At 42.9% G+C, this 72,089-nt stretch overlaps 2 protein-coding genes across 2 annotated transcripts; one reads left to right on the top strand and one right to left on the bottom strand.

The window, feature by feature from the left end:
* Positions 1-2,920: 2,920 nt before the first annotated feature.
* Positions 2,921-19,392, top strand: LOC310996536 (uncharacterized protein; the record flags this gene model as incomplete). The annotated part of the gene is made up of 11 exons (XM_083985958.1): positions 2,921-3,143; positions 3,492-3,669; positions 3,759-4,062; positions 4,291-4,515; positions 12,323-12,344; positions 12,451-12,711; positions 12,949-13,126; positions 13,211-13,514; positions 13,741-13,965; positions 19,089-19,144; positions 19,233-19,392. The coding sequence occupies 11 exons, from the start codon at positions 2,921-2,923 to the stop codon at positions 19,390-19,392; spliced, it is 2,136 nt and encodes a 711-aa protein (XP_083842084.1).
* An 8,069-nt stretch (positions 19,393-27,461) lies between these two features.
* On the bottom strand, positions 27,462-60,014 carry ubl3a (ubiquitin-like 3a). Its single transcript, XM_083987222.1, has 5 exons — positions 59,231-60,014; positions 34,113-34,221; positions 30,919-31,005; positions 29,407-29,484; positions 27,462-27,764 (listed from the first exon to the last, which is right to left on the bottom strand). Exons 1-5 carry the CDS (start codon positions 59,255-59,257, stop codon positions 27,712-27,714), a joined length of 354 nt encoding a protein of 117 aa, XP_083843348.1. The 5' UTR covers positions 59,258-60,014; the 3' UTR covers positions 27,462-27,711.
* Between the last annotated feature and the right edge of the window lie 12,075 nt (positions 60,015-72,089).

Below are 72,089 nucleotides of genomic sequence, written 5' to 3'. Positions count from 1 at the left end.
TTCTCTTTGAAACGTGTTGCCATTCCGACAAATCTTTTTAAAAGCCTACCCCCCCCCCCCCCCCCCCAAAAAAAAAAAAATAGGCCTAACACTATTTTGCACTAATGATATGCCGGCGCAAAATAGCAGTTTGCCCACGTTTGTCCAGTGCATCTCATTAAAGCACACAGATTGGTCAGATAATTCAAACGGCAGACGATTTCAAAGCCTCAGATTTTAAGCAGAGGGACTCCACAACCTCGTAAACCAACGAAGGAGGAGATAGGCCTTGAACGGGAAGCAGACCGTGCTTTCAATCACACACTCCGAACCCACTTGTTGCACTTAAGAAAATATAATTCAGGGGGGAAAAGGCTTACAAACATGGACCAAAACGGCTCCAAAATACGCACAAAAATCCAAAAGAAACGAAAATTAACTAAAAGATTAACTAAACAGGTCGGTGTTTTACGCATGCCTCTGTGCGTCTGGCACACGCGTCTTGGAGCTCTCCCACATTGGTTTGTGAATGAAAACTATATGTTCAGCTCCCCTTACATGTGAAATGTATTACTTATTATTATCTAACTATATGGACAGTGCCATGGATTTATCAGTGAAGAGTGAACTGCTGATATTTTGTAGTGCTGAAAGACAGCGGAAGCGCTGTCCGCTGTCTCGGTGCTGAAGAGAGAGAGAGAGAGAGAGAGACTCTGTACGCAACGAAATGTCATTTTACATGTAAGCGGAGCTGAACAGGCAGATGCGTAAAACACATATTTTGACTACTTCATGCTGTTGCTATTTTTTTTCAAGTTACCTTTCGTTTCCTTTGCATTTTTGTGCGTATTATGAAGCTGTTTGTAAGCCTTTTTACCAGGAGTAAATTCCCCAAAGTTGCAACAACTTGTAGTGATCCACTGGGTTTTGCCTGGCCAGCCTGGGTAGTTGATTTGCAGGTTTTTTTCATTGTGTATTAGGCCAGGGAAATGATCAATTATCCTTGTGGTTTGCGCAAGGGGACGTGCGGACCTTTAATGAATGAATGAATGTTTCTTTTTTGCTGTAAGTTGTGTGCGTAATGCGTAAAAGTGCATTAGTGGGACCGAGGGTTTAAATGGGGAAGTGACGTGGTGAGAGGGGAGGAGAATGAGAGACACGGTCGGCGTTTGGACGGCTGGTGTGGCGGCAATTCCAAAGCGGCATAGTGGATTATTTTTCCTTTTGGACACTGCACGGCCGGGCCGTTTTCAGCCAAGCGGGACGAGGGAGAGGACTGGCGTGGTCACCTGGCGGAGCCGCGGCGTCTCTCCCGTGTGGACAGTAGGACAAACAAACTCTCTCTCACTCACCCTCACCACGCGCCAACACACACACACACACACACACACACACACACACGGACAGTGACAGTGGGAGGGGGGGGGGGGGGGGGGGCTTTCTGTTGATCTGTGTGTAATTGTTTATTATATACACACACCCTAACCACCGCTCGGAGTAACGCACATTTCCTTATGGAAATTAAAGCCTTGTCGGAATGGCGGGACGAAACTGTCGGAATGGCAGGACGTTTACATGTCGGAATGGTGGTATGTCTGAGTGGTGACATGTCTGAATAGTAGAATGTCGGAATGGCGGTATGTCGGAGTGGCAGCATGTCGGAATGGCAGCATGTAACCAGCCTTTGTCGTGCCTTTTTAACCAGCATGTTGGTGTTAACAGTCCATTTGAGGTCTTCTGTGATATGGGTGCCCAAGAATTTGAAACTTGTCACCCTCTCCACCTCCTCGCCATCAATGTACAGTAGAAGGTGTAGAAGGTGACAGAGGCTTGTATTTGAGGCAGGTCTTTCTTTCACATTCTTAATGTTTTAATATATTCGCAATGCCAAAGTTAATGTACTTACCAAACATAAGTATGAAAACATGTTTTAAGTGTCTCGCTAGCTCCTCACACGGTGAAAACTGTCTTTTAACCTTTTCAAATTAAAATCCTTCAAACGCCAGTAGACCGCTTTTGATTTGTGCTAACTGAACACAGATTAGACACGACTCCAAACTTCAGTCGTGTCCAAACTTTGGAGACGTGTCGTAACTTCTCCATAGTGGAGTTGGGTTGTCATTATTAAGATATGCTTGACTCAATTTCCCCAATGAACTTTGTGTGTCTCAAACTCATACAGTATTTCTCAAAAAAAGAAAGAATGCACAATCAAGATTTAATCATATCTACTCAATTATTAGATTACAGTTTGCTGGGATTGTAAATGTAGGTTTACCTAAATTGGTGTGATTATTTTGTCATCTCTGTACTACATGTATGTTTGCACATCTATGTATATTTTGTCTACATATTACTGTAATCCTGCTCTCTGGCAGTTTTTTTTATTATTATTTGTTTGTTTTGTTTGTGATCTGTCCAATATTAACACAGGCTACTTTTTTTCCCTCCTCTGGGGTGCAGTTGTATAAACACAGGCTAAATGCAGACCATCACATAACCTTTATAAACCAGAGAGGCCGCTGCTGCCTCTGGTTGTCTGGCAGTGAACTCCATCCAATGAGGTAAGTGAGGTAAGCAGTGAGGTTCAAATCCCGTCTGAAAATCCACCTTTTTAAACAGGCCTACTACCACTAACTTTCATTGTTGATCTTTGCTGCTGCAGACTTCTGGTTTGTTTTACTTCAGCTCTGCTCTTACTGTTAATTTTATTGTCTTATTACAGATTTGTTTTAAAGTGTTCCTTTACAGTGTCTTTATATTGTCCTTCACTGTCTTTTCTAATTGTTTCTGTAAGGTGACCTTGAGTGTCATGAAAGGTGCGTCTAAATAAAATGTATTGTAATAATTATTATTATTATTAAGCACTGAAATAACATCTCAGATCCTCAGCTCTCCCTCAGCTTTGTGCTGCTGTAACTCCACTGACTCTGTCTTCAGTATGTTTCAGGTGGCTGAGAACTACACGCGTGTGTCACAGGTTGTCATTGTGGGCTTCCCGGGCCTGCAGCCTGAGTACTTTGTGCTGGTGGGCTGTTTCTTCTTCTTCCTCTATGTGACCACAGTACTGGGAAACCTCCTGCTAGTAGTGGTGTTTGCTTTGGAGCACAAACTTCAAAAGCCCATGTACATCGTCATGGTCAGCCTGGCTCTCTCAGACATTGGTAAACATGGTATAATTTGTCTCACATGCCACATCTCTTAAGTTCACAGGATAAGGTGTATTAGGTGTTGCAAAAAACATAACTTGTAGTAATTATATGGCTGTTTGAAGTAAACCAAACTGGCAATCAGGATTCAGAATTTTAACTACAGTCCAGTGTCTGAAGGTGAAATAGAAACACCAGAATGAAGAAAATATTGCAGTAAAAATCAAGTGGCATCCCACTGCTTTTTACAGATACAACACTAACCAATATGAGTCTGTCTGCTATTAATTATATAACATATGTGTGGCATGGTATCATGATCTGCTTTGCTTGACATCTCTCTCTATTCTCTTTTTCCTGTAGGTTTTGCCACAGTGGCTTTACCCAAACTAATTGCTCGCTACTGGTGGAATGATGGCAGTCTCGGCTTCCACACTTGTTTCTTCCAGAAGCACATGATCCACTATTTTGGCTCCTTGAATTCCCTGATTTTATTGACCATGGCCCTGGACAGATATCTGGCCATCTGTTTTCCTCTCAGGTGATTAGCCTCAGCCCCAAGCCCTGAAATGAATCTTTTTTCTTTCCCTGCCACTATTCTCCTCTCTTTAATTCCTTCTCTTCCTTCAGATACCCCATGGTGATGTCAAACAAAACCATGACAGGCTTGACTCTTTTCTGCTGGGTGGTGGCACACGTCTTCCCAGGCATCAGCACTGTCAACTTCACCATGGTGCTGTTTTGTGGACCCAACCAGATCATCCATGCCTTCTGTACTACCATGTCAGTCAAGGCCTTAGTGTGTGAGGACACCAGTAAACTATACAATATTGCCTTTACTGTAGCGATGTTCATTCTTTATGTTCCCTTTTCCTTCATCATCCTTTCCTACATTTGCATCGTGGTCTCAGTGTTGCGCATGGCCAGAGGACAGGTGAGGCTCTGCTGTTTTTATCCCAAGGCAATGAAATATTTTTATGTTACCGTAGTCAGATATTTTTATAATTCACAAATAAACACCCTAAGTGCTCCATCCTGAAATCCACATGGTCACAGACATTGCCAAGATTATAGCATTTTATATTACTGCTTTCCTAAATTACAAATGCATTTTCTACATTTTTGTTTTACCATTTTAACCCCAAGCTTCTGTTCTCCTCAGGGGAGAATAAAGGCCTTCTCTACCTGTGCCACCCAGGGCTGTATCATTTCTATCTACTACATACCCCGTTTCTTTGTCTACGCCACACCTTACTTTCCTAACCTGACAATGACCCCTGACAAGCGAATAGCCACCAGCCTCTTCTACAGTCTGTTCCCCCCACTCATCAACCCGTTCATCTACTGTCTGAGAACCACAGAGATCAAGCAAATATTGATTCGCTGGGTGCAGAAAAAAAAGATTATCATTCCTACAAAGCAAGGCCAACTTGCTGCTTTCACTATATCACACTGACCAGAGAGCCATCACCATATATAGTTTTTTTGATGAACATGACAATGAAATAATTGCTGTTTGTAAAATGAAATGTATACAGAGAGAGGTTTTTGTTCTACTTCTAATCTATCAGGGTGTGAACTAATAGTGCTCTAATTCCTAAGTAAAAGCCCTTCTACATTTAATAGTATTCTTTCTCTACATCTCTACAATATGTGAACAGGTGCCTGTGAATCATTGTACTGCCTGAAAAATCTGGTGTTCTGATGGAAACATATTGTAAGAAGCAAACCACACAGAAACTGCAGACATACCAGATGTGCCCTGTCCAAACAAAACAACAAACGTTCAGCCTACACTAACTGTTGCATGAAGGAGACACTAAATCAATAGGGAGATGAAAAACTGAGAAGGGAAAGTCTCATATTTGCGCATACCACGTGGTATGACTTGGTTTCCTCAGAATCAAACTAAGACAGTTAAATATGGATAAATACAAGAAAAACAACACAACAATTACAATTAACAAACTGACACATAATTAAGTAGAAACTACATATACACCCAAAATCTAATCAGCTAACTTTACTTAGAGCCGATTGCTTTAAATAATGATTAGAGTATAATAGAAATTGTATGTTGTACTACTAAATGCATATTTAGTGTAGTATACTTGCACTTGATTTGAAGTAACACAGGGACACTCAACTCAACTCGAGGCTGTATTTTCCTAACATTTTAGGTCAAAAAGAAGGAATCTGAAGATTTTCAGTTTAATTGCTCCTGTTTTGCGGTAGTTGTGTCTGTCCCTCGCCACGGCAGCGATGAATGGGAGCGGATGCAAGTTCCGCTACTTAGGCTGTTTACATCCCTCAAAGCCGCAATTTTTTTCCACAGAGTTCAAATATTTTAACTTTTGCCATCTGCTGCAACGGTATGCTCAACCGAACGTGACGTATGAGTACGAGTATGTTGACAAAATATTATCAATAAATATTCTAATATTAATAAACAAACAAAGTTTGAATATGATTTTTTGGGGCAAATGTCAAAGCCCTTGTGTGAAACAATGACTTAAATGATGATCATGGAGACCACATTTTAAAGGGGAACTATGCAACTCCGCTTGCTTTTCCGCTGTTTTGGTTACGCTCCTCTCGCCCATGTGCATCTGTTTACAACGAAGCCGTCGAAAAATCAATAAATGGAGCGGTGGATAACGTTACATAACGTTATGGCGAGTGTGTTTGTGTAGTCTTAACCGTCATGAACAAAGATTACAGGTTACGGAGCGCGTTTGTGTTGTGGTGTGCAGAGACGAGAGCTGGGACACCGGGGCGGCGACCAGGTACTACACTGATGTTGCAAGGTTGGTTTTCAGCTGTGAGACGCCAGGTGGAAGACAGAGAGCCTCCGTTCTCACTCGTAACAAGTCACAAGTCTAGTTAACTATCACAATTACTCCGGAGCTTTCTAATGAAGGTAAAAATGTAGTATAGCCACGGAAGAAATCCTGCTTAGTTCCTCTTTAACTTCCAGGACATTTTCAAGTAAATACTGTGAAAATCCCAATTTTATGCTCCCTCTGAACATCCCGATACTGTGAGTATTTTTAAGTCTATTGATAAGATATTCTCAGAATTCATACGGGCAGGAAAAAGAGCTAGAATGAGACTTGGTAAATTACAGCCCACAGCGCATAAGCAGGGTCTTAGGCTCCCCAACATTTTTTTTATCAAGAGGCTTTTCTAATGGCTCAAATATGCTCGCTCAGGTTGGACAGTAGCAATAGACCATTGTGGGTTCAGATTAGGGCTGGGCGATATGAGAAAAAATCCTATCACGATAATCTTTTTCATATCAGTCGATATCGATATATATCACGATATGACTCAAGTCACCGTTTTTGTCAAGCCTAAATGTTCCATCATACTCACAAGTGAGATTTGAAGATATCAGAAGGTTATTTCTGATTTAAATATTTATTTTCCGTCAAAAATTGAACATTTCAGATGTAATGATGATGAACATATAAAAGTAGGGGTGTGCATTGGCACTGCCCTCACGATTCGATTCGATTACGATTCAGCAGGTAACGATTCGATTCGATTCGATTCTCCGATGCATTGCGATGCATTGCAATGCATCAAAATTCTACTGCACACAACATGGCAAATTTTTTTCAGTCATGAAATATTGAACAACAGATTTTATCGGCTGCTATGTATTATCACTCTCCTGTATCTTTGACATAAATGTCATTAAATAAAATAAAATTGAATGGTACAGGTATTGGATATGGGATTTTCAAACCTGAAAAAGAAAACATAAATCACTTCTAGGGCTGCCCCCAAAAATTAGCCGACCAAATTTTCATTGGTCGATTGGTCGCAGGAAAAAACAAACAAACCTTTGGAGCCGTGTCTTGTCAATATTAACTCAAAATCAATATGACTTAACTATATGAAAGACTACGGGGCTTTTATTTTGAAGGGCCCGATACAGGAAGTCGTGACACTTTCTGTTGTGGTTGTTTTTACACGGCACGGCAGGTCTCTCTCTCTCTGCATCAGAGACCCCCCAGCCTGAGCTCAGTCACTCACCCTCCTCTACTGTGTTTATTGGTGATAAACGGGCATGCTGATACTGCCTATAGTGACGGTAAAACCCGACCGGCTTGTTGAGTCTCGGACCCAACACAGCCGGACTCACGAGCGTTAATTAATTAATTCTCGACCCGACCGCGGGTGAAAAAAAAAAAAAGGAAAAAGAAAGCCAGCGGCAACACTGCTACTGCTGGTGCTGCTGCTGCTGCTGCTTAGCCTGTAGCTACAGGCTGCGCATGTCGTTGCTCCGGAAACGCCCCCGGAGGTAATTGAAACTTCACAACTTTATTTGAGGCCAGAAAATAAACAGTGACATAATCGATTATGGCACGTTGCCGCATCGATGCTGAATCGTGCATGTCCCGCATTGCAATGCATCGCCGAATCGATTATTGTTGACACCCCTATATAAAAGCAATGAGTAATAACAGTTTCGGATAAATAAAACTCGTATTATATTTATACAGTTATAAATAATAATATAATAATTATTATTTGATTGGACAAGAGACATTACGTGAGTGCTGATATACAGTACAACAGCACTGGGACTTTTACAGACATAATCACTCCACTGTTCAGGCGTTCTTTAACATTACATCAGACAGGAGTTAAGTCAGAGCCACACTCCCCTTACAGGAGCTGCCCCATCTCTCTTTATAAACGGACGTGAAAATTAAAACACGGACCTGACGTGGTGGTCCGTCTAATTAGCGATAATTCACAGCCTAAACCCAGCGGAAAAAGAAAAAGGAAGAGAAATCGCCGCGGTTAGCGCTTGCTTCGCCAGTGGCCAGTGTTTAGGTCGGCACAACAGTTGCGGTGCGTCTGTGTGTCACTCCAGTGTGAGCAGCAGCAGCAGCAGCAGCAGAGCGGCCACGCCGTGACTGCGCTCCCTTTGATGTGTGACGGCGGTCGGAGCTCGACCCGCTCCGACTGCCTGCTGTCTCTGCTGTTAAAGTTTAGCGTTGTTTACAGTACTGTATCTCGGGGTTAATGTAAACACGACGTACCACGCGTGTCGCGGTCACTCGTCCTAGTTCTCCTCCATTTTTTCTTTCGAGGCAACACTCATTCTCTCTCTCTTTTTTTACTGGCGATGTCCCGCTGCTGACGCCAGGCTGCAGCAGCCCAAACATGACCACGTGTTGTTGTGCTGTGTACAGTCTTCCTGTGCTGTGTCAATCTAACCTGGTTGGCTCAGCCAGCGGTTCAGCGCGGCGCAACTCTCGTTTTCATTGGCTGTTTCAAAACATGAATGAATGAAACCTATCGACTCTCTATCGACCACGTTTCATATTGCTATTGAGTAAAGTTATATTGCGATATATATCGTTATCGTTTTATCGCCCAGCCCTAGTTCAGATAGAGCAGGAGTCGAATAAACCATGTAATGCAGCCGACTACCTAAGTGCTCAGATAGACAACCCAATTATGTGGCATAAAATACACAAAAGAGAAAAATCCTCTGCCTTCTGAACTAATGCTGCATCTCTCTGGAACAATCCTTTACTGGGGGTAGAGGGGACGCCATTTTACTGTAAAGACTGGCACAACAGTGGCATTAAAAGCATTGGGTGTCTCTGTCAAGGAAACATCTTGAAATCTTTTGAGACTCTGAGGGAACAATTTAATTTACAAAGGAATTGTTTGTGGCTATACTTGGAACTTAGAGACTGCTAATTTAGAATAAGCAAACTTGAGTCAGAATTCCCCATACAATCTGATATAGATGAACAAGTAAAAAAAAACATGGCGTCTTGCCACACACAGCAAGCTCAATTTATACCCATCTAATAGGCAAATACAGTGTAAATACTGGAGGACTAAAAGTAGTGTGGGAAAGAGATGTAGGGATCTTTGAATATGATGATTGGAACACATTAGTAGAGCAAATGCTCCTCCCTATGAAAGACACCAGATAAAACTGACTCAATACAAAATCTATTTTACCCCAGCAAAGTTACAGACGATGACCCATCTGGGGCATGCTGGAGGTGTAACTCCAGGGGGCGTCTTATGTTCATTATTACTACTTATGTATGTGTATTTCTAGGTCATTCCACTTTGATTCTAATTAACTTTTATCATTATTACATTATTTTTATTTTATTTATTTGTTTAATTACTTTATTTATTTTCTTCTCCTTTCACTGGTTTAGCTACTTTTGCTTTTTTACACCCATGTGTTGAATACCTATTCCATAATATTTTTATGTAATGTGTGACGGTGCTAGCTGACAGAGGGACCTGTGCTATCTTTTCAACCGCAGCCTCCCCAAAAAGTTCACAGCAAATGTCTTTAGTCGCCGGAAGAATCAATTCTTCACCAATAGTGAATGTTTTTTTGTTGCGGTTTTAGTTAGCCACCAAGTAGGATGCTCTCAGTGCACTTTCATTTGTTGATGTAGAGGCCCTCAGTAATGTTGCTTCTGTTCTTCTTGTTCCAGCTTTTTTCTTTCAAAATACTCCAAAGGCTTGTTTTTTTAATGCAGGGTGCTTGGTCTCCAAGTTGCGAAGCAGTTTTGAAGGCTTCATTGCCTCATTGGAGAGCCGGTCACCACATATTATGCACAGCGGGCTTGGTGCGTGGGAATCACCTGTCGCGATAAATCCATATTTTAAGTAGGTCTCCTGGTACTGTCTGTTAAATGCAGTTTTCTTTTTCTTGGTAGGCATAGGCTCTTCTTCTGTCTCCTCACTGGCCCTTTCCCCCTTTGCAAAGAAACTCTCCAAAGACGTCGGTTTTTTACTCATCTTTCTAGCTTGTGGGTTTAATATTAGTGCTAACCGTTAATGTATCACGTGACCGAGACAAGCATATTGACATGTGTCAAGCGCATAGGTCAAGTGGTGTCAAGAGTGGGTCACATGAGTCATAGACGGATGTAACGGAGAGAATTCAGAGAATTTTTAAATAAAAGATTGTTCAGACTCGAATAATAAATAAATCTGAAATAATGGAAGTTATTTATTCTGTCTGTGCGGCCCGGTACCAAACGACCCCCGGACTGGTACCGGTACCGGTCCGGGGCCTGGGGATTGGGGACCACTGCATTATTACACACTCATGTTGGGTCATTGAATCAGTTCTGGTTTTGATTTCCACTGGGATTCAGTTTAAAGGGATACGCCAACATTTTTTTTTCTTCGTGTCTTGCCTCACTCCCGAGTCCATGACAAGCAGATAGACACCATCCTTTCGCCCATAATTAGCTTAGCTCAAACGCTGGAAGTGTATCGGTAGTGTTAGCCTGCCTCATCAGAGACACTCTTCAGCAACTCTAAACGGAAATGGCATCTTGAGCGGTCAAATGCCGGTAACGGGACAAGATCGGTCAAAAGGGAGGGTTCAAGCAAAGACGGTTTATTTTGGTTCAAGCTAGCTACATCGAGGGTAGGTTAGCTTCCTATTTCAAAGTAAAAGCACTTGTATGTGAGGGGCAACGGGTGTTTTGTTTTGTGAAAGTAACCGGAAGTGCGTTGGTCACGACGGCTAGCTTGAGTAGCGCCGAATTCGTCCAAACAAAATTGTAAACAGCTGGTATTTAGACAAATGAACGACACATTGGCTGTGTTCGAAATCGCCCCCTATCACGGATGTAGTGCACTATATAGTGTGTTTGCCATTTTGTAGTGTTGTTTTAATTCTCCGAGATTAATTTCATCCACTATGTAGTGGATGACAAAACACCCACAATGCACCGCAAAATTGAGTGAACAAGCGATGTACACTACTTTCTACTCCCGTATCCCACAATGCAATGCGGTCGTGTTTTGCCAGAGAAGTCAGTAGAAGAAGAGGAAGCTAATTAGCATGTTAGCTACGATTTATTTAGGCAATTTACCAAAAAAACTCCTCAGACATATTTTCCTTCGCTCCGTTTGCCTCGCCCGAGGAGCAGGAGTTGGGCAGCAGCATCCAAACATTAACAGGCAGCATTAAATCAATCTAATAAAGAAACTGTAGTAGAATATGAAGTAAATACGAGCTAACGAGCTAAGCTAATAGCCACAGAGCATAGCCACAGAGCCGTTCAACGGCTTACGATCGGGACACACAACAACAGTTGACCAAACCTCGGATATTTCAACAGTTAATTGTCTGAGAAACACAACCACACAGAATCACATCCTCAAATGTTCCCGCAAGTGTCCGGTTTTTCTTATTTTATTTTTTATGTGTCCGGTTTGTTTCATACGTCCATGGTTTGTTTACATGATTCTCGGCGCGTCTGCTTCCGTCACAGCAACACCTGGCGCATCAGCTGACGCAACCACGTCCAGAAAATTACCGTGTAGTGTCCGAATTCTCCTCCCGTCATTCCTTACATCGTGTACATGATGTAGTGTACTATATCGTAGTGGATAGGGAGTGAGTGAGTGAGTGAGTGAGTGAGTGAGTGAGTGAGTGAGTGAGTGGATGATTTCGAACACAGCCATTGCTGATGTAAACGGCTACTTTCTGTTTGAAATGTCGATAAAGTGATATACTGTATTTACAGAGTTTAGAGCTAAAATGAAATCAGCTTCTGACTGCTGATTTCGGCTCAGGTAGGAGGCAGGCTAACACTACCCATATAATACACTTACAGCATTTGAGCTAAGCTAATTATGGGCGATACGGGCTCTATCTCCCTTGCTACTGCACGCACAGTCGAAAGGATGGTGTCTGTCTGGTTGTCATGGACTCGGGAGTGAGGCGATACCTTGGCGTATCCCTTTAACATAAGCTCAATTATGACAGTACAATTGTCGTGGAAATATCACCATGATAACTTGAGCGTGCTACTTTTTCTCCTCCTCTGGGGCAAAGTTGTATAAACACAGATTGAATCTAGACCGTCACATAATCTTTATAAACCAGAGAGGCCGCTGCTGCCTCTGGTTGTCTGGCAGTGAACTCCATCCAATGAGGTAAGTGAGGTAAGCAGTGAGGTTCAAATCCCGTCTGAAAATCCACCTTTTAAAACAGGCCTACTACCACTAACTTTCATTGTTGATCTTTGCTGCTGCAGACTTCTGATTTGTTTTACTTCAGCTCTGCTTTTACTGATGGTTTTATTGTCTTATTACAGATTTGTTTTAAAGTGTTCCTTTACAGTGTCTTTATATTGTCCTTCACTGTCTTTTCTAATTGTTTCTGTAAGGTGACCTTGAGTGTCATGAAAGGTGCGTCTAAATAAAATGTATTGTAATAATAATAATAATAATTATTATTATTATTATTATTATTAAGCACTGAAATAAACAACTCAGATCCTCAGCTCTCCCTCAGCTTTGTGCTGCTGTAACTCCACTGACTCTGTCTTCAGTATGTTTCAGGTGGCTGAGAACTACACGCGTGTGTCACAGGTTGTCATTGTGGGCTTCCCGGGCCTGCAGCCTGAGTACTTTGTGCTGGTGGGCTGTTTCTTCTTCTTCCTCTATGTGACCACAGTACTGGGAAACCTCCTGCTAGTAGTGGTGTTTGCTTTGGAGCACAAACTTCAAAAGCCCATGTACATCGTCATGGTCAGCCTGGCCCTCTCAGACATTGGTAAACATGGTATAATTTGTCTCACATGCCATTAAGCTCACATAAGGTGTATTAGGTGTTGCAAAAAAACATACAGATACAACAGATACAACACTGACCAATATGAGTCTGCCTGCTATTAATTATATAACCTATGTGTGAATGGTATCATAGCTTTAAAATGAATGTGATCTTCTATCTGTCATGATGAATGATCTGCTTTGCTTTACTTCTCTCTCTATTCTCTTTTTCCTGTAGGTTTTGCCACAGTGGCTTTACCCAAACTAATTGCTCGCTACTGGTGGAATGATGGCAGTCTCGGCTTACACACGTGTTTCTTCCAGAGACACATGATCCACTATTTTGGCTCCTTGAATTCCCTGATTTTATTGACAATGGCCTTTGACAGATATCTGGCCATCTGTTTTCCTCTCAGGTGATAAGTCTGTCTAAATCTCTTTTCTCTTTCCCCGTCACCATCCTTCTCTCCTTCATTGCTTCTCTGTCTGCCTCCCTTCAGATACCCCATGGTGATGTCAAACAAAACCATGACAGGCTTGACTCTTTTCTGCTGGGTGGTGGCACACGTCTTCCCTGGCATCGGCACCATCAACTTCACCATGGTGCTGTTTTGTGGACCCAACCAGATCATCCATGTCTTCTGTAATACCATCTCAGTCAGGCCTTTAGTGTGTGAGGACACCAGTAAACTATACAATATTGCCTTTACTGTAGCGATGTTCATTCTTTATGTTCCCTTTTCCTTCATCATCCTTTCCTACATTTGCATCGTGGTCTCAGTGATGCGCATGGCCAGAGGACAGGTGAGGCTCTGCTGTTTTTAGATACTGATATGTATATTTTTAAATGTGTATGTTAGTCAGATATTTCTATAACACACATATGAACACCCTGAGTGCTCCATAAAATCCACAAGGTCACAGACATTGCCAATATTATAGCATTTTATATTACTGCTTTCCTAAATTACAAATGCATTTTCTACATTTTTGTTTTACCATTTTAACCCCAAGCTTCTGTTCTCCTCAGGGGAGAATAAAGGCCTTCTCTACCTGTGCCACCCAGGGCTGTATCATTTCTATCTACTACATACCCCGTTTTTTTGTCTACGCCACACCTTACTTTCCTAACCTGACAATGACCCCTGACAAGCGAATAGCCACCAGCCTCTTCTACAGTCTGTTCCCCCCACTCATCAACCCGTTCATCTACTGTCTGAGAACCACAGAGATCAAGCAAATATTGATTCGCTGGGTGCAGAAAAAAAAGATAATTGTTCTTACAAAGCAAGGCCAAGACGCTGCTTTCACTATATCACACTGACCAGAGAGCCATCACCATATAGGCCTATTGTTTTTTTGATGAACGTGACAATGAAATAAATGTAAAATGAAATGTAGAGAGGTTATTGTTCTACTTTTAATCAATCTGGGTGTGAACTACAGTAATAGTGCTTTAATTCCTAAGTAAAAACCCTTCTATATTTAAAAGTATTCTTACTCTACATTTAAAATGTGAACAGGTGCCTGTGAATCATTGTACTGCCTGAAAAATCTGGTGTTCTGATGGAAACATACTGTAAGAAGCAAACCACACAGAAGGTGCAGACATGTCAGATGTGCCCTGTCCATAGGCGTCATTTACGCTGGGGACGCTGGGGACATGTCCCCACCACTTTTTGTCAAGAACAATTTTGTCCCCACCACAAAATTACCTTAAAGTCCCTGGAAAGTGAAATTGGGGTTTTGTTTCAAAATATATTAAAAGTGTTCGAAATGTATTGATAAAAGACTCATTTCTGTGCAGTGCTTAATTTTAGAGGTTAGGGTTTCACAGTTTCACTCTGCTTCAGTGGTCTTTGTTTTTAAGGGCAGGCTTACAGAGGGGGACGCCGTGACGCACTGGCGTCCCTACTTTCATAACTCCTCCCATGTGCACAGTAATATTATAAACATCAAGAATGCCAACGAGCGTCTGCTGCCACTACCCCTGGAGCTACGAGCGCCGCCGGAGCTACCAGTCCACTAGCTTGGTCTCTGTCTTAATAAAATGTAATGCAGACTTATCAGGTCATTGTAGAACATTTATTTATTGATGTAAATGTGGTGTTATTTGAACATAGTCTATACAGATCCCAGAGGCAGCGCTGCTCTTATGTGAAACATGAAGCTCCACTTTTAATTCAAACAAACTAATGAGACTGCCACAGTGGGACCAGCCGGCGCCCGGTGGCAAAACTCTAAAAGCCCAAACAGCCACAGTCCAGGTGAACCTCTGCAGCGTCCGTCCCACAGCTGACCGACACAGCAACGGCTACACCGGCAACAAAACTGAGGGCCGCCGCCGTCAGCAGATGAATCTCTGCTTGCCCTGATAGCATTAGCTCGGCGGCTAGCGCTAGGCCCGTCGTCCTGTGCTGACGGTGGCGGCCCTCATTGTTGTTGTGGTGTAGCCTTCAAGGCTCCCGTTGCTGTGGCGGTGAGCCGTGGGTCCGATGCTGCAGTGGCTCGGGACCACGGAGGCTCGGGGTGAACGGGACGAACGGGGCTAGCCGCCGAGCTAAAGTTAGCGCCGGGCTAGTCGAGCTAATGCGTTAGCGCCGGGCTATTAGCCGCCGAGCTAACGCTATCAGGGTAGCGGAGATTCGTGTGCTGACGGCAGCGGCCCCAGCATATTTCCCTCACTGCTCAGTGTGTATCCGAGACATAAGAGCTGGACTCAGACTCCAGCTCAAACCCGTAGCTGCTCGGGTACGATGTGACAGTTAGCAGTAGCATCAGCATAGTTCAATAGTTGGCCGGCCAGTAGGCCATTTGATTGACAGTTGAAACTTGATGAAGCTCAGGAAGTGGCCTATGACAAAATAGGCAGCTGAAACAGTGTGCACGGCGCGGAGCTTCTGCCGGAGCCAATAACTCGCAACAATGTAGCTTCGATTAAAGAGTTCTCACAGCCCGGAGCGGGCGCGCTGCGGCGCTTGGCTGGTTACACAGGGAGCTGCTTCTCCTGCTCTCTCCTCACCGGTAAAACATCGACCACTCGTCTGTACTTGGTTTTCCACACACACAGGTCTGTCTCTAGCTCTGTATGTACGGATGTGTGTGTGTGTCTCTGGTGCAGACGCAACTGACAAATATTTATAGACGGACAAGCAACAACTTCATTACCAGTAATCATCATTTTATTTTGAAAATTGACCGGATTCTCTCGCCTTTTCTGTGCCCGACTTCCTGTCTGGTACGATCCGTCTATCCAGCTTGACAGACGGGGCTCACAGCTCGCGTGAAAAATAGAACAGACCCCGAACTGAAGCGCGGCCTCCACTCGGGGTCGATTGTACCGGACAGTGGCGTCATTACGCCTATTTTAGGGGGGCTGAAGCGCCCCCTAAAATATTCTTAAGCCCCCCCAAATAATTTGGTGTTCTTTTATTATGTGACTTTTTTTTTTTTTTTTTTTTTAAATATGTGACATATATTCTCCTTTTAACTCATTGAGTGCCGCGCTCCTTTCCAAAGTTTTAGTCAAGTGTACCGGCAATTTAGACCATTTTTGACTTTTTATGTAGAGCCATAGTGTATTCTATATTATTGCCACCAACACATACTGTAGCTCAATTGAAAGGTTTAACTTTATGCTTCAAATGACCACAAACCGTTTGTTTCTACGTGCCTCTGTTCCTGAGAAAAGTCAAGCTAAACATGGCTGGGTTTCACCAAAATCCCTCCTTTTTTTCTAGAAAAGGAGATGGAGCGTCTTTTATGAAAGGTGCTCTGTTTGTGCCTGTCGCTCTTCTGACACTCGCATTTCTGGATCAAAGGGCTCGTATAAGATAAATATATACAACAAGTGTTCTATTCACAAAACCACCATCGGGGGCGGGGGGGGCGCCACTAAACAACAATAACACAGACGCACCGTGCCGTGTCACAGCTTCTCGCGGAACGTGAGGGTCTGTCGGCCACAGCGGCTCTCGAATACCGGTCCCGCCGGTGGTCGCGGTCCTTCTGTGGTACGGGTCGGTGATGCCGGTCTGCTTTGGTCCAGAGACCATCAGATTTTACCGCGGGAGGACTTTGGGGAGGACACGGTGTTGCTCCAGATGAAGACCGGGCGAACAGTCGGCTGAGAGCTTCCTGTTTCTGCTCCGAGCAGCTCGAGCAGCTGGAGCAGCAGCGCAGGTGAGAGCAGAGCAGCTGCGCTGCATCTGCGCTGCATCTGCATGCAGAACTCCGTTTGCAGAAGCCGAGTTATGATAAAAACTTCCAGATCATGAGCTGTCATGTGACTTTGATCGTCATCTATTTCAGTTCTCCTCGTCGTAGAGTCCCCAAATTTACATATAATGTGTATTAAAGTGTCTATTTTCATAATTAAAAAAAAAAAGCAAAAAACGAAAAATCTCGTTTTTGGCACTCAACGCATGGGAACGAAAAACGAGAAATTACGTGGTTGGCACTCAATGAGTTAAGAACCCCAGCTGTCACCGCATTTGTCTCTTGTTATTTCTGATTTGTTTAATTTAATTAGTTTGTTGAGTGTGTGACCACCCCCCTCCCAGCTGTGAGTTGGTAGCGCCCATGTAGCGGCGGCTTGTTTGAAGCTCCGAGCCTCCGACGACGAGCTGCAGGAGCTCTGAGGTCAACAGAGGGAGAGAGTCAGTCCACCTGTAGCTAAGCAGCACCAGCAGGCATCAGACAGTGAGCTACTATCTCTAAATAGCAGTGTTGTTGTCAAAATGACCGCGATAAAATTTGAATTCATGTGAAATATTAATTGCGTTGTAAACGGGTCAGTTTTAAAGCTAGAGTGAAGATACAGATATCATATGAAACCAGGAGACATGAGGCTTCTGTTGGTACCAACCATGGCATGATAGCTTGTCAGAACGGGCTAAATAATGTTCCAAAGTTCGGCTAGATTCTGGTGGGGAAAACTTTTAAACGGGGATCCTGAACACTCCTGTCATCATGTGTGTGTTCCTCTCTCTCTCTCTCTCTCTCTCTGTCTGTCTCATGTGCCGTGTGTGTGTGTGTGTGTGTGCTGTGTATGTGTGTAATGTGTTAACATTCATCTGGTACTTTATAGCTTGGCTGTGTTAAAGAAAATAACATTTAGCAGTAAAAACTGATTATTTAATGGATTAATTTAAAATACTAATGATATCTGGTGACACTGCAGGCAGTACAGACAGACAGGGAGAGGAATGCTGTAGGGCAGGGGTTTTCAAAGTGTGAGGCGGGCCTCCCTTGGGGGGCGCCAGAGAGTTTGAGGGGGGGCGCGACATGAAAAAAAGAAAACTGAAAACATTCAAACAAAAGATGAGTTACATGTCACTTGCACATAGGGCTAAATGATTAATGTTTTTGCAGTAGCCTATAGTTTAGAAAAAACAAGAGCACTCGCAACTCTGCAGGACTCAGTGTCGGTTTATTGTAGTGACGTACGTTTTCGAGCAATGTAGCTCTTCGTCTGACGAAGAGCTACATTGCTCGAAAACTCAGGGATTTCAGTGTTTCCCCTAGCCGTTTTGTCTTGGGGGGGCGGGGGGGAGGGGATGAGTTTGGGGTTATTCGCGGCGCTTCCTCGTCCGGTGTGTACCCGGCGTGAGCGCTGGTATTTAAAAATCAGATGGCAGAGGGCGAATAGTGCCGTTTGGTTGCTTGGGCAGCTTGGGTGCTTCAGGTGGAGCGCTCCAACAGTTTTATCAGACCAACAGGTCCGCTCGGGCCGCGATTGGCTCCTAGATTTCCTGTTTTTCAAGGGGGGCAGGGGCCGCCCCACCAACAGAACGGTAGGGGAAACACTGGATTTTATTGCCAAGTACACTTTTGACTTAGTGTTTGTGCAAGAAACCAAGAAGAAAAGAAAAGTCTTTCTAAGTCAGTTTCTAAGGCAGTTTTGGTGAGAGTTTGTTCTGTCCCAACCCGAGCATCACTCTCCGACCGATAATGTTCACTGACCGTTATCGTAATCAGACACCGTCGTCATCCAGCCTAGCCTTGCTCTGGGGTCCAGTAAAGAGTCTGCCTGAGGGTGATGAGACGAGACAAAAAGTTAAAACCTTGCAGATATGTGGCTTCACAGCTTATGATTAACATCCCTTTTCCTTCATCATCCTCTCTTACATTTGCATTATGGTTTCAGTGTTGCGCATGACCAGGGGACAGGTGAGCCTCTGCTGTTTTTACCTAAGATAATGAATGCATATTTCTAAATGTGTATGTTAGTCAGATATTTTTATAACTCAAAAATAAACACCCTAAGTGCTCCATCCTAAAATCCACAAGGTCACAAACACAAGATTATAGCATTTATTTCACTGCTTTACTAAATTACAAATGCATTTTCTACATTTTTGTTTTACCATTTACCAGCTCCTGTTCTCCTCATGGGAGAATGAAGGCCTTCTCTACCTGTACCACCCAGGGCTGTATCATTTCTATCTACTACCGTACATACCCCGTTTCTTTGTCTACGCCACACCTTACTTTCCTAACCTGACAATGACCCCTGACAAGCACGCTCTTCTACACTCTGTTCCCCCCACTCATCAACCCGTTCATCTACTGTCTGAAGACCACGGAGATCAAGCAAATATTGAATCGCTGGGTGCAGAAGAAAAAGAGCATCGTGCCTACAAAGCAAGGCCAAGTTGCTGCCTTCACCATATCACACTGACCAGAGAGCCATCATATTGTTGTTTTGATGGAGGAGCTCAGCGAGGCCCTGGTCCAGATCTGGGAAGAGATCCCCCAGGACACTCTGTCGTCTCATTAGGAGCATGCCCCAACGTTGTTAGGTATGCATACAAGCACGTGTGCGCCATACAAATGCAGAGCTCCAGACTGGCCCTAAATGGGGGCATTTTGCCCCTAAAATTTTAGACAGTCCAAGTACATTTTTTATCTAGGCTAGTTTGTGCATGTGCATCCAGTTAATTTGCTGTTGTTTTTTTAAACACTCAAAGTATCTGGAATCACAATGTTCTGTATGCACTCCTAAAATTTTAAGTAAAGGGCCACTGTGCTCCGAGTAAAACAAGTTAGTCTGGAGCCCTGAAAGGACCATTGTGAGTTGCTGCAATGAAGTTTCAGCATTTCAGCATTCATATTTTCATTCATAATTTTTTCGCTTTGATTGTTCTGGGTGTCTTTGGTTGATCATTTACATTTCTATCAAACGATGTGTCATCCTTTTGTTCCTATTACATTATCTAATCCATATCAAGAAAGATATCCAGCATATTTGCAAGGTGTTCCTTGACTCTTTTTTTTTTTTGGAGCAGTGTAAATCAATTCAATTTCAGTATTATCTATTAATTTAGTAGCAGTAGAAAATGTGAAATTAAACTTAGTTCTTTGATGTAATGACTATGACTATTAGCTAAATATGCATTTAAATACCAGAATTAACCTACAACTTTAAAAATAACTTCAATCAAAGTACCACAGTTTTATAAATTACATGGAATACAGTGCAAAAGATATAGCCTAGGTAATAATTAGGCTAACTCGTTCAAAATACACTTGTTATAAGCAGTGGCGGCCGGTCAATAGGGGGCGCTAGGGCGCCGCCCCCATCAAAATTTCAGGAAAAAAGTGTAGACACAGTAAACATAAATAACATAATAAAAAATGTGAAATTTGTAAGCCTTTCCATTCCATATTGGGTTTATTCAGGGTTGTTTCATACATTTCAATAGCGAGGGTCGCCGGCCTAATGAGTGTGTATGTGGCCTCTTAACTTTTGGCTTCCATGTGACTTCATTCTGGTCTCTAATGGGCTTTATGCACAGCTCCACTACTTCCTGAAATAAGCCAGCTCCTTTATTTCCTGTCTTACATTATTGGACCAACTGATTAATCCAGCTACAGACGCACCCGCGTGCACACAGGAGCAGACAGACAACAACAACAACAACAATAGGGCTGGGTAAAAAAATCGATTTAATCGATTTCATTCAAAATGTGTAATATCCATTCACAGGGCATGAGATCGATTAACCCTTAATATTATTTTTGCACTTAAAGAAACAATGCCTTAATTATAAATTAATTAATGCAATTTGCAGTGATGGAATGTTGCAGTTCAAGTTCACTTGCAATTCCTTTCTAATTAAAAATTGCCCTTTTGAGACTTGGGACAGTTTTATTTACAGTTCAAGTTTAAACTGTCAAATTTACAAGTTTGCACTTAAAAGCTGTTGTTTATGGTGAAAAGAAAAAAATAAAGAACATTGTATTTTGTAACAGAGTTGAGCCATTTTCATTTTTTAAGAGGAGATTGAATCGAATCTAATGAAATCGAATCAAATCGTGATTAATCGATTTAGAACCTTAGGAATCGAAATCGAATCGATTCAGGAATAATCCTTTCACGAGGCGTTCGCTGGAGTAAAAAAAAAAAAAGGATAAAAGAGCTTGAACCGGAGCAACCTGACTTAAAAATCCAGCAGCAGGCAAGTGACCGTGGACGGAGTTACACGACGCTTCTCCCGTCTGTGTCATGCCAAACACAGTTGGCTGGATGTGAAGTTAGCAATGCTCTTTACCGTATTTATCTGACGCCCCCCCCCCCATTTATTTTAGCACCAGCCGCCACTGGTTATAAGTATTTTGAGTTGTGTGAGCCTATAAACTTCGATAATATACAGGTGTGTTTCAGCAGCACTGTAGTCACGACACCGCCTACAGAGTAGCAGCCAGTTTGCATGGTTAACAGGGTTGCTATCATTCCAAACTTAGCCAGCCTTTTAAAAGAAAAAAATAAACAGGACACACATCATGTAGGTGTTTACACTTCACCACTAGCTTTAGCGAGAAAACTGTTCACTTACTGTTTCAGCCTCTCCTCGTCCAACTGCAAAGTTCTCCACGATACTACGGTAATCCAACCCACCACGAGACTTCCTCAAACCTCGAGTTGGCGCCTAAATATTTAGCCGCAGAGTAGCGAAGAGCGGCTTCTGCGCATGGTTCTTTCATCTTCTTCTACTTCTTCTTCTAGGCAGAGTTGTCACAGTCACGTGCACTGCTGCCTCCTGTTGGTGCAGTGGCGTCATTGCTTTTGTGTTGTTGATAGTGTAGCTGAGACTGGCTCAGGAAACCTTTGCAGGTGTTTTGAGTTAATTAGCTGATTAGACTGTGACATCATTAGGTTACAATAGTGAACTGTCCAGTTGTGTTGTGTTCTACAGTCTATGGTTGTGTTATAGGTTACGAATACAAATACGAATTACTTTATTAATCCCCAAAGGGAAATTCATTTTCATTTTATCAGCTCATCTACCATTCGCAGAAGAATTAAAATGCCTGATGGCTGATAACCTACAAAGATCTTCTCTGTTCGTTCTGAAGCGAAGAGAGAGGAGCCGTCCACCACCACCATTCTCTTGGTCCATCAAGGTGTTTTGAAGTGGATGATTTGAGTTGTTGAGAATGGCCTCCACCATCTTCAATGTGAATCTCACTGTTATATTGTGTTATACAACAGTTAGTTCCGACCGGTCCCAACCAAGCAATTTGATTGGACAACGAGACATTCCATAGTGCTGATATACAGTATAACAGCACTGGGACTTTTCACAGACATAATCACTCCGCTGTTCAGCTGGACAGGAGCTAAGTCAGAGCCACGCTCCCCATACAGGAGCTGCCCCATCTCTCTGCTGCTGCTGCTGCTACAGTTATAAACGGACCTGAACATTAAAACCTGGACCTGACCTGGTCCGTCTAATTGGCGATAAATCTCTACTAAACCCGGCTGGGGAAAAAAATCGCCGCGGGGGCAACTACGTTTTGACGGTGATGTGTTTTGATATTAGCTTTAGCTGTTGTTAGCCACGTAGCTCAGCTAACGTTACTTAGCTTCAACTGTGTTTATATTGATTACATAGATGATAAACAAATGTAATACGGTATCGATAACGTCTCTGTATGTCTTCATGCTGGTCCTGCTGCTCCGGTGCTAATCAGACACGGGCTCAGAACCAGAACCAGCACTGGAAGCAGCTCGGGGGGAAAAGCTTGTAGCTCGTAGCAAGCTAGTATGAAATGTTTATGTGTTGCCTGGCAACAGCCTTGTCTCCCTTCCAGTTGCAGAACTATTTCTGTTGGCGGAGCCAAATAAATGATTAAATAAACAAACAAATCATAATCTCTTGTAGTTTATTACTGTTCTAAAAATGCGCTGGTAGCACTGTTGTATAAAAGCAATATCACACTCGAGGTCGTGCTGTTGTACTGTATATCAGCACGGTGTGATTATCTGCGGCACTCGGCCTGCGGCCTCGTGCCTACGACCGAATCACAGCCGTGCTGATATACAGTACAACAGCACTCCCTCTCGTGTGATATTGCTTAATTATATAGTGCCCGATTATATTATAGTGCTAACTAAAATGCACAAATATAGTGCTTCAACGTGCATAACACATATTGTGATATATCATACTATATTATAGTGCTAACTAAAATGCGTAGCAACAGCTCTTTGTCATTACAGACTGAACTGAGACTGAAATCAATGTAAAGATGTTTTTAGTCGTCCTGTGTATTTATTCAGTTTATTTACTTCATCTACTGGCATTGTTATCAGAAATGAGAAGAAAATAAACAGCAAGATGATTGCAGGGTTCTTCAAGTTATTTAATCTTTAAATGAATATTAAGTTTTACTGAAAATGAGATGTCCGGCTGTGATGAAAGCAAATTTAGTAATCAACAATTAAAACCACTTCAAAACACAACAAACCCATGTACATATTTGCAGTGACCGCCCGGGCTGTAATAGAAAATAAAGGGAGATTCACATAAAATAGTACATATGATAATCATATCAAGGAGCTTTGAACGTAGATAACTGATATTTACTAAATATGTATGCATCAAAACAATCATCCTCATACGACGTAAGAAAATTGGTAGAACTAATAGTTGTAATGATGCTATACTGGTAATTTGCCAGTAGATGGCAACATCCTCATGTCCTATTGAAATGGTTTACACACTGAGCAGAGAATCATTGACTTTTGAATGGTGAATGTTACACCATGATTATATTTTTTTCCCATATAATCCTTGAAAGGCTGTTTTCCATATATGGACACTCACTTGTTGTGATTAGACCTTGGCATCACATACAGGACATGACATCGATTTCTATGATTCTATGATCTTTATAGATGTAGTCATGTATGTCATGCTGTACACACTCTTATAAAGTCAAATATATAAGAGAAGATGCAAAGTGTTCACTCACGACTTCTGCAACAATAGTTTGTCTGTGCGAGGAGACTGGTGTATTGTTCAGAGGCCAGGCAGCAGCAGCACTGAGTGGTTTCATGTCACATAAATAAAAAGACTAAGTGGTGCTACTGTAGCCACAGTCTTCTCTGCCTGCACCCAGACTCTTCCTATGTGCGTCTGTGTGTGTAAATAACAGAGGAATAGTTGTGTTCATGTTGAATATCTGGCCTGCATTACAGTCGCTGTGTGTTGGGACACAGCAGGACTGCAGGGAGGAGGAGAGGAAAAAACTACACAAGAGTTCAGTGAAGGCAATACAAGCACAGTCAACATCTTTTAGTCAAATGTTTTTCTTAAGTACTCTCATACTGTGCCGTCAAACACTCCTATATTCTGTTTCTTTAACTTCACCTGTCGCCGCAGTAACGTAGCATCAGAGGCACAACATGTTTGTCAAACTGCTCTCAGATCAGCAGACTGTGCCCCACTCAGTACAGTACAGTGTCCCACTATGTCTGTTTTTCCTGCTGCACTTTGGCCCACTGGCTGTTATGCAAACTGGACAAGTGACTCAACAGCATCACAGGGTTACAACGGAAAAATGGTGCAATGTATTTTACTTTTTATTGCATTAAGACTTCATCAGCCTGGATGTTGAGTGAAATACTCTGTACTCACCAAGATCTCCTAATAGTCACTTTGGATAAATTCACTTGTAAGTTAACTTAACATGTTCAAATACGACTTCACTTTAAGACATTAGAAGCATTTATGTCAAGACAGAAGAAACACACTCTCAACATGGTTCTATAGGTCAAAGTGAAATGCTACTTCACTACAGAGTCTTTTTTATAATCTAGTAGGTCATTCTTTAGATTTTGTGTGAAATATAGCATCATTACACCCTCAGGCTTCGACCATTTATTCAAACCAAACCACCAGAGAGGGGAAATCTTAATCAAAAAACAGAGGAATCATTGAGAAAGGTGCAAAAAGGTTCGACACCACTACACTTTGACAATACAGTCCATATATGCCAAATTTTATAGATCATCTTTATATATAGCCAAACAGATATCTGTCAGGTAAATGTCGTGGAGTTAATTAATTAATATTTTCTTTCTTATTTTTTTCTGGTGTCAAATCAACTTGTCGAACTTTTAAAATCTAAGTAAAGCGGAAGGACCTCTAAACATGATAGGATGTATGGTATATGTATGGTATTGAGAGTGGTAAAAACTTGCTGCATCTCAAGATGTATAATGCATCAAGGTAACCTTAACTATAACTGATCAAATCAATGTAATGTAATGTAATGTATAATGTATATGATCATGTAACTGTCTAAGAACATTCATTCTGCATAATTTAAGCTTTGAACGCAAAGTAAAATTGATGTTAACTTATCACAGTATATTTTAACATTGTGGTTAAGAGAATTCAACTACTACATACAGTACACACACAGGAGTCAGCTGCTTTACTGGAGCTGTGCTTTTTTTAATTATGATTCCAACTTCATCATATGCTGACAGTTTCCCAGCACACGGTCCAGCTCAAGTTCTTCATAAACGCGTCATTGTCCACTTCCATGTAGATGTCGGGAAGGTGAACTTTTATTAGCGACAGCTATAAATACACACGTGTTGAAACACTGTTAAATATCATTGACAGAGTTGTCAAAACTGAGTGATTTCATGATTCTGCAGCAGTGAGTGACCACACAAGACAAACGTGCACTTCAATAACCTTTATTTAGTTTACAGATGTTTTCCATTTTGAAGTTTGGAGGAGGGAGAAGGAGCATTAGTGCTATTTACAATTAGTTTGAAAACGTTTATCTCTGTACAGATTTGAACCCTGATCAATATAAACAATATATCTTCTTTTAAGACCTAGTGCTGTTACAAAGCAATTCTCTTAAAGCAAAAAACCACAAAGAAAAAGGATTACATTAAATTATAAACAAATGAAAAAAATAATAATAAAAGCGCACAGAAGAAAGAGAGTAAAAGTACAGTCTGTCGATGATTAGGGAGGTTTTGCTGCTGTTAAGCACGAGACGTTGTCAGCGAGACTGTGAAGTGGCTAGAAGCTAACCGTATACACAATCATAGACTAAACACCAATATACTGTATATCAACAAGATCTAGATTCATCATGTTCTATAGAAGATTCATATTAAATATATTCTACACGTTACCTTAGTTTGGAACATTACTTCCATTGGAAAAATATAAAATAAAACCATAAAACTTTTATACAGTTTTATTAATCTTGATGAAGGAGCACATGCTTCAGTTGTGCAAAATGGACTTATTAATGCAGAGAGAGGATTAAGGAGAGAGTAAGAAGCAAATTAAGACAAATAAGGAGCTTTTTTTCTCATTCAGAGTTAATTTCCCTGCTAGAACAGCAATTGTCAGAGAGAGAGATCCAAAACAACACTGTTAAAAAAAATGGAGCACGACAAGCCTTTTCCTCAAGGAGGGAGGGAGGAAGGGAGGGAGGGAGGAAGGGAGGGAGGGGGAGGAGGGCGGTGCACCAGGAAGGGAGGAAAACTGACATGACGTTTTTATTAATCACAACACTGGTCGGTCAGTAATATGCATGGACTGTCAAAACACAGTCACAAATGTCAATGGACAAACAAATAACCAAAAACAAAGACCAGCAACGTTGGTTGTTTGTGTATTTGTTTGTTTGTTTAGGCTTCGTTTGGCTGAGACGTGACGACTGAGAGGAGGAAGAGGAGGAGGAGGAGGAGGAGGAGGAGGAGGAGGAGGACGTGTTCTGTCTCTACAGCGCTTCGCAGATAAAGAGGAATCATTTCTCTCATGTGACCTTTAAGGGCACGTGAGGAGGAGGGCAGTGGAAAGGACACAGGTGTGTGTGTGTGTGTGTGTGTTTGCATGTGTGTGTGTGTCTGCATGTGTGTGTGTGTCTGCATGTGTGTGTTTGCGTGTGTCCTGGTTTGAGTTCTCTGAACAGGCACGTCTAAGCTTCATCTGCTGCACTGAGGGAGATCACACAAGCACATATGGTTGGATGTGTAGATAGGATGTCATCGTGTGTGAGTGTATGTGTGTGTATGTGTGTGTGTCTGCATGTGGATGAGTTGTTAGTGGTTAAAATTCTCTGTGGTCCGTATGAGAAAACAAGGCCACACACACAAACTCGGGCACTGCATTACTAATACAACCGCTGACTTTGAACAGACGGCTTGACGATGTGTGCTTGTGTGTGTATGTGTGTGTGTGTGTCTGCTGTGTGTGCGTGCGAGTGTGTGGCAGAAGGCTTAAAGAGGTGTGCATTAAGAAAGAAAGAAGAAAAAAAACATGCAAATCCAGTTCCTTCCTCTAATTTTCAGTTATGACAACAAATCAAGTACAAACAAAGGAATCAGCTCTATCGTTAATCAATTTCCTGCTCTCAACTCTGAGTCCTGGGTCAGCCTGAGCCTGCTGTGTGTCTGTGTGTGTGTGTGTGTGTCTGTGTGTGTCTGTGTGTGTCTGTGTGTGTGTGTGTGTGTGTGTGTACATCCTCTGTGTGGACAGGCTGCAGGACAGGGGACAAGCTCATTAGGCCCAGAACGTTGAGGGTGAGAACAGATGAGAACGGTGGGAGGAGGAGGGGGAGGGGAGGAGGGGAGGAGGGAGGGGAGGAGGGGAGGAGGAGGAGGAGGGAGGGGGGGAGGGAGGGGGGAGGGAGGGAGGGAGGGAGGGGGGGCGCCGGCAGCAGAGGTGTGTATTTACAGAATGACACAGCAGTTACTCTCCCCAGTCTTCTCTCTATTCCTCTGACCTGCGAAGACACACACACACACAAACATTATTATCATCATCATCATCATCATCATCATCATCATCATCATCATCATCATCATCATCATCATCACAATGATCCTCCACAGACGGAGAAGCAGTCAACCACTCTACATGTGCTGTGACGTCACTAGAAAACATTCTGGTTTCAGAGGTGGAGCACGTCCACATTCAACAACACATCTGTCCAGCTGTGGATCCAGACTGCAGCAGCCCTCCCTCCTCCAAACAGGAACAGCCTGCAGACTGTAGGGAAAAACCACTGGGCTGGTGCTGCTGTGGTGCGTTCAGGGTAAACAGCTGTGTAAAGATGAGCATGAGCAGTGTCGCTCTGATCCCTCCCCAGATGTCTTTAACCTGGAGCAGGTGCACGGTTGGAGTTTTACTGACTTCACACTGGGATGTGATTGGTAGACGATCAATAAATTACGAGAACGCTCTGTTTCAACTGTTCTCCAAGGCCGACAGAAGAGGAAGTAAGTGATACTATGGCAACTTCCTGTCTGACAGTGTTTTAAACCCCAGCAGTGTTGGCATCTTGGTTTCTGATCGGCCTCCACCTCGTCCTGGACTGGACGTCCTGTCTCCGGTCCACACCCACACCTCAGCCCCTGTGTTATATCTGCTTCACTTCACTACTGAACTTTGCCTTGTAATTGTTCAACAGGTAAGGTAATTATTGATTTAGCCTAACCTCACCTTTCACTCATTCTACCCAGAATGCATAGCAAGTTAGTCCTACTAAAGACAGCTGCGTATGTGCATTCGCTCCCTGCACAGAAAGAGTCAAAAATGAATACCTTTCTACAGATATCATGATGTTTTTTGGGGGGTTTTCTCTACATTTTAAACTAATATTTTAGACAAAAATGTACATAGAAGATTGACAGGCGAAACTTTATGTAAATAAAAGTATAAAGTTGTATGTTTGAGTCCACTGTCTGTTGTGAGAAAGTTTCAAATCTTCTGCTCTGTTCTTCTCTCACTTTGCTGATTCGGGCCAAACAACTCAAGTGTTTCGTGACACAGACGCGCTGAGGCGTGGCATCAGAGACTGAATATTTCTCCCTCTGATGTCAAGCTACATGTGTGGACTGGTTCCTTCTCGTGTGATTTACACTGTGCTTCCTCTTATGGACCCAACGTCATGGGACAAACTCTCACAGTGATGAAGTTGTTTTTGTTAACAACATCTAACTCCTGAAATATGAGCTCAGTTCTGTGATGTGAATACTTACTGCTTCACATTCACCTCCATTCAATAGTAAATTGCAGGTTGCCAGATATTTGTGGGGTATCCACCAAATACCTTTCACTCTTTATCACAATAACCAACCACCATGACATTAGGCCAGGATATGTCTCTACGGTCCTCTACACATCACCTCCTACTAGACAATGGCTCACCACCTATACATATGATTTATCTTGGCTGTGTCTTCCACACCATGTGCTGTATCGTAGGGATACACTTCGGGGAGCCAATTATTCGCACAAGTGGCTCTTCCTAAAACAGAAGCCATGTGTAGAGATAAATAATGGCCGAGAGCAGAACGTTTAAAGTTGCTCAAGAGTGTGAAAGGCCGTCTGAAAGGAAAGGAGGGAGACGGAGAGCTGGTTACCTTGGGAATTTGGCTCAGGCAAAGTCTCTCTGGCAACTAAATGCATCACTGTGGTCTTCCCCAAGGGCAGTTTGAGGGCTGGTGGGGGAGAAGAGAGAGACACAGACAGAGAGTTAGAGGTTACTCAGTGAGCATCAGACCTGTCATTCACCATCTGTATCACTGGACGCAAGGCGAGGAGGAGGCACAGGAGAAAAACTACATTTAAGCTGCTCCATGAAATAATGAACATGCCAAAATAGATGTTGTTGCAGAATCATAATCTTTGCTGCGGAGGAAAAAGGTCATAAATGTACACAAAGTGTCTGTTATTTTAACATAGTGTGGCTGCTGTTGAAAGTCTGAATATTTCCCTTTCCCACTCCCCACTGCATGAAACATGTGAACTCTGATCAGAATATCGTATAATAAAAATTTGCCACTAGTATTTTCATTTCACACACAGTCAGTGCTTTTTTCATGTATGTGCCATATATAGTAGGAATATTGATAATATCCTCATCAATATTGTAATATTGATTTCATATAGTGTCCTGCCATGTCCTACTTCCAAGTCCATTACCACACAACAACCATCATCTAACTTTGACAAGAACACAACTGAACTGCACCATGGCGTTTGTTTATTTCTCTACTAAAATGAAAGGAAATCAGTGTGTGCTGATGGACGACGGTTAAAATGCTTTGTAACCTAACAAGTCACACTGGTCCTGCTGTGATGTTTGATTGTTAATAAACCTCCATGTGCATCTCACACTAAACTGTAGCTGATCTCTTTGCTGCAAGACTTACTCCCCCCGCCGTAACTGCTTAACAATGATACGTTGCGTGCCTTCACGTGTGGGTGTGTGTTTGACAGTGTGTGGGTGTGGGTTTGGGTGTTTGTACGTGTGTGCAAGCGTCTCTGTGTTTGCATTTCAAAGCCACTGAGAGTTTTGGCTCCACATCAGGAGGATTCTGTGTCGGCCCGCGAACACGTTAAACCAACGATAAGGGAATTATCGGATAGATGGCAGAAATGGACGGGAGGGGCATAACCTCATTAACCACACAAAACAGCAGTCAAATCAAAATTGGGTTAAGTAGAGTAAAAAAAAAAACGGTGTAAAAGCCAGAGAGAAGTGAAGAAGGCGAGGGGCCGCCTCAAAAGAAGACATCCTCTCACTTCTGGTATTCATTTTCACACACCCCCCTCCCTCCCCCCTCTCTGTCTCTTCTTTGTGCCGCCCGAGGTCTACTCAAACACCAGCCTTGCCCCTTTCCTGACCATGCTCTTTCCCCCTCTTTTTTCCTCTATTTCCTCTCTCCTCCCTCTCTCCGTCAAAGCAGGCTTGTCCGGAGCACTGAGGTACCTCTGTTCTGCGGCGCAGGAAAAGGATGAGAACAGCAAAGAACTTTCCAGCGACACACTGCTGCGAGTTTGTGTGTACGTCTACGAGCGGCACATGAGTGTTTTTTTGTTTTTTTTTCTTCTTTGGGTGGAGAGGAGGTGTACTTTGTGTGTTTTCTCACCTCCTAGTGTTACGTTGCCGTGTAGAAAACGTCCCTGGTAGATCAGCCTCAGGATGTTAGGACTGCTGACCTGCTCTTCCTCCCAGTCTGAAAGAAAAAAAGAGATGGAAAGAAAGAGAGAGTTAAAGAGAAAAGTCAACATGGAGACACATCAGTGAAGCTCCTCATGCATCCTGTTTAATGACCCCTTTGTCCTCGTCCTCATAAATTTCTACATTGTTCAGCCTTTTTTCCATAAAACACCATCATCATCATTACTGTACAATCTATAAAATATAAACCGAGAACATGCAGGTCACAGTCACAGCCTTTTCGTTGCTGCCTGCGACTGAACTGGCTTTAAACACCACAATCAACTTTAATTGTTAAAGGGATAGTTCAACATTTTGGCAAATTGGCCCATTGCCATAAACCCTATAGTCTTAGCAGTAGGTTTGTTACCTTTAATTGTCAGGTGCAGCTATTTTTAGAACGGCAGAGCAGAACTGTGAGCTGCTCAGAGCTACGCTACGGAGGCTAATGGGATTTATTGGTTTCCCTCATCAAACTCATCAAATACACAATCCAACAACTCCAAAACGCTCTGGTGGACAAGTTGTGACCTGCACATTCATGAGATAATAACAGAACGTTACGAGACAGAGTTGTTTTAGAGGTAAATTCATGCAAAACCGCTGATTCACGTTCCTGTCATGGGCAGTTTTTCGGCAAGCAGTCTCTGCATTTGCTCGAAAACAACTCTGTCTTGTAACTTTCCGTTATTATCTCATAGCGTGGTGAATGTGCAGGTCACAACTTGTCCACCAGAGCGTTTTGGAGTTGTTGGATTGTGTATTTGATGAGTTTGATGAGGGAAACCAAGAAATCCCATCAGCCTCCGTAGCGTAGCTCTGAGCAGCTCACGGCTCTGCTTCGGCGTTCTAAAATTAGCTTGCACCGACAAATAAAGGTAACAAACCTACTCCTAAAACTATAGAGATTATGGCAATGGGCCAATTTGCCAAAATGTTGAACTATCCATTTAAGGAGCTCTGATCTCAGATCAGCAGCGAGCTTCTATAGGAGTCCTATTTGGCGTCAATCTAAGACTTACAGTGAAATGAAAAGAAATCTGTCATTGCAGCGTGGAAAGAATGACCACCAGCGACCACACTGGGGATATTTTGAGGCGTTCACAGCCTTTATTTTAGATTATTACATGCAGAATGTATAATATGTGGGCTTTGTGGGTTTCACTGCAGAATGTGAGAAGCACTCGGAGCAAGAGAAGAAAAGGTGTGGCCTGGGAAGAGCCGAAAACAAAAAAAAAGTGACGGCATTAAATGAGAGAGAAAACAGTGGGAGAGGGGGGGGGGTTGCGCGGCAGCAGAGTCTGGCCACCAGATGTTTGTCTCCAGCTAAACAAGAGGGTGTTGGTCCTGACTGAACGCCTGCTCTGGGTCTTGCAGGGTTCAAGATGTGCTGTCTGGGAGGAACACCTCTGAAGCTGACAGCGGGACGGAACGGAAAGCTCCTCTCTTGCGGCGGAGGAGAATCTGGGTCCGTCGGTTTAATTTATAGTTTTTCACACAGGGTGGGCTTCTCCTGGACCGGGCTGCCTTCACAGCACCGTGGGAAAAAGGCTGCAGTCCGTGCAGATCTGAAGGTGGTGTAAGGTCGGCAGTATCAAATAAATTCTAACACTGGCGTAGCAGCACTTAGGGAGTGGGTGTATTAGAAAAAGGAGGTGGCTGCACTTGCAATCCCACATTCCTGTATGCAATGATAATCAGGCTGACAGGAGGACAGCCATCTAATTACCCTCCATCCAAGATGTGCACATTCCCATTCTGCCCGTACAGAGCTTCATACCTCATCTGCAGTGGGTTTGAATGTGATATAAAACAGGGAGCAGCTCCTCCACGGCCTCTTTCACCAGGACATAAAGCCAAATCATCTGGTTTCCAAGTGCATTAGCAGCTAAGCTACAATTACTACTAATGCAAACATACTGCAGCTGTGCTTATACAGTAATGTCATTTATTACAAAATAACACAATATGGGTCGAAGTTATCTGCGTGGAGAATGTGGGAAAGCGGCGACTGTTCCTGTAAGCATCACAGACTGCATACCAAAAACTGCTCGTTTACATTTTGCAGCTAATGTGAAGCAGACATGCTAGTCACACACAGGCACAAACATCTCCAAGTTTAATAATGCAGCTAGGAGGCTGGGATGTTTCATGCATCTCAATACACAAGAACAAAAGTGTGTTATGTTATTTTGATAACAGGAAATCACCCCCACAGTTAACATGGATCTTAAACGCTATGTAACCACTAAAACTCAGCTATGGATGGTTCACTGATGATGATACTCAGGAGATGAGCTGAGCTCTGACCCATCACTGTCATTTTTATCATGTAGTTTTTCATAGCAGCGTATCTGAATGAGAGTATGAGATTTAGTTTGACCATTGGAACCAATGTATAAATATTATGCAATTGTGAATGTTTCAACACCACAGTAAAACATGAAGTAACCACTGTTCCCTTTGGCCAACATATGACACATCTCTAAAGACTCCCCTCTCTCCCATTAAAACTGATTCTTTTTTCTTTTTTTTGGGCCACAATGGGTGATGGGATGTTTTTAATATATTTCTAGGTGAAAGGGAATAAAATCATTACAGCATAGCATCGCAATACTTTGTGTGACAATACCGTATGGATATATGGACGCCAAGTAAAACATTTTTTATCATGCAAATTGAAGTTTTTAGTCCTTTTAATGACCTTGCTGGTGAGTATGTTTGCTTGACAATCCTGTTTCACAAGAATGAAAATGATGCAGTTGCAAAAAAAAGTGACAAATCCCAAAGTATCACAATGTGTCACTGTAATACGCCCAGTTTCCTCTTTATGGTGTCGTACTGTACTGTGAAATGTATTGTTGAGCCTCTGCTGGTTCCCACCACTCTGTACTTCACTTTAATATTTCCATTCCATGCTACTTAGACTGTACATTGTCCCTTTTTTATTCCGCTCTAACATGATTTCATGGTTATTATGAAGAAAAAATGTCTGCATCTCTCAGAGATGGCTGTGTTCATCACAGAGGGGCTTTTTCATTATCTTAATCATGTGACTGCACATGCTCCTGCCACTTCTTTATCAGCTTCCACTGCTGGGAACAGCCACTGACAGATACTTACCCATCGGCCAGTTGTCATAGACGTGTTTGGCGATGTCTGCAGCCGAGTCATTGGGGGAGAACAGGAACTCTTTCGTCTTCCCGCTGACTAAAATAAGCCGCAGGTTTATCTGCAACACAGATAAAAAAGAAGAAATGTGCGTTAGAAATGTATGTCAGAAACACTTAGACACATTAATACAACACAAACAACTGGCCAGCGTGTCACATTAAAAACAGCAGGATCAGGAAGCAGAGGGATCCAAGTTAAGTCATCTCATAGGCAACAGGAGAAGGATATGAAGACCCTGAGGAGCGTCTTTCCGCAGGATCAGCTCCCATCTGTCTCCCCGACTTCCTCCTCACTTTTTCTCTCACCCCTCACACTCCCTGCTTCTTTGTCCTTGGTTTTCTGTCACTGCCCGGTCGGCTATCACCTTCTCCCCTGAACCACTCGCGGCCCGGCCGTCTGGCTCTGCCTCTTCTCTCCCTCTCTGGCCCGTACAATGCTTCAAACATACACTTCATCATCATGTGATGTTCTTCAAGAGACTAAAAGCAGTTTAATTTTAATCTGCAACACTTAACCACAAATTAAAGGCCATGTGGACATTATGTGAGCTATCTGGTTTTATTTATTTATACTCTGAAGGCTAACTGCATTTCCCAATTACATTTTCATTGCTTTTTTCTGTATTGCATTGCTGTTTCTGGGTTAATTTCCTGGCTTGGAGTACAATATTAAAACCCCTGGGTCGCAGCATTATTTCTGAATGAGACTGAGTGGTTTGTAATTTTAATACAACCAAATAACCAATAACAAGAACAATGATAGATGACCACTGCTCTCCACTAGGCCAGTCCTCTATCCTTTAACCCCCTTACACAGAGGTCAGAGGTCAGAGTCTGCATAAGAAACAAGTGACTCCTACTCAAGGACACTTCAGTAGGTCATTATGCGAACAACATGATTTCTACGGTGGGAACTAACCGCACAATGAACAAAAACAATAAACATGAGATGCCCCACACATCATCAGTATTTTCACCAACATATACACAGATTCATTTTCCCATAGAAGAGTAAATATTGAGATTCAAAGAGGCAAAATCCCCCAAATCCTGATAAAAACACAACTCGGAGCACATTCTTGGACCAGAACAGAATTAGAACCAGTTTCTCCTGATAAACGATGAAGTGGAGGAAGATGCTGATGATAACTGTTAAAAGCTACTGGACTGTTTTCCTCTCACACACTTATCGTCCTGACTGTTAAATGATCATTATTTCTCCCTCTAACTTGTCAATGGTCCTGACTTCAGCAGTACTAATAAATAAAAGATGTGCAACTTGATCTAAATACCAGTCATTACACAGCACACAATGTATGAGCATCAACACCATCCGACTCTGTCCAATTATTTGTGACGTCCAAATTATAACTGTCATCGGCTCAACAATCAGTGTGTTGCTTTTCCTCACTGCGCTGACGTCTCGCTCTAACATCATTTTAAACATGCCAACAAAAATGAGGACAAGTAAACAAATGCAGGAGTGTTGTTGCTAGGCGCTATGTCGCTTTCCACGTCACTAACCTTAAATCAGCCAAACACGGACGTGAATAGTGTGTTTTGCATTTACAGCTATTCATTTTGAATATCAATTAAACCGTGTGGCATTAGGATGCATATGGGGGCGTTATCTCCCAGCTGGCGTGACGTGTGTGTGTTGTGTGTGTGTAGCAGTTTTGGTATGGTGTGCCTTTAAGAGCCGGAGCAAAGGTCTGAGCTGTGTGTTTGCCTTCGCTTACTGTATTTGTGTGTCTGGCCTGCAGTGTTTGCGCATGGCACAAGCACGTGTGTGTCATTGTTGCCAATGTGTTTCCATGTGCCGAGCGTCTGCACACACACCCCCCTCTCTGCGCATACACACACACACACACACATCCACCCTCCCCATCTCTGAGCAACACACACACACGTGAATACGTATACACACACACACACACACACACAGTAACAGTCAGAGCCTGCTGCAGTGATGTAACAGAGCTAACACCAACGGATTGAAACACAGATCTCTGTAAGCACGTTATCAAATCAGCTTATAGGTTTAAGCATGGAGAGCCATACACACACATACACACACACACACACACACACTATGCATATATACACAATAACACATACACACGGTGATATTAGGAAAAAGACATACATATAGTGTGTATATATATACAGTATATGTATGCAAACACACTGAGACGACACCTGAGGCAGATGGATGTACCTATACACGGAGGAAGGAGCAGCAGAGGAATCCCCTCCACAAGGTCTTTTTCCTTCCTGGTTGAACACCTGGTCGTTACCATGGTGTCTCCATGGCGACAGCCAGTGGTGGGTGGCTTAACCTGATAACACCTACAAGATAGCTTTACACCCCCGCCCCCCCCACACACACACACACACCTCCTCCTTCCTGCCCATTTTCCATTGTGTCACATCATATTGTCTTCCTCTCCTTGCAGCAATCTCTGCACCCCCTCCCTCGCTCTGTCTCGCTCTGTCTCTCTCTCCCACTCTGTCAATCTCTCGCGCACATACAGTGGAGGAATGCACAAGGACAGAATAACAACAGGCATGGAGCTGGCCTCAATTAAACAGGGTAAACTCGGCCTTATCGTCAACCTGCACAACTTTCAATCTCTCTCTCTCTCGCTCCCTTTCTCTCCATTTTCTTCCTTGTGACACGTGACAGAGGACATCCTCCATCACAGTCATCAAGGGTCTTCAAGGAATGATGTTCGTCCCTGCAGTTCAGTCCACAGGCTTGTACAGTAAGAGCCTGGGGATGGGACAACACTTCACTACAACATCTTAAGGTTGGCCTTTCCATTCCTTCTCTCCTTCTATTACCCATTATTCTGATTTTTCACTGAATCCAGGTCTCCTGCTCTTTTCTTCCCCCCTCCCTCCTCTCATCTGCCTGAGGGTCCCTGTGCCATCTCCCTGGACTCTCTTCCGCAGAGGAGCCCGGTAATGTGGTTTCTCCGGCAGCTCAGGGAAGAATATTCAATTACTATCTACTCTCTGGAAGCAACACAACAGCTCCAGGTACTGTATGTATGTGGACAGCATACACACATAAACATACATATAGATAAGCATACACATACAGACAGTGGCTTACTCATGCATACACACACACAGCTTGTCCTCTCATAAACCAGTGAATGAATGAATGAAGGCTTCACTGGTTTGCAAAGCAGGTGGAGAGCAGCAAGAAGCCACATACACATCCCCAGTGTGAGGAGGATGTGTAAATATCTGTGAGTCCTGGCATCAAGATGCTGAAACGTCCTGCACGGTGCAGCAGCTTCTATTCCTGGCTACTCCAGGAAAAATAATCAAACAAAACCAAACAGGCCACTTGTGCGCGAAAACTGGTGACACAGCTCCCCTGCTCGTCGAGCCTCCTCTTCAGACCCAGACGTTCACACACACTACAATAATGTAACCCTGCTGCCAAGTAGTGCAATGGTGTAAACATGTGAAGTAAGCAAACCCTCTTGGCTAAACACTGTTTGCACACGGAGGAGAGCAGGAAATTCAATGCCATCTATAATTATTCCTCCTTGAGTACCGCTCTCCACTCTTTCTCAAGGCAAAATGTGTGTGTGTGTCTGTGTGTCTGTGTGCATGTGTTTATAAGAGCCTTAAAGAGTATTGCTGCTCTTTAGACCCTCTACAGCAGTCAACAAATTACAGAGTGGGAAGCCTTCCTGTGGGAATATATTAGAGCAACTTTATATGTAGTCTGCACAGTAAGGTCAGCCACTGCTGTCAGCGTGGATTCCTAACTATATGAATGAATTTAAGAGAGGAGGTGGGTGATTAAAGCGAGCCAGCTGGATCCAGCAGCCGGCCCACTTTGACTTAGCCCATTAAATCTGGAGAAAATTTGACTGTAAACGCAAGAATGTAACCACACAGCACTCTGACTGCTCAGATCCCACATGAATTATCAGTCGCTGATTTTTATTGATAATTACTTGTAGGCACTTTTCTTTCTGGCACCGCTTTCATGTTGAATTTCAATGAATATTAACAGCAGACATACTGTAATGGGCTATTTGCGGCTTGTCGGACAAACTGTGAACAAACTGCACTGTAAGAAAAAAATAGGAGAAAAAAAAAGAGCAGCCTGAGAGACACTTGTCCCATTTTTAATTAGTCAAAACTGAATAAATAAAACAGCTTTGCAAGCTCTTTGTGATTTTGCAAATTACAGTACAATTATTAGCTCTGATTAGCATACAAATTCAATCAAGGAGCCTTTATTTTCCTTAATTAAAACACTGAAAAGCTGTGTTTTTAGAGAATCAATGCACATGGGGGAACAAAAGGCTGAATGCATGTTTCTCAGGCTGAAGCTTCATTTCCTCAGATATTGATTTGTCAAATCGCCTCATTCTGACTTCGACATATTGAATACAATTTTAGAAATATTGTTTTTTTGTTGTTGTTGTTGGTAATGTTCGTGTGTGTTCCTTTCGTTGTGTGCACCCATACACATACACACAGACGGAGTAGTTACATAATGACGTCTGACTGATAATAGTGTGATACAAGAAACACAGCCTTAGGCTAAGATTTGTAATCTCAGGGCCTGTGTGAGTGTGAGTTGGGGGCTGTGCATTACTGCAATCGGTTTTCAGGCACTTTCTTAAACTTATTATGTTATTTTCCTTTTCCCGTCCTCCTTTCTATAATACCTATACTAGAGACTAAAAACTAGCTGAAGATAATCGTATTAGCTGGCTATTTTCATTCCGGGAAGGAGGGGGCTCTTCAAAATAAAAGCAGTGAAGGTTCAGCTTTGTCTTCAAAGTTCCTTTACGAAGATATTCACTTAGCACAACACAAGCTGCAATGTGTTGGTTTAATGAAACAAACCTAACATCCGTCTTAGGGATAATACAATAAAATGCACATTAGGAGTCAAAACCAGGTTAGGATGACACATCTGGCTCACTATAACCTGCTAGTGCTGAGGGATGCAACACAACGTTCCAGTGCAGTAAAGATCTGGAAATAAACAGTAGGACCTTGACCTTGTCCAGTTTCGTTTATTATTAACTTACCAATCTTTAGAGGGCACTTATCTGTAGTGACTAATGTGCCGTGGCTTATTTTGACCTACTTTACCCACAGCTGGTAGCTAACGCGCAGCACCAACCACATGGGAAAACATTGGTAGCTTCAACTTTATACTTTAATATTGAGACTTTTTTTTCGCTGTTAGGCAAAGAACAGAAAAGCTCAAAATTTATTCTAATCACACTCTCAAATCATAATCATTATCAACTGATTATGGCTACAGTCATGCTCTGCTGGTTGCCATGCCAACACTCGAGGTGACTAGGGAGCTAGTTAGTCATCTGTGCCGTTTTGTCCTGTTTTTATGCGTGTACTCTAAGTGGAAGCAGTGGAGACTGTGCTCCTGTTGTCAGTGCACAACATAATAATGCAGCATAATATTACAACACGACTGACAGGTCTTAAGTAGGATTACACGTCTCTGTCTTGACAATATTTGTTTACCTTCATCTAACATGATGTTTTTGAAGTAGCTGATCTGATTGGACAGAGAGTTAAAGGTGTTTTCTAAAAGACTGCAGTGTATGTCTCAGAGAAGTCTGATGGAAAACAACCCTCCACCGACATTCAGACTTCCTGTTTTAACTACATGCATGATCATGCAGTGATAGGGATAAACCACACAGTGAGTTATCATCTGAATCTGCAGCTCCCCCTCCGCTTTATGCAGCAGCACAGCCCGGTTTGTTATTGTCTAGCTGTCTGCCTGTGATGTCACCGTTTCTCTCAGGAGCCGGTAGAGACCAAAGACAGAGCTACATTACAAACTGGACAGAGATACAGCGATAGCATCATGTCAACGTCATGTTCCCACTGTCCCCAAGAGGCTGGAAAAGTCCGTTCTTGCAGGTTTAACCAGTGTAAAGCAGCAACATGATAACAGGCTTCAGTGGTTAACTCTCCAGCTTCTGACGCCACATGGGTGACCCTGTTGCCTGGAATCAGATCCCCGGAGTATTTTCCTTCCTGTGGCTCCTTGTTTCTGTACAAACAGAGCGGCCTGTTTGGTGGACATAACACACAGACCTTCTTCCTGTTGGACTCTATTACGGCCATTAATCATTAAAGAGAGTATCCACTGTAATGTAAGAGCCAACACCACAGACCTTTTTTGCACTTTCTGGTTCCGCTCACTAACTTCCTGTGGCGCAGGCAGCTAATGGCCACATTACAGGTCTAATAGCCGTTTCTTGTCTTCATAACAGCATCAAACATTCTGCGGCAGATTAATTGCCCAAAGTAAAGACGCCATCAACTCAAAGCTCTCTTACAAGACCTAAAAATGAGGGCTTTAATTATTACCTTCATTATTTAACATTGAATATTTTTGCATATTAATGCTTTCTAGGTGTCACTCTGACCACTTTGTGTCCAGAGGGTGTTTAGTAGGTTTACTGTCATCATTTCACTGCGGCAGTTTTAAATCTGGATTTAGGATCCAGGAAAAAACTGAACAGTAAAAACAGTTCCTTCTCTTCAGCTGCTCTCACCACTATCAGTCACACGTCCTCTTACTCAATTGGCCCATCATACCTGCTACCTCTCTCCGAGCCCTTGTCCTTTTGTACTGTCATTCATGCAGACCTATCCTTTGATACGCTGACGTCCTCGTCACAGCCAAATCCACTCTGCTGCTCTTTCTGCTCCCTCTCCTCTTCCTGTCACAAGCATGATCAGCTGGTTACCACGGCGCTGCAGTCAGCCACGTACCTGACAGCTCTCTGCGTTCTGTCCTCCCTCTCCGTCGCTGCGCTCCTCCGTGGCTACATGCAGATAACCCTTTAATCCATCAGCTGCTTCTCCTCTCTCTCCAGAAACAGGTAGAGCTCCCTTTCATGCTGTCATTTCCCCCCCCTCTCTCCCCACTCCCAGTGTCTTTTGAAAACTCACCTCGCTTAACTCGCGCACATCCGCCCAGGGCTGCATTCCTCTCTCCTGACAGACGTCAGGTAGTCGCGTTTGATCACTCGCTACGCTCTTCCTATCGCTTCCCTCTCTGTGATCAGAGCCGCCCGTCACAAAAGGTGGAGGCAGGTTTCGCCTCGCACGACGGCCTCCTGCCTCCTGCTTCCTGCCGCCGGCTCGGCTCTACGTCTCACCTCTTCACACTTCCCACACTTCCAAAATGGCTCTTCCAACATCCCAGGGCCAATTTGAAGTAACACGCCAAACAGGCGCCATCCCGGACCTGAAGTAAACTACTGTGCATTACCCACCGGCAACATACACACTGATGGGATGCTGCGCGTGGAAGCAAAGGGATCAAAGGGAGCTTCATCCAACATTACAGTGCTGCATTAAAGAGCCAGAGTGCTGGGATGAGGATAACGCTACTCTTGCCTGGTAAAGAGGTTCAAGCCCATCTAAATATTTACACAGAAGCACTTGTATTGGCTTTCACATGTTTGACTACCTGCACTCCGATGCTTCTTCCCTCTTACAGTGAGAAACAGAATGACAGGAGAACTATAGTAACACTGTGGAGCTGTTAAAATGGAAAATTAAGAGGGGCAGGGGTCGACAGCTCAATGACAGCGCTAGGTGACACCCTTAGTCACAAGAGGTTGATGAGAATGATGATACCTCTCTCATATCTGTTGGGCAGCCTCGCACAAAGACAGGCTGTGACCTGCCGAAGAGCTTAAGTGGTGCTGAAACATGAATGGAGAGAGTCAGGCCCAATGTTTCCATATGCTAAGCTAAGCTAAGCTAAGCTAAGCCACTGCTGGCTGCAGCTTTATACTCAGTTGTCATCAATTATTTCGTCCAAGTCTCGGCATCAAAGACCATCAAAATGCCACACTACACCATGTGAATCTTTTAACACACGCAATCGACTTAATTTGGCGACAGAGTCATCCTGAGTCACTGACTCGACTTCACGTCCCCAAAATCACTCACAGCACAATGTTGCGTGACTGACAAAACAAGCATGACTTTAAATGTTTAAAGAGATGAGCGTGTGATTAACTTCGGAGGTCTTCTTCACCACAAGTTCCTCTTTCAGACGTTAACTGTGGAACATAACCATGCCAGGCTGCCAGCTGATGCACATGTTAATCATTTTAATGTTTGCATCTCATGCCAGAGCCGAACCTTCACATTCAAATGTTTCTTTAGCACCAATGCAGCTGCACGGAAATCAATAATAATTTCTCTGAGCAAATGGAATAAACAACATTGTTGTCTCACTACAAACATATGCACTGAGACAAATATTAACAAGTTGTTGAGAGCAACAAACACTGGTGGTTCTTCTAAACTTTGGTCAAAAGTGTTACTACATAGTACTGCTTCCTGTGAATTAGTCCGTCACCTCCGCCTACACAGCCGCTGACAACATACTGTAGTGTGCCCATGTGGGCTAAACTGTAGCCACAGGTATGAAGCCACAACCCACGAGCCACCATTCAACAAAACCTACACAAATACAAAACACTGCCACTTATTGCTACTGATAAAGAATGCAACACACTGTGCACAAAGTTAAATTAATTTCCCATGATTAATTAGCTGCTCTGATTACTGATAAACAGTCACCCCAACACACTGCTGCACCTGCAACATACTGGTATGGTACTTCTAAGAATAGGGCTGCAACTAACAATTATTTTCATTATTGATTAATCTGTTGATTCTTTAAATGATTAATCGATTAGTTGTTTGGTCAATAAAATGTGGAAAAATGTCAATCAGCGTTTCCCAAACCACAAGATGTCGTCCTCAAATGTCTTGTTTTGTCCACAAACCACACAGATACTCAGTTTATCGTCATAAAGTAATACAGAAACCAGAAATATTCACATTTAAGAAGCTGAAATCAGAGAATTTGGACTTTTTTTCCTTAAAAAACTACTCAAACTGATTATTCAATTATCAAGTTGACAATTCATTTAATAATCTATTATTGTTTGATTAATCAATTAATTGCTGCAGCTCTATCTAAAAAGCACCTACAGACATTGCAACACAAGTAGTAAGGAGACTTAATAAAGTCCAGTGGACATTTCCACACTTCAGTGTCTACATGAATCAGTGTCGGGGTTGAAGACATCCTCAAATCAGACGTGTCCCTGTCCTGATGTTGGAGGAGAGTAGAGAAACGACTACAAAGATCTTGCGGAGTCCTGTATTACACACAGCCACCAAAGTGCTGATGCTGTACAGACGCCATGACAGCGATGACGGGATCTGATGTTAGAGGAAACGCTGACACTTCTGGAGGCGAGCCCGGGGGACGCAGGGAGGAAATGAGAGAGCACGAGAGGGAACGGAAGATTCAAAGAGGGAACAACGAAGGTCAGAGAGGGAGAGCAGCGGCGGCGAGACCAAAGAGGCGTGAATGAGAATAAGGTGGTGAAAATCTACTTAGGTCCTCTTGATTATCCAGCGGCTAATTGATGCTTTACGTTCATACATGTTTGCACGTGCATTTACACGCATGCACACTCCAAACGCCTGGTGGAGGGGGGGGGGCTGCTGAGGCTCTACTTTTGAAGCCGTGGGCCGGGACGTGAAATTGCTCTTGTATGCTTGAATCGATTCTCCTCTCATCTCTCTGTCAGCGTCTAGACTGTCTGTCCCCCCCCCCCCCCAGTGAAACACGAGGCTAAAGAATGACAAGGTGCTAAACTGTGAGATAAATATGTGACTGTGGCTGTCAGATAGTGAAAAAGATGCTTTCCCCTGGTTGATCTAGTAGACAGAAGGCTAAGTTTGAGGCTTTCTGGTACAGACAGGGACGGCTCCAGCTTCATCTCTAGATAGAAACTGTGAAAGCAAAGGAAACCAGCAGCTGTGTGACGTTGTGTTGGAGATGGTTGTGTCTCTGGAGACGGCCAATGTGGAGATCTGCATCACAATTTCTGTTACGTTGTGGAACAGACAGTCTTCCGCGGCGCAGAGGAAACATTTTTCATGCATCCTCACCCTCACGTATAAATGATACTGTATAAATGAAACAGTAACTTCCCCTGTGAAGGCCAGCTATTCACTCCAACAGAATGTCATATTATAAACTAGTTCTTTTCCAGCATAACACAGCCTTCCTCTGACATCCAAGCCAGAGAGGCAGAGATGTTACATGATGTCCTCTGTGTTAAAAATGTACCCTACCTCTAATTTCTGAGCACAATGGATGGTTACATCTGGTCCTTTGTGCCTGGTAAATGGAGGGAAAATTGACTGCTGGCTGGGAAGCAGAAATAAAAACAGAGCTGTTTTCAGGAAGCATCTGAAACCTGTTCACCACTTCAGCAAACGGTTTGTAACAATGAGATCAAAGTCGAAAACAAAAAACCACTGCAGAATTGACATTAAAGATACAACAAATGACTGAAACTGTGAGTAAAAACCTAAGAGCTGTATCACTGGGGAGGTTTCAGTCTGTGTTCAGCTGTGCTACTTTGCTTTGTTTTCTGTTTGTGTAGTTCACTTTCCAGAAATGGACGCGATTTGCTGAGTTGCTGTTCAGCCCAGCGGCGGGGCCACACAGACCCAAAGGCCAGCAGCAGCAGCAGCGTGCCACATGTCGGCGTGCTGCTGGTGTGAGGGGAGTGGGACCACACAGAGGGCTGATGATCCCTGATGAAGGCTTTGATGAAAGGACCTCCTGTCCTTTACCTCCTCCGTCCTACCATTTGGTCAGCAGCAGCAGCCCTGTGTGTCCTCTTCCTCCTCCTCCTCCTCCTCCTCTCCCATCGCAGGGTGTTCCACCAATGTGACTTCCTCCCCCGTGTTTTCCTGACCCCCACTATGTGAAAGCCCTGGAGTCAAATAAAGCATCCCCACACTGTCCCCCCTCCCCTCCCCTCCCTCCCCAGAGAACTACCTACTCTGCGGTGACCTCTGCCTTCCCACGTCTCCCCCCTCCCCTGTCTCTACACACCCACCTACCCCCCACGCTCTTTCCTAGGTGGTCCCTGCAGAAGTGTGTGTTTGATGCCCCGCAGTCAGGATTAGCTTGATTTGTAACCTTTCATGTTGTCCTTTCCGAGCACAAGCTTTTCCTGTTATTTTTAAATCTGTGCATGTACGACGAGGCTTCTTCAACACAGGTAAACCACATTTAACATAACATGTTTACACTCAGAGTTGTGTTAGTATTGAAGACATTTAAGCAAAGTGCTGATCCCTCATTGTTTTTTGGCTCTATTTTGTTTTATATTATTTATAATTGTCTACATACAGTCATACATTTTTTTTGTTGCCACATTTGATATTCTGTGAAGCTAAAATGACATTTTTCATTATTTTCTAATGCAATTCATTCAATAACTTCACTAAATAATTAACAGATCAATTTATAATGAACCTAATTATGAAGTGCAGCTAGAATTATCAATAATATTTATCATCTGCCATGATCTGCCTCTGTGAGTTGGGAAAATCTTTCAGATCCGTTACATTACGTGGGAGTGTACGAGTGCCTGGTTAATTTAATTCAGAGCTTCAGAAGTTGTTGTTTTTGTGAATGTTTTCACCCCATAAAGGAAGAACAGCACAATGGCACGCACATAATGAGGTTCCCAAAAACCATTACTGCCTCTGTCCATTTCCTCACACATACTATAAAGTCTCCGCCGCAATTTCAAGAATAAAATGACGGAACATGGAGAGAGAGAGAGAGAGAGAGAGAGAGAGAGAGAGAGAGAGAGAGAGAGAGAGAGAGAGAGAGAGAGAGAGAGAGAGAGAGAGAGAGAGAGAGAGAGAGGGGGGAGGAAGAGCTGTGAGACAGCAGTTATATTCACAACACTGCATTTCCTTTTCTCCTCCAGAAAAGAGCATTGCCCTGCAGTCATAACTCACGTGATGCCATGTGTGTGTAGAAGGGAGAGTGTGTAGTGTCTACATGCATGTATGTGTGTGTGTGTGTGTGTGTGTGTGTGTGAGTGCACGCACACTGGGGAGAGAGAAGAGAGAGAAAGGCACACAGATAGAGACTGCTGGCAAGCTAAAACGCCCTCTGTGCTGGAATTTACCAGATGGCACAGGACAGAAACAACCAGGGGTATTATTACCACACACACGCACGCACACAAACACACACACACACACTGCAGTTTCTAGGCCTGGTTGGGAATGAAGCAGCATCCAGTGACAGGGGTAGATGCATATTTACATGCGTGTGTAATACTAAACAAAACAAACAGAAACATGTCCTTCAATAAAAGCTCCAGCTAGAGTCCCCTGGCAGTTCACCAATAACAACCCACACACACACACACACACACTAGCAGCAACAAAACAATGCTAGAAAAGCTAAACAGTAACACTAAAGTTTACAAGAAGGCCAATTCAAAGACACCACACAGTCCTCTAACATAACAAAACATACAGTAACGTAACGTAACAGAACATAACAAAACATAGCGTAACAAAACATAACATAACAAAACGTAACGTAACATAACATAACAAAACGTAACGTAACAAAACGTAACGTAACAAAACGTAACGTAACAAAACATAACGTAACGTAACAAAACGTAACGTAACATAACATAACAAAACGTAACGTAACAAAACGTAACGTAACAAAACGTAACGTAACAAAACATAACGTAACAAAGCGTAACGTAACATAACGTAACAAAACATAACGTAACATAATATAACGTAACAAAACGTAACACTATTCAAACTACTACTTCAATACTTTATAATACAGTGCGTATGTTGCAACAGCATGCCCTCAATAATTATCAGATTGGACAAATAAACCCTCAGGATGCCCTTTTTCTACTACTACAGTGATATAAATAAAAAAAACATCTAAATTCACTTTTAAGTATAGATCTAAAAGACATTCATGAAAACAGACACAATCGTTATGTACCACTGTCTGTGTTTTGTTCTGCATTGTGCTGTGGTTAGAGATCCGATCTAGCTACTGGTTATGTCTGTGTTGTGCACAACAGGAAAAAGGCAGCCTCAGTGGGGAAACAGTGGAGGCAACACAACGGTTACACAAGCGGGGGGAGGGGAGCGGCTGGGGACCCAATCAAGACCTTTGACAAACATTATTCCACAGCAGGGCAGGAGAAAAAAATATGGATACCGATGATATAATTGAGCAAGGCAGGCAGTGAGGCTTTTGAGGGGTGACGTGCTGCCTGTTACAAGACCATAATGAAGATGTTTACAGCTCATGCAGCAGTATGATACAGAATTTGCTTCTCGTGCATCTACCTGGGGATGCTGAGGTAGCTTAAAGGTTAAGAGCCTTTTTAAAAAATGGAGCACTCTTTAACGTCACAGATATGGCCCTGTTTGTTCAACGCTGTGACCTCTGGATTAAAAATTAGACAGGATTACTGCACCTGCCATCTCTGAGCCTTAATGGCTGTTGTGAGCCTTAAAACCATGTTGTACTATGGACTGTGACTGTGCTACGATCAGCTGACTGAGCTACTCTGTGCCATGGCAGAGGGAGAAGTCAGCTAAACTTAGCCAAAACACGGCAGCCTTACTCACACACAGTCACCCGAGCTTTCATACCCCAACAACAGGCCATGCAGACTACTGACGGTTACACAGACCGAGTGAGACCGAGCTGCTGTTTTGCTTCTATGAAGTCAAATGATCTCCGACTCAGAGAAGCCTCTTGACAGAAGCATGCCGTTAAAAGTAAACTTTAAGTGGATATCTGACGTCCTCTGTGAAAGTCAAAGTTCTGCTGCTTCCCCCAAGATAAACCAACGCTTCCTCATTACAAGAAACTGAGAAAAAAAAAACAGAGATGAAAAGCCTTCAGTCATTCTAGTCCAAGGTCCAATGCTTCATTACTGCTAGCTCGTTCAGATAAGAACACACACACACACACATACACATACGCACATGCACGTGAAACACACACATACACACACACACAACCCCTGCTGGGATCATTAGAGATATTCATAGTCAGAGTGCTCCATAGCATCCAACATGCAATGACAAATTTGTGCAAGACAGCATGAAGGCCAAATATACCCTCTCTCCATGCTCTCTCTCTACACACACAGACAGACACACACACACACACACACACATTTCCTCATCTTGGACGTCTATCTTTAACTCTTTGGTGACTGCTCTGCTTACATCTGTGTGAATACCTCGGAATTAGAGAAGAAGCTAAAAAAAAAAAAAAGCAAAATCATCTTCTTTATCATCCGTCTCTCACTTACACCTTCCTCTGACATCATGCTGACAAGATTTCAGAAAAAAAGCAAGAGACGTTTCCTACAGATGCTCTGTAACCAGGTTCAGATACGACCAACAATGAGCAGGACCACTTGTGTTTAATACTGTTCACACAGTGGCCGCTGAAGGCCTCCGTATTGAAGGGGCATCTGGGGATTAAGGCTTTAGTTTAGATACTGCTTGGTGGATATGACACACAACTTTCTGAGACGGTTACCTAGCAACCGTTGCTCCGCTACGAGGCAGCTGATGGAGTTGCTAAGAAAGCACTGATTCCAGAAGGGTTTTCCTCCCATCATTCTGTATTCCAATTAGGAATTCCACCTGAATTAACGTGGCCAGTATCAAGAAAAACTGAGGAGGTCGCTGTGGCATTTGAGATATATGATAATAATATTATTAATTAATCAATTAATTGATCACAAAATGAATCATTAGCTGTGGCCCCTGCTAGCTACAATACCACGAGTGTGTCATGTTGCTCCAGAGCCATGATGTTGGGTTCAAGTCTGTCGAACCAGTCGCATTCTGAAAGTGTGAAAGAGTGTTAATTGAAAGCCAGAGCAGAGTAAAAGTCTGGGTTAAATGCATGAGAGCAAGGACCTGAGGCCAGCTGATCCTGCTGGAACATCCAGTCGATGAAGCTTGACCTTTGGATGACTGCTCTATGGCTCATGCCTGCCCTGTCTGGGACCTGAAGAGTCTCAGCGCTGACCCTCTAATTCCCACAGTAAGTATTGTCTGTCTGACTGCGCTGGCACAGGCCGGTCGAATATGAGGACAGATTTAAGCACTGATTTAGAAATGGCAGCCTGTCCCAAAATGTATCAGGGAAGAGGGACAGTCGACTCTTGCTAGCTAGCTGCTCTGACGCACTCACTCACTCACACACACACACACACACACGTACAGTCTGTGCCGGGCTGGCAAAGCAAAGCTTTAATATAAATGTCCCCTCAGCTGGAAATTGTTTCCAGTGCAGCTGAAAGGCTCCTTTTATTGAGCTAGTCAAACACCACCAACCCCTCCACCCCCCTCATCCCCTACTTCTCTTTCACACACGCCTGCGCACAAACACACACACACTTCTATGCTCCACATTTTGACTTACAATGAAATACAGTGTGTGTGTGTGTGTGTGTGTGTGTGTGTGTGTGTGTGTGTGTGTGTGTGTGTGTGTGTGTGTGTGTGTGTGTGTGTGTGTGTGTGTGTCTGTTTTTCTTCTTCGCTTAAGTGTTTTTGTTTTACATCTATTCAAATTATAGACACAAAAGGAATGTACAGCCAAATCGCTTCATGGAAAGTTCCCTTTCCTGTAACATCCCTTGAATGCAAAATAATATTCCAAAAAAAAAAGGGGGGGGGGGGGGGGGGAGACTGGATCAAGATGCATGAGTGTGTCAATGTAATCAATGCCTGGGTGTAAACCTGAAATCAATACTGTCCATGCACTGTGTGCATTGATTGAGCATGTTATTTGTGCAGAATTTCCATTAGGAACTTATTATCTAAAAAGGGACACACAAGCTACTGACTGAGCGAGCCCCCATTTGCAATTATGATTCACACTAGTTGACATTACATTTGAGAAAGCAAACATGTCACCACACACACAACTGCCTGGGTTTATGGAGAAGTGAGCTTTCCACCTCTTAAAGAAACAGGCCCTTTGAAGTGAACTGCAGCAAGATGAGCTTTTGTTTGTTCGCAATTCACGTCTCGGCTTTCACAACTCAAGTTTCTCTTCCTCCTTCAGGTTTCTCCATTCAATCAGACCACAGCATCCTCTTAATTTCATGAGCATCAGGTTGTAACTTATCTTCTCCTTTTTTTTAATTTAACTCAACCCTGAACTACTTAAGCTGAGTTAGAGTCAGGACGTCCGCCGACGTGACCGAGGACTTAAGGGGGTCATATCATTGATATCATGAACGTGGGCTATTTTTTAATCATCTGTTGAGGAGTTTGCATTTAATATTTCACCAGCAGAGGCTCCCATTGTGGAGAGGGCTGTCAACAGCTTCATGTCAGAGAAACAAACTGTTGGAAAAACAATTAAAATATAGAACATTTGGGGAAAAAAATGGATTAAAAAGTCAAAGAATGTCAGTCTTTCTGCTGCTGGTCAGACCAAACCCAGGGACACCAGGGACCGAATGGCAGAGAGCCAAAGCCTAGACGCACAACACCATTACATGCAAACAATGGCCTTTAGATGCAGCTTAGTTTGTGCTGGTATCTGGAGCAAAAGTGAACTGGAGTGGGTGTTAACTCCACTGGCCAAGCCAACAGCAAACACGTCACCCTCAACAGGAAGAACAGGTTGTGCTTCAGCTGGTTTCTCTGTGCAAATCCTTGCATGCATAACACACACACACACACACACACACATACACACACACATACCTCAAAATTGGCTGCAGGCGTACAGGAGTGTAGTTAGGGTTACTCTGTCATGTTAGCGCCATCTGAGAGCTGCCGTATTACTCACATTCACACCCAGTCATTTATGTCAAGCAATGACTGTTACACTTGGCGTAAAAGCCGAGGTGTATCCTTACTTTACTTCTGTCCTGAGGTGTTCAGTGTCCAGCGCGGACTGTAGTGACAACTCGCTGGAAATGTCGGGTACATTATGTCGCTATCGCCGCTCCGATGATTCCGGTATTCAAAGACACACAGCGCGGAACAAAGCGCCTATTCACTGTCAAGAGAGATCAGGACCGCGATCAATAGTGTAGACCAGAAGTTTTTCCCCTTGAACCCTTGGTCCACAGGAGCCCCCCGAAAACCAGTGAAGTAGTTCAACACATTCCTGAGCCTGAGCAAAGCCATACCTGCCAACAATGACTGCTGGACTGACTGCTGAAAAGAAGGGGAATTTCCCGCAGAATGAGCCCTGATCCCAACGTCCACACACACACACACACACAGACACTTATTCTTCGAAAACCCTCCGGATTACTCATGGAAGCGTTCAGGCCTCGAACTGGGTTGATCAGAATTGCAAACTGACAACAAAGGAGATAGAGTTCCTTCAGAGTGAGACACCTAACAGCTATAGCTTCATCATGAAGATCTAATCTGATTGGTTATTAATGTTTGCCCTCTGAAATGTATCTTTCTCCTGCATCACGGAGGGTGACCAACCACAGAAGCCTTTTAACATGATTTACCATCAGCAAACATCCAAGTTAATCAATCAATCAATCAATCAAGTGTATCAATTACTAGACATTTCAGGAGACCCCATTTGAATTCCAGGCGACCCCACGTGGGGTCCCGACCCCAAGGTTGGAAAACACTGCACTAATGGTTTAGAATATATACATATAGTAAATAAGAACTTGTTGCCGGGCAAAGCTGTAAACATGTTTGCAAAGAGAGATTGTAAATATGAACTTAAAGCTAATATTAAAATGTACGTCCATCTCTGTAAAAGTGGTGCATAAATGGAACAATCTTGAGATTGAGAACTGAAATTATGTGAGACACTTCAGAGATTTAAAAGTCTCCTCAGAAATAAGATTATCAATAAATATAAACAAATGGTTTAATTTCTGCTAAGTGTGGTTCAGCTGTTGCTTGGAATAATTATTGAATGGTGTATATTTGGTTGGGATCGTTGCCTTTGCAAAAAAAAAATATAACTGGGAACAAGGATTAATAGAAATGGGTGAATTGCAAGTTACAAGCTTATAGCTGCAGCCTATTTCTTTTGTGATGTTTCATTATGTTTCTTTGTACTGTTGCTATGTCGATTGACAAAAAGAAATAAATCAAATCAGAGAGTTTGAATGGGACATCCCATAACCCCATGTTTAAACGAGTTGTTTAGCAGATTCATTGTCAGGAAGCATGTGTGGTGGCCTCCTGAGAACAGGGAAACATGACTTTGTTCATGTTTATTGCTCTTGCTTTGAGCTAACATCAAACAAACCACCCATATACCCATTGTGAACATCAAGCTACCGGTGCTGCACATTCTTCCCCAACACCGTTTTCCTTTTGTTTCTCTGTGTTAGCTTTGTGGTGCATCCACGGCACAACACAGGAAACCAGGGTAAACTGTGTACAAACACACAACACAAGTAGACTTACTCTACAGTGATCACAACTCTCGCACACGTGGAACACGCATCAGGTTGTGAAAATGAAAATTCAGACCCTGGAAATGTGATATTTTGGCAATGTACATTCAGTAAGCTCATCACACTGCATGACCCCCATGGAGGAAGACGTGCAGATATAGAGCGCGTTATAAATAACCTGCCGGCTGGAGCAGATATCAAAGATGGACAGGGCGGAGCAGGAATGCAGACAGGTATGTACTACTCTATCCGTGAGGGCAGACAACACGATGGGATGCACGTGCATGGACACATGCCACATCCAGGACCGAGAAGCCAAACATGAGCAAACAAACCGTTACATAAGCAATCAATGGATGAGGGGCTCACAATGGGACTTCCTGTTGGTGTTGCAGACATGCGTCAATACCATCGAATCAACTCTACAGAGGACGGCTGGACACACACACACACACACACACACACACACACACACACACTGACGACTGCTTTGCTAACGCCAGAGACTGTCCACATAAATACAAAGTCTCATCCATTTCACATGAATATCAATAAATATAAAATCAGCCAGTTCTCCAACAGAACCACCATGGAGTCATTTACCAACACTGGAGCCTGGTAATACAACCACACGCATTATTAATAATACCACGAGCAGCTGAGTGTTCACATCATTCATCCTAAGTGGAGCAGAGATTTCAGTTGTGTTTGTCAGTGTTTTCCCACTTTGACTCACTTTGTGGAAATTCTTCCCCCTTGCACCTTCACAACTCCTGTTGGAGCGAACCGTGGCGCTGCCAGGCCGACATGTGACAGTGTCAGAGTCGATATGTCAACTCCTGCACCCAGGCGGTGGATGACGTAATCCTGATCTGTGACTCAGACTCGTAACACATGGCATTGGTAACACACACACACACACATTCATTGACATGTCTCATCCAACTGACTCTCTTCTCTCTCCACCTCTGAACATGCCAATCAAAGAGCGGCTCCTGCCTGAGGCGGAGGAACGCCTGCGGACTTCTCTTGGCCTCCAGCTACTTGGTGTCACACATGCTGAGCTCAGCCCGAGTGGGAAGAGCGAGGACGGGGGACTGCTGTTTTCAGCAGCAAGGATTCCCCTCAACCCCCCCCCCCCCCCCCCCCATTGTCCTTTCATCCGTGACCGACACACCGCCGACCTCTGACCCCTAACCTTTGACTCCTTTGTGTGTGTCTTTGTGGGTATGTGTGTCTGTGTTTCTGTGCGGCCAAAGGAGGACTCTGAACAATGCAGGAATGAAGTACAAACTGCTTTTAAAGCACCAGAAATACAGACACAGACAGAAATAACTACACAAATACATTGATACTTGATGCAATCAGAAAGCTATAACTAAGCATAAAGCTGGAATAACTACTTGATTCATTGATTTGACAACTCAATTAATTGATTTGTTGATTGATAGGAAGCTAATGGTTGGCATTTATTTGATAATTGATTCATTGTAAAGTCATTATTTTAGCTGGAATGTGAAAGATTGATGGGTTCTGGCTTCTTCAATATGAATCATATGAAAGACATATTTTGTTAACAATGCAATTATTGACAGATGAATGGGAAACACAAATAATCTGTTGTTGCTGCTCTAGAAAAAACCCAATAAACAAACCCAAAATATTTATTGTAACCAGAGAGGGAGTCAAAAAAAAAAGCCCACACACTGGCAGCCACTTGTACCAACTTTATAAACAGTGTTTTGAATCAACAGACAGCAGCAGCACTTCTAGGCAATAACAGAGTGGACTTCAACAGAGTTTATAAACCTATCCACCCGTAGAAGAACTTATTGTGAGTTATTTTCCAGTTTCGAAATCCCAATCAATGGAAACCTACTGATTAATACTAGAGATGAACAATTTCACCTCAGGGTTAAAACGTTCTGTGATACCTCCTGTTCTGGTTGAGTCAGACCAGCGATTACCACCTCCAACGCAAATTAACACATACTCACCACTGCACAAATGACTGGGTGAGTGTGTACCAGCATGTGTACATGTGGTAACGGCGTTGAACTCTTCTTATCATTTCATGATCAAATGTGTCTCTGTTGGCTGTCAGTATCACACTGTCACGTTGGTACCACGTTATACCACAACACCAATATCTGGAACATGAGAAATATACTGATTTATGAATGACTTTTGTTCCATCTCCACTAACAACAACCTTCTATGGCTGCTGATGAGCGCGAGCAACCCGTGAGAAGACACAGACGTCTGCAGCATAACACCAGGAAACTGTGGTGAGTATAGAGGTTAAGCAGTTCTTCTAGTGATCTGGAAATAGTTTGACTATCTAAAGCTGGATGTACGGCTGAGCAGCGAGCCTACGTCTACTTTATTTTTGTACTAGGTATACCGTGGGTTTGCTAATGCTTTGCACCTTTTTGAAAAGGTAGCCTTCTATCCCCGTGAGCGTATATTCATTCTCATACACCGACAGCCAGACTGAGAAAACACAACCTTCTTGCATTTCAAAAAAACTCAAAACTTCATAATTTACTGTAACATCAGACTGGTTTTTAAATGTCTTCATAACTGTGTATCACCCCTGTTTTCTGCACTGATAAAAAGACGCTGGAGCTCAAGCCAATTAACACACGAGCCTCCTACAATGGTGACAGCATTGTTCCTAAGTGCACAACATCATTTGGACAGTCTGCCTTCTCAATAAAAGGAGTTAACCTATGGAACACTTCACCCACTCACCTGAAACTGGAGACTGATACCAACTGCTTTAACAGAGGACTAAAAGCATGGTTAAAAGCAAAACAACACATGTATAAATACAGACTTTCTCATTGTTACTAATATTACTGTTGCGATCATAATTTCTGTTTGCTTCATCTCCTCTCGCTGATCTTGTGCTCTGTGTTTTTAGATTAGCATATTACTGTTGTGATCATGAACTTTGTTTTATTTCCTTTTGCTGATCATATGCTCTGTATTTCCAGAATATTACTGTTGTGATCATGCACTTTGTTTTATCTCATACTGTTGATAATATGCTCTGTGTTTTTAGAATAGCCGCCTATGGACTGGTGTTGAAAATGAGCACATGTGCTATAAACACACCCAAGCAAAGCATCTGGTCTGTCCACTGGAACAGTCTCAATGTATTTGTGATGTCCATTTCAAATAAAATAAACATACCAGTAACATAACAAACAAGCCTCTCGTGGTAACACTAGTTCAAACTGCCTTTTCAGACATTGACAGGAACCACGTCTCACATCTTTTCTAATTTATATGTCATTTTGTATTATTATTATCATTATGTGGCATATTACATGTACAACTGCTGTGTGTGTGTGTGTGTGTGTGTGTGTGTGTGTGTGTGTGTGTGTGTGTGTGTGTACCTGGAGCTCCCTGTCCTGTCCTGTCAGCTATGCCGGGACACAGCGAGCGCAGTGATGTTTGAAATTCACTCTCTGCTTTGTGGGACTCTCTGTCATGTCTGGAGTATATTCATTGAGCGGTGCTTATCTGAACTGAGGGGCTTTATTCTCCTGCTGCTCCTGCACCGCTCTGTCTCCTCGTTTGTTCCTTGATACAAACACACACACACACACACACACACACACACACTCACATACCTGCAGTGCACCTCCACACACTAACACACACACACAGGCATCCAGACTTTAGATCCGAGCGTCTCTCGCTGTTGCCATGGGCACCATTTCGACCTTGTCAGCACTTCTGAGATCTGCCTGGGGCGAGGTAATTTGCCCCCTCCCCATGCTTCACTCTTCGAAAAAAAAAAATCCCATCCTCCATTCTCCAGGGCCATGACTATTCCTTCTCCTTTTCTTTCTCTCAGATTCATTCAGCCACAATGTTTGGCACCAGCAACCTCCTCTCCTCCCACTCCCACTCCCACTCTATACAGCCTTTAGAAGTGTGTGTGCATACACTTACTCTTTCCACAGACTTGGAGAGGAGCAGGGGAAGGTGTGTGTGTGTGTGTGAGTGTGTAGTATGCGTCTGCTGCTGATTTCAACCACACAAGATGAGTTAAATGCAGATAGCTTATATTACATACAATCTACAACATAATGATGTAGATTGATGCATACACAGAGTTGCACCACAAAGAGAGGCGAATTGCTCCTTTAGCGAAGCTTTTCCTTGGCAGAAACCCTGAAACGTCTTACTTATGTGCAGAGTTTGACCTTTATGTTTCTGCTGCAAGGCACGTTAATAACATGAGCCTGAAGACAGCAGCTCTGGCTTGAATAAACTCCATTCAGAAAAAAAAAATGTCCCCGAGTTGGGAGTTGAAAGAACATTATTACTTCACCGTCAGAGGAAGGAGCTTCATGCCAGAGGCATAAAATGATGCAATAATAATGTGATACTTCCCCCACAGGGAAATACAGATCAGGGTGAGGAAGAAAGCAGCTGGCAGGGATTCAGCGCTCGGTGTGTTGCTGAAAGAAACTTCAGCGTGGTGGTTAAAGGACTGAACCAAACTCTCTGGTTGAGTGATAAACTAAACACTATAGTTTTCCAGTAATCACTAGCAGGAGCCGATCCCATTGTATTTAATCTAGCTGTAAGATAAGATAAGACTTTTTATTGATTCCACTTATGGGAAATATACGTTTTACAGCAGCATAGAGAAGAACAAAAAAGGTATAAAAGATATATAAGAATATAAATAAGGGGCATTATGTGCAGGTTTGTACAAAACATTTAGGGAAGTAAGTCGTTCCAAATCAACGTATTGAATCTTTTAAAGTTGTTTGTTTGGTGAGGATTAAAGCTAAATGTCAGCCAGTGCAGTAAATTCCTCTGAATTGTTTTGTTGAAATTTGAAAATATAACATCATATTAAAGGATCCTCATATCATGCTTCCTCTAATCCCATCAATAACACACTTAGTCATCTTTATTGTGATTTATAGACCAATCATAACACTGAGACTAACCCTAAACCTTATCATTCTGCTGTGTTGAAGGCTTTTATACTTCTTGGACGTATCACATTTGCTGTAAGTACCCTCTCTCTATACACTGAGCATTTCACATGAGGCTTCACACATCCATACAGATGGTGACGTAACAGAGGACTTTCTATGAACGTTCTTTAGGATTCAGGAGGATTTGGCTATCAGTCGTAATAACAGATCGGAAAATGAAGGATTCTGCTCCTGATTATGTGTATAATCCATGGGAAATGTCTTGTGATGTGCTATACTTAGACTTCCAGCGCGTCATAAATGTATACATAGAGGCCGGCTCACCTCTAACTTCCTCACAGCATTATCCCAGCATCCTGACAACATAATGGACCTGCTGTTCGGGGGATCAGCTGAACTCGGACGGGCAGGAGTGTACGGGCACAGCTGGGATAGCTGATCTCCGCGTGGAGGGACACATTACGTGGTTTATCCTTTCTATACATAGACCTGGAGGTATTCTTAGAGCCGCCACACACTATAGCATCGGGGATGACAGACGTAAAACCGCCAGACAGGGGCAAAACATTACGTATACGACTGGGCGAACCCAACAAAACACATTTTATACGCCTTTTAATTTGTGAAATAGCCTGCCCATGTGACGCTGACATAAACTTTTACGAGGAGAGGTCATAACAACACAAGCCATAAGCTGGTGTAAAACAGCTAAACAAGTCATATAAGGATAACATCTCTGAGGGGGTGAACTGATACCATCTCCTGATGATGATGACTACAGAACAAAGGTTGCAATTTAGCTTCCTTAAGGTACCACCACTCTTAAAACCCCTCTAAACACCAGAGTCTATATACAGCCTTGTTTTATATGATGCTATACTGGTTCAACCATAAAACATAGTGCAGCCTACTCAGGTACAGATTGATTCAAATAAAACCCAAGTATTACATTTACACATGACAGCTAATGACGTTGTTAGACCATGTTTCCATTGACATCTGGATGTACTTTGTCTATTGGCCTCCAGAGATTTACATATGAAAATCAATTAGTGCACGGGCCTGGGTTGTGTCATCCATCACAGTGAGCATTAAGGCTCCGGCAAAATGATTTACTGTCTATAGAATGAGAGATAATACTGAACCAGGTCAGCTCAGAAGCCCAGACATTGACATCAGTGCAATATTGCATACAATACAGCTGAGCCCTGCTATAGACTCAATATTCTTTTCCCTCTTGACACATCTATGTTGTTTCATCATTGCATCTTCACCGCATATGAATCAAAATCTTTTGGTCAAATTTGCAGTATCATTGTGAGGAAATTAAAGCCTCTCAAATCTTTCTGGATGTAATAAATGCCTCAGCACACAAGTGTAATATGACTCCCACTGAACAGGAATCCAGACTAGATGAGCAATGGATTATGGAGAATAAGCAAGTTTCAGGTGTGTTGTAATAAGAGTTTCATACTGTAGAGAGGAATAAATGGGAGCCAAAGGCTGCCTGGGGCTGGGTGAAAAAAACACATAAAACAAAACAGTAGTTTGTAAAGGACTTCTGGGTATAGGCTACACAAAGTAGAGGATTTAAAGTTCAGAGGAACTTGAATGAGGAACTTTCTCAAGTGCTGCTCTGCTCAGCGTTTTCATTATAAACCAGCGCTGTGGGGATCAATGGAGGTGAAAGGTACAGTGTGAGAGAAAAAAAAAGTGACAGTAAAGCCTCTCACCATGTCGGCCGGTGTGCTGCCCGTCATCGCGGAGGTTCAACCGGTCCTCGGTAAAGGTTCACACTCACTCACTCACACACAAGGCGAGGGCACGGATATTCCCTCTTCTCCTCTCCCTTGTCCTCAGCTCTGTGAAGCCGGGGGAAGCTCGTCGTTGCCGGGTTCAGAGGAGGAAACAAATACACTGTTTATCCCTGGTGACTCTCTCTCTCTCTGTGTGTCTCTCTCTCTCTCTCTCTCTCTCTCTCCACAGTCAGCACCGAGGTAGTCAAGACGTGCAGCGCTTCTTCTTCCTCTCTATTGCACAATCATGTCGCTGCCTGGTCGCTTTTCCTCCACAAACTCGCTGTGAAACGTGAACAGAAAGCCTAGCGTTGTGCGTTGTTGCAGTCGGAGACGCTGTCGACCCGAGGGGCCTGCTCCGACCCACCGAACATCAAGAATATCCCGCTGGAGAAAAGGTGCCTACGCCATGCGAAAAAAAAGAGCCCCGACACGACTGGCACATCCGGACACAGACCTCTCTCTCTCTCTCTCTTTCTCTCTTTCTCTCTCTCTCGGTGGAAGAAAAAAAGAACAAAAAATATCCGCAATAAGGTTCACCGGTTGGTTACCGTCCTTAGGTCAACTCAGACGCGGCCGCCGGGTGGTGGAGGACGGCGTCCGGCGGAGAAATGTGTCGGTGCCTGACTGTGTCTTTCTTGACGACGGGAGTTTGCAGTGCTTGTTGTTGTTAACGCTCCGGACTGCGCTGCTGCTCTACGTCCAGCAGCCGCTCAGCTGTCATCCTGCCTCCGACGGTGAAGCCGCTGACGGCCAACCACACCGGACTTCCGCTTACGTTTTTCAAAATAAAACCACCTTCACCTTTACTGCGCAGAGCTCGTTTATTTTATTTTTCTTCTCTTTTGTCATGTTATTCAAAACACACGTGCCTTTTTCATAAAGCTGGAGGTTGCTTTTTTTTTTTTACCCATGGCCTAATTATTGTGATTTATTTCAGTATAGGCTAGGCTACTGATTCCCTAGCCTACTACTGTATGTTGTTGTGTTTTTTTTTCATATTTTAGCCTACTACATTTATTAACAGCTTTAGTAACCAGTTACCTACTTTGCAGATTCAGAGTAGCCTATTAATATAAAAAAAAAACGAATCAACCGAAATCAACTACAGTGCTACATGACAATATTTGAGATATTAGTTTGGCAGTAGCCTACAGGGAAAAGTTACTAGGCCTACTAGTAGCCTACTATAGCTCCAGTTTTGCCAGCTGTTTAACTGTAGTCATGCCAAGACATTAATAAATGACTAATTGTAAACCAATGATTATGAAATAGGCCCTATTTGTATTTTTTAAAGAAATCTGCCATTCTGCATGATTTTTTTCACTTACTAATTTACATGTGACGCTTTATATAATGTCTATTTAGAATAGCTGTATTTTACCTGTTACTTGCTTAAGCCAATAGGCTAAGTAAAATTTTGACTTTTATTTTTAAGTTGGTATATTTATATTATGTTTTTGTGTTAAATGAGTCAGTATTCTTTCATTGTCATTTTGTCACTATATTGGATCATTATTGTTTATCCATTAAACAGCCCTCATTATCAGAGACACAGATGAGAGTGATGAAAACAAGGTATTCATCTTACCTCTTTGACAGCCTGCTATTAGTGTAATGTAAAGCTCTTTCTAGGCTTTTTGTCTACAGCACACAATGGGACCCTAATATCATGTTGACCACTTTTTCTACTCGTTCAGAAAGGTCAAAGGTTACTGTTATATTTGCTGTCATGGGAGCAGTTGGTCTATAAGAAACTATCAGTGATAGAAGAAAATACAACTGATCCTCTAATGAGTTAATCAATAAATCAGTCAATCAATACTTAGGATTGCATGTGCTGTTATTAGGTGTGAAGAGTCACAGCCTTTTGGCGGGGGGTGTATGTAGAGTGAGTGTGTTAGGGATATAGTTAGTATTTTAATAAAGACTTGACAGTCTTACAATATCAGTACAATATGGTTGCGTGGTTATTTATAGCCTGCATCCAATAGCCTACATAAGTAATGTAATATCCTGACCTTGGTGAAGTGCTCTGCCTTGTGTTTGCGCCTGTCTGTGTGTGTGTGTGTGTGTGTGCGCGCCTGTGTGTGTGTATCTGTGTGTGTGGGCCCTGTTTCCGTCAGAGGTCGAGATGCGTATCAGCAGCAGGTTTGTCCTCTCTCTGGTGGCCTGAGTGAAATCCATTGTGGCATCAGGAGTGGCTTTTTCTCTGAGATCTACAGGATTAACCACCTAATCTCCCCATCATAAAGGGAGAGTGGAGAGGGGGTAGAGAGGCTCATGCACACACACACACACACACACACACACACACACACACACACACACACACACACACACACACACACACACACACACACACACACAAAAGCATAAGCATGTCTGCACAAACACAGTGAGGTGTGAATGTGTTTTTGTTGGCTATGTTTTTAAAATTAAGGTCAGTGCATGATTTTCAGCTGGTGAGCCAAGTAGGGCAGGAATTAATGACATTGTAATTTTCAGTTCATCTCTTCATTATTTTTTAACTGACTGATTATTTTTGAGAAAAATCTCGATAGACTATATAAACAATTAAATAATTTCATGTTTGAAATTGATTAGATTGATTCGATTGACTGAACTTTTTTTTTTAATTTGTGCAAATAATGTAGCCTACAGATAAATCTGTCGGTTACTATGCAATTGTATGGTGTTTCCACCAAATAAGGTCTGGTTGCAAAATGGGGTCAGCACTGTGCCACGTGGGGACGAAAACAAATAAAAAAAATTAGGATACATACAGAAAGATTACAGGTTGCAGAATGTGGTCCAAAAATAAAGTCAAAGAGTAGAGCAACAAAGCAGTATAATGACTATGAAATACAATTGAATGTGCACAATAAAATATAATCAGATCACTTACTCCATGGAGTAAATGTGACTTAATCATAAAGTTTTTATATTGTTCTTGAGTTTTGTCGTCACAATAATGATGATGTACTGTCCCACATGTCCCAAAAGCAATTATTATGATTATTTGTGTCTACACGTTAAATCATGTGTGTGTTTGTGTGTGTGTGTGTGTGTGTGTGTGTGTGTGTGTGTGTGTGTGTGTGTGTGTGTGTGTGTGTGTGTGTGTTTGTGTGTGTGTGTGTGTGTGTGTGTGTGTGTGTGTGTGTGTGTGTGTGTGTGTGTGTGTGTGTGTGTGTGTGTGTGTGTGTGTGTGTGTGTGTGTGTGTGCAGCCTGTGTTTCCTTCCTCAGCACTTGCTTGTATTTGCTCGACAGTGCAGGTCTGTGTAATATGAACCAACAAGTCACCTTTACAGTCCCTTAGCTCCTCTCTTTAAGGTCTGCTGATCAAATATAAATGTTACATTTTGTTTAAAGACAATACAACTCAGTAATCCACTAAGCCTCTTGACTATGTTCTCATTTAGATTTTCATCTGAGCACCTGCTGCTTCGCTCAGACCGCACACACAGTCACATTTGTGTCTATGTGAAACACATATAGAAAGCTAGTCAGGATTCTGGAAACAGCATTCATATAACATATGACATAATGTATGTGAATCAAAAGTCAAAGGGCATGAAAAGTCTGATGAGTTTAACCAGCATATTCTGTATGACACTGGTCTATTTCTGTTTGCAGTGTCACTTAAAAACAGTTGCTGCTTTTTGGCTTTGAGGGGCCGCATGCACAGCACACTTGGTGGTTACCAAAGCTCCATATATAAATGCTGACGCTCAGCATGGCACTCGAACATCCCACTGCTTTGCTTCCGCTGTCTCCCCATGATCTCTCACAGATAGTTAACGTGCACCGTTTGTCATCAGCTATTCTGAGATCCTGAAGCAGACTTTGAGCTCAGACGGCGGTGCAAAGGTTGACGCTGTGAGCCACCGATGCTTCGCAACCCCAGACTGAGAGGACAATTCAGTTTGGCTCTCCCAGAGGAGGAGCGAGCAATTATTTCCCTCGCATAATCACAGTGTCTGTCCACCGGCTCCCTCACGCTCATCACTCTCTGACTGGGAGCGATCATTGACAAACCCATTAGCTGTCTGGCTCTTTCAAACATAAAATAAACAAATTTTAAAGAATATAACACTTCATTTACTGGTGAACACCCAGGTAGTCGTGGTTTTATATGTGTGATATCATCTCTGACACATCTGTAAGTGGAAGTCATTGAGATTTTGTTTGTGGCATTGTGAAAGAGGATTCAACATACTGTACGTAGGCCTACATTGTCTGTAAATGTCTTTCTTTCTTTTCTTTTCTGTTACAATAACATACGGTGCCCAGATGATACATTTTAATGGCTGATTATCTACTGTTATTCCCTCCAGCATCATCATGAGGTTCATGTCTGTCAATGTGATTGTTGCGACAGCTGGTTGTAGTAATGAAATCATCAAATTGTGAATGTTAGCCTATAACTTCTAATGCTTTATCTGGTCATCATGAGGTCAATATTAGGCCTATTTTCATGAGCCTTAGCTATGCTTGCTTGGTCTATTTTGTGCTCAATAGAAGCTGTTTGCATGCTACCACGCTCAAATAAAATAGCTCAACATCAGCATGTTAGTTTTGTCAATGAGCTCGTTAGGATGTTAGCATAAGCATTTAGCTCAAAGCATCAGCGTGAGTCATGTTTTCACCTATTGGTTAATTTGGCGTTTAAAAGTAGCTAAGTTATAGGCTTGGTTAAGGCTACAAGCTGACTATAGGCATAACAATACATCGAATAATGTTATAAACCAATGCAGGGCCTGCATTCTTTGGAGGCTACATTTGACAACCAGCATGAGGCTGTCCCAATTTAAGGCTCCGTCCAATATGGCTGACAAATACTTAGGCTACAGCTTTTTTTCCCCTGGATCCTTTGTTGCCCATCCTATCCCAAGAATCAATGCACACTAATGAAAGCACACTCCCAAGCGAGCCACCTTAAAGCTCAGTTCGACAGCTAACACAACAACTGTTAAAACCAATGGACTAAATCTCTTGTTTTTTAGGGGGGAAAACGGTTTGTCTTGTCAAGGTTGCTAGGCAACAGGAGTCATCCGATGCAATGGTAAGAGTGGGCACAGCTGGTGGCACACAGTGAAAACCCTCCACAGACCAGACCATCTCCTTTCAGTGAGGTCCTCGCAGTCTATGGTGGCCCACGAGGGCGTACACCTCCGCGGAACACATCCTCCCACAGTGGGACACAGTTATTGTGTATGGTAATTGGTTTCATGTCTGTCATGTTCAGGTATGAAGAGCTACACAGCATCTCCATGTCTCTCTAGTGACGATAAATATTGATCTAACTTTTTCTTTGTCTCAGACTTGTTATCAAGAGTAATGACTGAACACTGTCCTCATTCACAGTCCTAATCTGTCTTGTGTCTATTAAGGGCCTGTTGAAGGATGTCATTGGTCCAACCCTCCATAGTTCTGAACTTTACCTCTGTAATGGTGGTGGCAGAAGACATGAATCATACCAGATAAGTCTGTCACCTACATGTTAAATACTCCCCCCTGTCATTGTTATCAACAGCTCTCATGAACCATCATTTTCTGTGACTGACAGTTCTGGCATAATGTCGCCAATCCTCAAAGAGCTCCTTTATTACTCAGGATCAAGTCCCTCTCACTGGTGGTAGTCTAAACCTGAGTTGGATTTGGCTCAGACTTACCAGGAGACGACCTAAGCCTGAGCTTATCTACAGCAGACTGTTGTTGAGGGGATCCGGAGGAGGTGGGTGCTCCTAATCTGTCCACCTGTCCAACACTCTCAGTGGTAAATATACACAGGGATTTGTCCCCGAGAACCCCTTGATAGACCGTTTGCAGAAGGCTAAATCTGAACTACAGGCTGTATCCGCGATTTCAAGTCACCGCATTTGAGTGTTTGCGTCTTGAGCCAGCTGTACACCGGGAGAGAGAACCTCCTCCTTGTTTTTGCCATCTGTCAGCCCAAGAGGAGGAAAGAAGTACATGCTTATGTGCTTGTGTTTCATATCTAGGCATGCCTGCCAGTGGGAGTAGATGCTTATCTGTTTACCTGTCAGCGGGTCTTGGTTTGTGTGTGTACAATATGTCCCAAAAGAGGTTGTGTTCATTCAAATTAACGAGCTTCTTACCTGTTCAACCAGCTCAACTGACTCACACACGGGCTTTAAGAATACCTGTACAACACTGTGCTGTGCTGTAGAGGCTTATCAGGTATTGTCTGAAGTAGTAAAGGAATGCAGTTGTTTCTCTCTCTCTCTCTCTCTCTCTCTCTCTCTCTCTCTCTCTCTCTCTCTCTCTCTCTCTCTCTCTCTCTCTCTCTCTCTCTCTCTATGTGTGTGTGTGTGTGTGTGTGGATGTGTGGGTTTTGTCTCAGAGTAAGACCTTCCATGTGCAAAGGCGAGGTCTGTCTATGTATTCTCCTTCTCCTCGCGTGAGTTTTTGCTTCCTCCCACATCCAGAGACATGGATGCAAGGTTAATTGATGACTCTCAAATTGCCCATAGGAGGGGGTATTAGTGGTAATGGTTGTTTGTCTCCATATGTCCGCCCTGTGATAGACTGATGAGACCATCCAGGAAGTATCTTGATGACTCCAACTACTACAAGTTGTAAAAAAAAAAAAAAAAAAAAAAACAAGCCAATAGGCCCTATTGGAGTGGTAAAATATGAAAATTCTAACTACTCGTTTTAGTGTTCACACCTTAATGATATCAGGCAGGTATTTAACTTGGAAACTGTAACAAAAGACAAGACCGCACAGTGAAAGAAAAACCAAGTAGGCCCATAGTCACTGTGATACATGTTTGGAATAACTAATATCACCGTACTTGTCTGGGGCTGCCCTTGATTTACAGTAGTCATGTCACAAGTCTATTCTTGTGATTTTATCTGAACCCTGCTCACTCTAGCAGTTGCAGTTAGATATTATTGGCACACACACACATCCAGTAGGCACACAGTCACAGTAATGCTCCACCAGGGTGTGGACACGCAGCTGTGTTTTCAGAAAAAGCCACAGGCAGCACCGACCTCCAAGTACCTGAGTCAGCCTTCACTTCCTTCTTCCCCTCCTTCCTCCTCCCATTCATCCCTCTCTCACCGTGACTGGGCAGGTGTGGAGTCAAGGTTGAGGCAGGGTTATCAACGCTACGTGACTGGCATTATGGCTGCCATGTGGATTTCAAACAAGTAATTACAGCAAACAATAGCTGTGATTAGATGAGCTGTGGCCCTCAGAAGAAAACACAGTGAGGTAGCATCGACTGTGGCTGTTTCTCTTCCTGTGGTTATCCTTCAGTCATTTTGTGGTACAGTGTTGTGTTCATGTCTTTGTCTCATTCAGTCTCCATTCAGTGGGCTTTTATGTTCTCCTGGTATAGTGACACACACTCTAGCAAGAGCACATAATAGGATTACATGTTATTTTTGCAAGGCTCAGTTGTCAATACCCGTTGTTTTTCAGGTGGTCACTTGATTGGTGTTTGTTGCAGGATGCCGCCTTGAGTCATGTTGTGCCGTGGTGGGTTTGTTGGTTTTGTTTTTTTTCTCTGAAAAGAAAATGGCAGATTCGTCAACACCAACTGTTTGCAAGACTGGAAACAAAAACACAGGCAGAGAAAGTGAGAAGAAGGCTAAACAAATCCCTGCCAGCTTCACCAACAGTGACAAGAACATAATCCACAGAGGTATACACACTAAGTCTAGTAAGTCAACACAAACTTCTGCTTCTAGTTCACACATTAAAAAAAAAAAAAAAACCTCAGACAGAGTGGACAACACACTCACACAGGCACAACAACATGGATTTATGATTGGCGGGGTAGACTTTGACACATGACGTGTGTAATTCTTTAGCAGGCCTTAAATGTATAGTAAAGAGTCAAACCCTATTTCTATGTCAGTTCTGTTAAATCTCTCTAATAGCAAAGCTGGGTGTCTGCTGGGTGTGGTTGCGTGTGTTCCCTCTGCTGTCGGCGCCTCACTTCCTGCTTTGGTTTCCATCAGCTGAAATTCTCTGGCCGAAAGTCAAGCGTGGACGACGTACACTGTTTTTTACTCTAACGCACTCACACACAAACGCACAAAGTTGATCAGGCACCAATGGCCTAAAATTATGTGAGTGATTAAGGATTTTTGACCTAATTAAATTATGCCTGGTGAAGGAGAACCCAAATTAAATGATCTCTTCCTCATGATACAAGGAGGGGGGGAAAAGTGCAGCAAATCATCCAAACAGTCAAGCAGCTGGAAATCAGTTCAAAGAATGACCTGAAACATTAATCAGTAAGGTGCACACACTGTATGACATTATGTATACACAGTCAACACAGCAACAACATCTCAGAAATATGCAGTTCAACCAATATCTCCCTGATTTAATAAGCAAAAATATGTTATTTAGCTTATATCAGATTAGACAGTTCACATAGTTTGTATATATTGGAAGGGCATGGTTAGATTTTATAGACATTGAGGTGTGATGTTATTGTGTTGGTGAAACTACGTTGCTGGTGTGTCTTTAATATGGGTGCACTGAAACACTAATGTTTTTTGACTAACAGCCTAACACCATTAACCAGTACCATGATTTTCCATTAATGAAAGTGCCAAATCTGTGTCCTAATTCTACATGGAAGACATTCATTTGTCTGATAACCCACTGGCACATATTTTTTGTGAGTGGTTTTAAATCCAGCTCGCTGTGGATGTTTTTAGACTAAACTTAACAGATGCTGGAAGGATGGATCTTAGCTTTGTATGAAGCAAGTGGGAGTTTCAAAATCACAAACTACAAGAGCCCCACGCAATGTCACGTTTTGCAAGAGAACTGGACTCAGATGCAGACAGACAAAAACTGGTGCGGTGAAAGTGGAAAAATGTTTAATAAACTCACAAAGGAGCATGCAGGAAAAACTCTGAGCAGGAGCAAAGGTGCGTTCAAACCCAGGTGAGACACATGAGGTAAAAAGGAACAAAACAGGGAGCGAAAGACACAGACCATGACACAAAATATCTTGCGCAAAACAAGATCCAGCAGACTGACAGACTAGGCCTTTGTCGCTGACTTTGTTGTTCTCCATGGTGAAACTATGAAATATGAACAGGGATGGTTTGAGTAACATCACTGAATTTTGAATGTGACATCTTTGATTGCAGCAATAATGAGGTACAATACACTGTCCATATTGCAAACAACTGAGCCATGAACCAAAACCATAAAGCTTACTTGTCCCTACCCTCTGACATGACTCCCACTGTTTGAGAAATTAGCATGTAACCATTGCATGCCACGACGCTGTGGTGTACAATTATAGATGTGCAGTTCAGTTTATGGAAAAGTTGTGTTTAAACCAAACTATGCCGACTTCTGCTTAAATCCAGTGTTTTGTTTACCCAGACCTCCTGCACACGCAGACTTTGTGGCTCTTGACCAGGGTCACCTGACTTCCTCCTTTCGTCCTGTCATAATTACAACAGCCACAAGAGGGTGTCGTCACTTGTCGTCACAAAAATGTTGTTTGGGGGGCATTAGCTGAAACTATTTATGCTGGAGATCACTTAACTTAACAATAAAACACAACAAAGAGTTGTAACAAGCTGCCTTTACCTGTGCTGTTGCCTTGTTCCAAACATCTGCCAGGAAGTTGTATTTGATTGCCCAGTGTAGAACTTTTCCTCAGGATGTGTTATTGTAAAGCACCAAAAGTGGAGCCAAAACATTGAACTAAAAGAGGCTCAGAGGACATGTGAGCTTAGTCTGTGTTGGAGCAGTTCAACCAGGTCACTGAGGTTGTTTCTTGTGCTGTAAATGGTTCAACCCAACTGTCTGACCTGAATGTACATTTCTTTCTGTATAGAGGCGGTTACACATTAAATGGGACTCTTCTGTTTATCTTTGTATGCAAACAGTCCCAGCTGTCTTCGAGAGATGGCATAGGGTTACATAAGGATTAAAACATTATCATTGCCTCCCACGACGACGGTATGTTTGCTCAGTCTGGTAATGTATAAAGCCACAGCGCTAAACCGGCCCTCCAATTATTGTTGAACTACAGTATGGTCTTATCTATAATTCCCATGGAAGGGAAACTGTTTTATATTGGCTCTGTATTTTCAGAATAATCACAATAAATCAAAGTTATGATGTGCTGAAGTAAAGACTTCACCGACTCTTACCACAGACAGCAGCAGCAGCAGCAAGATACCAAAGCAAATTCCACATATACATGTATATTAAAAAAATACTTAGTATTGATGTCTTTTATCGTATCAATACCAATCAGGTTTATTCACATCCTGTTTCCCTCCTTCCTCCCCTCCTCTTTTTCTCCTTCCACATCTCTCTGTTAATTTAATCATCATTGGTTCTTCTCTCAATATCAAATTAAGACAATTCCCTGCAAATCCTTTGACATTTCACTTTCGTCCCAAACTTGATTTATTTGTCTGAATAATGGAACAACAGCACACACGCACATACACCCACAGAATTACACACTGTCGAGCATGTATGATACAGGTATTGATTACAGGTTAATGAATGGATTTTGAACTCAGCTGTTAAAAGTAAATTCCTTACTTTTCAAATGTTGTGCTCTGATGTGTTTCCAATCTGTTCTCCTACACTGACTTCAGGGGAGTTTTCACTATGTGGTCATCAATCTGCATTCAGTAACCCACACAAGAGGAGAAGCTTCAACACTAGCGCTCACTTCAAGGTCTGAATACTGTCGTTTTCTTTTTGAAAAATGTGTTCAGACATGTTCAAATAAAATGAAAAACCTAAGGGGGGGGGGCAAAACTTTCTAAAGCCGAGTTTGTCAAAATACGTTAAATTCTTTATAATACAGAAAGGAATCGACAGTCCTACAGTTACTTTGCTCAAAAAAGTATTTAAGAAATGTTTCCCCCTTGGTGAATGTGTTTGGCCAGTGGCCACAGGGAACCAGCCGCTCAAAGTGATTCAAACTGCAAAGTCACCAATTCACAGTCACACACTGATGATGCATCAGATACAGTTTGGGGTTCTGTACATGTGGTACAACAGAAGGAGCAGGGAGTCAAACCACCGACCATCTGATCACTGGACAGCTCACTCTAACTCAGTGTTTTTCAACCTTGGGGTCAGGACCCCACGTGTGGTCGCCTGGAATTCATATGCGGTCACCTGAAATGACTGATTTAAAAAAAATTACTGCTAAAAATATTTGTTTAACTAATTATTATTCTTTTGAAAATCATGATTAAAAAAAACACACAATCTTAAACAATCGTATTCTATACTTTCACTTTCTCGAATATAAATCAATCATTTGTGATGTCAAAATTGGGTCACGAGCCAAAAAAGGTTGGGAACCACTCCTTATAGCTACAACTGCAGTGTATCTTAAAGGTCGGTCCATGTTTAGTCTGAACGTCATCCTGCTGTTGGCAGCAGAGGGAATGTCTTCTCCTTACATGCTTGTCCACTTTTCCATTCAAAGAGAATGGCCGCAGCAAATCAATACAACTTGGTTTATATTATTTATTATCACAGATGGTAACCTTAATTGTGTTAAAACGTCTCTATCCTGATGGGTCTGGTCTATTCCAGGACTCTAATGAAAAACATTCACTCACCACACATCAGCCTATCCTAACCTGAGCATCAACACCTGTAACTCAAAGGTACGTTTGTATTTTTCCTCCTTTAATTTGTGACTCATGTGCATGTCGAATCTGTTTGACTGGAGATTTTCCTTTAACCGCATTCATTGTTTTGTATCTGACTCTACCTCCATAGAAGACACCTAATGGATGTTGTTATTCCACACAGTGTTAGTCACTCTCTGCATTGTTCTGCCAACAAGGCGAGGCAAATGACAAGGCTGATTTACATTGTCTTTCTGTCTCTGCAACACTACACTACACATCCTTCACGTCCTGGCCCTGTGCACAAATCATCACACAGGTTGTACTGAGTTGTCACACAAACACACAAGCACGTAGCACATGCACTTCAAAATTCACTGCATAAAATCACCAATGCTGTCTAACACAGAGGACACACTCGCATGCACTCGCATGCACTCGCACACACGCGCACACGAACGCAAGCTGACTCATAAGATAGAGCCACAAGTGAAGGAGGACAAATCTGATTTCACAAGAACTCAATATTTGTTCCAACGCCTACTCGCTCGCTGGCAACAACTTTATCCACAAAACACAAGAACGTGTAAACGCACGCTCCACCGCTGCCTGTCACAAACACAAACACACACATACACATACACACACAAGTTATTTACAATGCCATGATGATGAGAGATGAATCAGTGCTGACTGACAGACCTGCATGTCTCTCTCTGCATTTATTCAGTTGATTACTCACAGTCCTGTGAAAACACACACACACACACACACACACACACACACACACACACACACACAGGAGGGTGGGGGCTTGTATTGGCTGTATTGTTAAAACTCAAACACTCAGACACCTTATCTCAATTTTTATTCACAATCCTGCTGAAATATCCCATCATTTCTCAGCACATCATGGGAACAGTGGGATAAATGAGAGCTCCTCATCACATTAAACTTTTGTTTGGTCTTTGTGGATGCAGTGGAGGGATAAAATCAGCTGATTTGTTACACCTTCCTTTGGATGAAAAGCTGACGCTGCAGCAGTAGCCCATGCTAATGAAGAGCAGCGTAGTTACAGTAATAGTGCACAGGATAATAGCGTCATCCAGTGGAGGAGGAGGTTTATTACAGGAACAACAAACCTGTGTGATGTGAAATGACATTGGGAGA

Source organism: Trachurus trachurus (genome assembly GCF_905171665.1).
Source record: "Trachurus trachurus genome assembly, chromosome: 14".
Lineage (NCBI taxonomy): Eukaryota > Metazoa > Chordata > Actinopteri > Carangiformes > Carangidae > Trachurus > Trachurus trachurus.
This window is presented reverse-complemented; position numbering and strand designations above follow the sequence as displayed.

Excerpts from the sequence above, each read along its gene's own strand:
- ubl3a (XM_083987222.1), bottom strand. The coding sequence starts at position 59,257 with ATGACGGGCAGCACACCGGCCGACATG. Across the intron at positions 34,222-59,230 it reads GCAGCACACCGGCCGACATG|ATAAACCTGCGGCTTATTTT; the intron begins GTGAGAGGCTTT and ends TCTGTGTTGCAG. Across the intron at positions 31,006-34,112 it reads CTATGACAACTGGCCGATGG|ACTGGGAGGAAGAGCAGGTC; the intron begins GTAAGTATCTGT and ends TTTTTCTTTCAG.